Source organism: Calidris pugnax, unplaced genomic scaffold (genome assembly GCF_001431845.1).
Source record: "Calidris pugnax isolate Ruff unplaced genomic scaffold, ASM143184v1 scaffold20, whole genome shotgun sequence".
NCBI lineage: Eukaryota > Metazoa > Chordata > Aves > Charadriiformes > Scolopacidae > Calidris > Calidris pugnax.
This window is the reverse complement of record NW_015094510.1, coordinates 7,644,620-7,716,708: the sequence shown is the minus strand read 5'-3', so window position 1 is coordinate 7,716,708 and position 72,089 is coordinate 7,644,620.

Sequence of the window (72,089 nt, the reverse complement as noted above, 5' to 3'; positions counted from 1 at the left end):
ACATTGAGAATTGACATATAGAACGAAAGAATTGCAAATCTTTCTGCAGAACACTAGTTTAATGGTTTCTGCATTCAAACTGGACCATTTGAGAAACGAATCTGAGAGGTTGTGGAGTCTCCTTCTCTGGAGATACTCAAAAGCTACATGGTTGCATTCCTGTTCGACCTGTTCTAGGCGAACCTGCTTTGGCAGGGGGGTTGGACTAGATGATCTCCAAAGGTCCCTTCCAACCGCTGCCATTCTGTGATTTTGTGATTCTACACAGATGCATGGAATTTCCGCAAGTATACCTTTTGCTGTATATAACCCCTTTTCCCGGATTCAGACTCGTGGACACGCTCCCTGCATTACTGTACATAAATTGAAGTAGATTCATGATTTTCTGATAAGCTTCACAGATGGGGAACTAGGAGTGAGTTGTCTATATGGACTTTTGCTCTAAAGAACCACTTAGGTGAGTTGTTACAGAGACCAGCTACAGCCTATCTAGGTCCTTCCCCAGGCATGCTGAAGATTGCAGGATATTCTATAGTGAAAGCCAAGAAGGGACCTGAACTTTGACTACCTTCCTTGAGCATTATAGTCGTAAATCTTGAAAAAAAAAAAAACGCCAGCTGTCTCTGGTGCTGTCAATCACATAGCAAATGAAGCGAAAATATTTAAATACTTATCAGGGATTCTGCTGTGGAGGTCTTGGGCATATTTCAGTGCAAGTACAGATTATACTAATGTTTTTTCTAGTTGAATTGTGGTTAAAACTTAGCAGGTCTTTTCCATGGTCTGGGTAACAACAGGGGTATGTGATAATAACTTATATAGCCATGAAAGGGAGATTGCTACTATCACTAGTACTTGTTGTCCACAGCGGAAGACTATAGATATGTATTAGTAGGCTGTGCTTGCAGACTGTAGTTGTGCTGTTCTGCAGGGTGACTGACCTTAATCAAGTTATGAAAACTTGAGAGGAATTAACAAAAGTATTTAAGGCACAGAAGCTAAGTCTTTCTTGAAGATGTAACTTGGCCAGCAGTTTACTCTAGCACTCATTCATTGAAATGGAAGTATTTTACTAACTTTAATGCAAAAATAATTTGGCTGCTGTCAAGTAAGGAGAAAAATCTTCAGCCAACAGCAGAGCCTCAGAAAAAAAGGCAGTCTAAATACCTCTTCTCAAAACCTCTTGTTAGCACATCTCCTTAGCATGTGACACAAATAAAACACAGCAATAAGATCTCATTATTCACAGGGCTCCCCTTGTTTTACACAGAACAGGGCAGATGGTTTTAGTCAAAGCATTCAAGTTTTCATTTATTGTAGCTCAGCTGCAGCAGACTGGCTGATGTAGGATCTCTTAGGTTTAGAAAGAGGCAGGTAGGTAAAAAACCCAAAACATCATACTTCATAAGAGAACATGAGAAAAAATACTGTCTTGTTTTTTCCCTTTCTGTAGTGTCTTCAAAGAAGGTAATCAAAGGCATAGTGATTTTTAAAGACTAATAGTATGCTTTTTTCAAAAGTAGATGCAACTCTATAAAGGAAAGTTGAGCTAGCAGTACTGCAGATACAGATCTATCCAATGTTAACACAGGCACAATTTTTATTAGACACACAACTCCACATCTGGAGGTTTTGCATGACAGTACTTAAACATTTTCAAATAATACAGAGGTCTCTTTTAACACAAATATAAAATTAAATGGTCAGAATGGAGGTTCTGGATGCATGAATACTCCATGTCCCAAGTTCACTGGTGGTATAAACAATCTCAGTGTTGTTTTATTTACATGTAGTGTTTGTGTTCAGCCTCCTTAGACATGCATTGAAATCTATCAAATTGTATTTACTATCTTCAAGTTTTAATTCTCATCTTTATTTCCCAGGTGAAAAGGTGAAATTAATTACTGGGAATAGACTTAGCAAAAGGTCTATGCCCTTTTAAGCCCTCTAAAGCTTCAGGCAAAGTAACCAGGCAGACTGAACTTAAAACCAGCACATTTTAATGTACTTGTCAGCTCTGCACAAGTTGTCCAAGAGATGGAAAAAGAGATAGATACAGAGAGAAAGACAGAGAGAGGAACATCCCTGGGTATTTTCATTCTCTGATTAAATTATTTTTTTTAACTTCTTGGTAGATTGTTTAATAGAAAAATCTGTATTTTGTGTGCTGCATGATGCAAAAGCATTTTCCTTTAATTACATTTGATAGTTTATCCATCTTCCTATGTGTCTTCTTTAGGGAATAAAAAGATAACCAAATTCTTAAAGCAATCAAGGCAAACTGGCTAAACTGAATATTGTGTTGTGTTGTAATAGCCTCAACATTTCCAAATTGCTTCAATAAAATTCCCAAATTGCTGTAATTGAGAAGATTCAAGAAGCCTTGCAGGTCAAATAGCAACTTTATTTATGTGTAAAGATAGCAAAATAAAAGATAGCCAATAAAAATAAGATTTATAATACATAAATACAGTTGAAAGTAGCAAATACAGAACATGCACTGTCATTTTATACAGTCAGTGGAATGTAGCACATACATGAGCAAGCAATTCAACTAGTTTTGTTAATACTGAATATTTCATTATAAGCCACTGAAATTGTTGGGACTGATTCTTATAATAATAACAAAAACAACAAGGAGAAAAAATATTTAGCATTCAAAATTTTGAGGAATCATTACTTTTAAAAATACTCTGATTTGTGATAACACAGATTTATAGATTCACATATCACTGCACAACCTAGTGAATGTAAAATTTTACTGGATATAAGCTTTACATTTTCCAGTCCCTGAACTGATTTCTTTAGGTATAGTTCAAATATAATTTTGTAACATGTCATTTTATTACAAAAAAAAAAAAATAATATGGAAAGACCTCAAATCCTATACACGTAGAATCATATAACCATAGAATTGGCAAGGTCAGACAGGGACCTTTCAGATCATTGAGTCTAACATTCAACCCAACTGACAAATCCATCACTAAACCATGTCTCTAAGCACTATGTCTGCACGTCTTTTAAATACTTCCAGGGAAGATGATTCCACCACTTCCCTGGCCAGGCTGTTCCAATGCTTGATAACCCTTTCCGTGAATAATTTTTTCCTAATATCCAATCCAAACCTCCCCCAGTGCAACTCGAGGCCATTTGTTCATGTCCTATCACTTGTTACTGGGGAGAACAGACCGAGCCCCACTTCTTCCCAACCTCCTTTCAGGTAGTTGTATAGAGCCATGAGGTCTCCAGACTAAACAATCCGAGCTCCCTCAACCCCTCCTCATATGACCGGTTCTTCAGACCCCTCACCAGCTTTGTTGCCCTTTGGACTCACTCCAAAACCTCAGTGCCTTTCCTGGAGCCCAAAACTGGACACAATACTCGACGTGCAGCCTCACCAGTGCAGAGTACAGGGGGACAATCTCTTCCCTAGTCCTGCTGGCCCCACTGTTTCTGATACAGGCCAGGATGTTATTGGCCTTCTTAGCTGCCTGCACACACTGCTGGCTCATATTGAGCCACTTGTCAATTAGAATCCCCAGGTCTTTTTCTGCCACGCAGCTCTCTAGCCACACTTCCCTAAGCCTGTAGCGCTGCATGGAGTTGTTGTGATGCAAGTGCAGGAGCCAGCACTTAGTCTTGTTGAACCTCATACCATTTGCCTTGGCCCATTGATGCAAACTGTTCAGATCCCTCTGCAAAGCCCTGCTACCCTCAAGCAGATCAACACTCTCACCCAACTTCGTGTCATCTGCAAACTTTCCAAGGGTGCAGTCAATCCCCTCATCCAGATCATTGACAAAGATATTAAAGAGATCTGACCCCAATACCAAGTTCTGGGTAACAGCACTCATGACTCGCCACTAGCTGGATTTGGCCCACTCTCGTCATTGACGAAATTTTCTCTAAGGAAACTTAATTGAAAACAAAGTGATTAATTTTTTCAGCAATTATGACTGTTTTACCATAGCTACTAGTGACTATTACTAAACTTGCAGTGCAAGGAGGAGGAAATGTTTAACTTACATTGTACTCGCCCATGCGCACAGTTGTTCTGTCTCCATTTGCTGACCCTGTTCATACACTATACCCTTTATATTTGATAATGCCCTGCACATCCCCAGGTACTGCCTATAAAAAGCTATACATATGGAGAGGTACATATTTTTCTTTTCTGCAGTCTTATTTCATTTTACCTATTTATTTAATTCCTTATGAAACCTTCACTGTTCAGCATATAGTGCTTCAGCATGCTTGCTCCATTTTGTTTCACTGTTTGGAGTTGAAATATTCTCTTGTGTATATTTAAATGCCACTATGTTTTAATAAATGAAACAAGAATATAAAAACGTACAACACAATAGTGTAAGTAAATGCTATATAAGAAAATATAAATAAATTAACTAACCATTAATCTTCCTATTTTGACTCTTTTCTTGAAAACAAATTAATAGAAATAAAGTTAAATTGGTTAAATTATTTCATTAAAATATTATTTTTAGATATTGTTATGTATTTCAAATGCACCCATACCACAAACCTTGATGAGCTGGAACTTTACATTTTATATCAGTGGCTCATGCAAATTGGTATGCTTTTCTTCATGGTGAAATATATTTAGTAATGAAGAGAAAAAACAGCACAGCATGTCATAATGAATAGATGAGCTCAGCTGGAATTTGATAATTTTTTTTATTTACAAAGTCTTCCTGAAACTTGCAGTCACTCTTCAAAAAGTGCATTTGCTATTGCCACAGTGTCACTTAATTAGTTGCTAATCTTCTGAAATGGAATCTTATTTTTAAATTTCTCCTACTTCAATGGCTGACATGATTATATTTTGAATTTCCTAAAAAGCCTTTATATTTGTCAGGCTATATCTAAGCTTTGAATAAGTGTTAATAACTTTAATCCCTTTTATGTTTTCTGTATGTTGCAAATTCAAAAATACGTTGCTGTATTCCAAACAATACTGTAATGGCAACACACCAACATGTGTGTTAAAACTCTTCAAACTATCAGTCTTTTATAAGCAACATAAAAGTAAACATCCTACTTTAATGTCTGTAAACAATGATGAACAATGATGAATACTTCCTTTTGGAGGCCCAGAACACCATCCTAGCTATTAAACTGAATGCAGAACAACCATAGTCTGCAGGTTTTATTTATCTAGAAAGAGAATACTGTCACTATCTCATGTCAATAATTTTCATGTGGTACACCAGCATTAGTTCAATATTCCTAGTTCTGGGTTACAGTTAAATGACCTCAGATTGGATCCAGTTGCCAAATGTTGTTTTTAATTTTCAATTAGGATTCCTTGTAAGACTGATGAAGAATAGATAATTTTAGAAAGGCGTAGTTTTTGGAAATTCGTCAAAATTAAAATGGAAATGCATTAGCCATGAAACTCTGACGCTTTTGCTAAGAGTGTCATGTAACTAAAAAGCAGATATGAAATGTACTATTTTGGGAATAATTTTGTCTTAACTTAAATAAAAGTCTTTTTTTTTTTTTTTTTTTTTAATATTGTTTTTATACATTAACAATCCATTTTTTTTTTTTTTTTTTAAATATTGTTTTTATACATTAACAATCCTTTTTAGGGTACAATGAAAGAACACCTCGTAGCAGCCTACCAATATCTGAAGGGAGCCTACAGGAGAGCCGGAGTGGCACTCTTTGTCAGGAAGTGTAGTGACAGGACGAGGGGTAACGAGGGGAGATTTAGATTAGATATTAGGAAGAAATTCTTTAAAGTGAGGGTGGTGAAGCACTGGAACAGGTTGCCCAGGGAAGTTGTGGATGCCCCATCACAGGAAGTGTTCAAGGCCAGGCTGGATGGGGCTTTGAGCAACCTGCTCTAGTGGGAGGTGTCCCTGCCCATGGCAGGGGGGTTGGAACTTGATGATCTCTAAGGTACCTTCCAACTGTAACCATTCTATGATTTTATGAAAATAGAAAATATTAAATTTAAAAAGAAAAAGCTCCACTTCTGCTGTTTTAAAAGGTTTTCTTAGTATGGAATCTTTAAAAGGCCTGAGAAGGTTTTGCAGCTTACCAGTTATCTGAACTTGATATGGGCTCATCACTCTCTTAAAACTACTTGAGCAGAACTTGAGGCTGCATAGGCTTTTGTTCCTGTAAGTTTTATTTTAGCTCTTTTTCTTTGGAAAGTACTGTCCCTGGTAAGAACAGGAATTATAACAGAGGCCGATTTGAGATGGTTTTTATGCTCCTTTAACTAAGGTTAGCTTCATGAACCAAAATAATCTATGAAGATTGAAAAAAAAGTTGGGATAGGACATTTGGGAGATTGGTGGCTTTTTGCCCAGCCTAGTGGTTTATGACTTGTTCTTTTTCATTACATATTCTGAAGTTATGACTCAGTCACTGAGTTGGATTCACAGTAGAGAGGATAATAGAAATCAATACCATGGAAAAGAATAAACAATGAAAGCTCTCTATTAATGACAGCTTTCTTCTGCACAGATGAAAATCAAGCCCTTTAGTCAGACAAGAGCTTCTACTTCTTGCCCAATTTTAAACTTAGCACAGTAAAGAAAAAAAAAACCAAAGCCACAACCAAGAAAAATACAAGTAATCCTTTTAAAGTTAGAACGTCCTATAAATTCTGATAGTGAAGTTTTAACATTGAACTTTAAAGTCGACTGCTCTATATAAGCCTCTCATGATATTATGCTCTCAGTGACAAACATCAAACCTGATAATTCTTTTGCAAGTAGGGGAACTGACCTTAAGCTGTTCAGACAAACTATTGCGAAGTCAGTGTATTACTGTACACTTCTGTAAAAGACTGATCTCAGAGCAGCCATGAATGCCTGTCTACCTCACGTTTGTTTCACTCCTCACCAGAGAGCTTGCAAACTACTTGCAAGAGACATCTGGACGTGATGTTTGGGTATGGCTTTTAGCCACAGGAAAAAAAAAAAAAGATTAAGAAAAAAAAGATTACATTAATTTTGAGATTCAATGTTTCATTCAGTTATCTAAGCATAGGTGCCTAGTGCCATTTTGTTGCCCTTCATTGGGCTAGGAGATATAACAAAGGATGTACAGAACACCTGCATCTTTTGGGATCTGCAGCTAGCCTAGAACACCACTGCAGTAGATAAAATGACAATAGATTATTGTTTTAAGATTGCTGAAGTTAGCCAAGAGCATCAGAATTTGTTAGGGGAAAGTTGTTGTTTATGGTAGCTAAAAGTGAAAGCTCTCATTATAGTTAATGAAGTCAATACCCTCACTGGAGTGTAGACTGATTAGGCTGACATCTGTGATGGATGGGATTCTGTGGATATTTGAGATGCCATAGTATATCTTGCCCAATGTTCAGGTGCTGCTTCAGAAAACCATGGGAACCCTGTAGAACCTGTGTTGTATCTTCCAGCTGAAGTGAGTGTTTTAGATACCCAAGGAGATCTCAAATAGTACTAGATATCTATATTTAAGCATAAATACTACACCTGATGAGTATTACTTAGAAGCTGAAATGCTGTCCTGTGACTTTCTGGTAATACCAGATACCTTAGAGCTGGAATTTAAAATTGCAGCTGATGCCTGTGTTGAGGCATCTCAGTTCCACCCTTTGCTCACATGCAGACATTTAGATTTAGGTACTGTGATCACTAATGGAAACCCAGTCTAGTTTCAGAATGGTCTTTGAGACAATTTACCCGCGAATAGTATAGACATATGTTGTCAGAGTTTTGTTTGATGAGTGGAACTACAGGGCTTGCCCTTAGCTTTTCCTATAATTATTTCTATAAATCTCTTCATTTGTAAAACAAATACCTTCTTTCCCTAATATCAAAATAGGTGGCAATAATATTACTTTTGTATTTCTAACTCTTGTGTTGATCATTAACTCTCGTGTTACTTATTCTTTCCTTTGGTAGAGTATTAAGCTACTTGAAAAATGATAGAAATCTTGTGCAAATCACTTGAGTCGACATTTGGATGACATAGTCTGTGTAAGAGCTTATGATATGAGGTGATTTTCAGGATATCTCACTAATAATTCAAATCACCTGAACTGAATCACCATAAAAGGCCTTGCTTGTCCGTTTAACTCCTTTCAAGAAAATGTTTGGTATTAATGAGTGTCACTTCAGATGAAGCATCCAAATGTCCTCTGATAGTTTTATAGGCCTTACTCCACACAGACATATTCTTCACCAGAGCTACATCAGTAATTAGGACTTTGTAATTTGGACTACCTAGTATAGCTAGGTATGGTAGTATTATGTCTGCTGAAGCTCATGCATAGGCAGAAGACATCACCAAAAATACAAGTTTAGAGCAGCACCTGGGTTTAGGTTGTCAGCTCCTGTGATTCGTCACAAGTGTTGTAGTATGAGGTGGGATTCTGTCTAGATGCAGACATCTAACTTGAGGTAACTACAATATAGACAGTCACACGTCAGCTAGCTGTTTAATGGAATAGGGTTCCTAATGAAAATAAGAGAGGTGATTCAGTGTTTACACATAAAAATGAAATGCATATTGAAAGGCTCAAGGGTATCTCTCCCAGTCTCCAACTGACCATCCAGAAGGATGTGAGTATTCTCTGCCTTGTGCATAATCCAACAGAAGCCTCCACATAGCTTAGTGTCCTGGTTTGAGGTAAAACAGAACTAATTTTCTATTCAGTAATTTTACTTTTTTAGCTAGGCCTCTTCTGACTAACTAAACTCTGAAATTAACAGCATATTGCTCAGAAACTGTTCACTCTCACAGTGATAAGACCTGATTATACCAAGGAATGGTATGCAGAGAGGCCCTTGCTTATACTTATTGCTATAACAACCAAGGTCAGGTAAATTTGTTATTTGCCCCGTTGGAGGGTCAGAAGCGGAAAAGCGTAGAGGGGTCCCACCTGTAGGGAGGAACAGACAGGACAGGTGACCCAAAACTGACCAACAGGGTATTCTATCCCATCCACATCATGCTCAGTATAAAAGCTGAGGGATCAAAGGGCCAACTCTCTTCCTTCAATGGCTGACGTCCAAGGAGGACCCTGTCTGTTCGTCTGCCTTTGATCCCGATCCGAGCGTTCCTGACTCCAGATCTGGAATCTGCCTCCTGTCCATCACCGAGTCCGGCCTGGGACTTCCCCCTGCACCGGCTGGTGACGTGATCGTCATCCTGGGAGCTTGATATGGTTTTGTATATACTGTATACATTTTTATTTTATTTTATTTTATTTTATTTTATTTTATTTTATTTTTCTCTTTCCTTTTTTTTTTTCTTATTTCATTATTTATTTATATTTTTTATTAAAGTAGTTTAGTTTTTTTCTAAACTCATAGTTTTTGTTATCCCCCTCTCCCTCTCCTCTCTTTTCCTTAGGGGGGGAGGGGAGGGGCCATCTGTCGTTCTGGTTGGTCAATTCGGTCAAAACCACGACACTTAGAAATTCTCAAGTTGTAACACGTAAGTGGAAAGCCATTTGCTGGCTAAGCATTGCTCCCCGAAACTTTAGGATAAGCTGCTGAGAGATAAAAACTGTAAAATTCATTCTTACAGGCTTCAGCTTCAGGTTATGATGTGGCTCTAAGGCTATAGGAATTACCTCTGCCAATTTCCAGATAAACACAGGAACCTTCACGAAGTTTGTGGTTTATGAAAAGCCTTTTCTACTATACTGCTGCCAGGCAATAAAAAGCACAAACCAGACCTTCCTTCAACAGAATGTAATTTCCCCCCCCCCAAGTCTGTGCTGACAAGACATTTTAGTTCTTTCTTGGATCTAGAATGATTTTTCCTTTCAGGAGGCCAAAAGTTTTGGGTATTTTTGTTCCAGTACTTGTCATGCTGTGCTTGCCTAAATGTCCAGAGCCTCAATCTGAGCAAGTTCTCTGGAGAAGACCAAGGGGTGCTCCTGCTTCTCTTTTCTATAAAGAAACAAACTATTCTTCCCACATGGTATTCACTGATGAATCACAAAATAGGATTTGTCTTTATTTGATTCTTTCCTTTTGTGACTCTCTATACCACTGCTAAAATGACAGCATGTTAAAAGGAGGAAAGATTGTCTATATTTCCAGGGAACAATATAGAATATACCTTTTATCCCTATCCAACTTTCTTCAAAAGAAATTTTCTCAGACCACTATATAAAGTGTTCAGTTCTGTATTCAATGAATTCTCCCTCCCAACCCTTCGTACATCTCGCCCCCTCATGTGGCCTTCTAGCCCTCCTTGAAGATACACCTCACAGACACCGCCATCCTGTATAAACCAGTTCAAGAAGGAATAAGGACATGGAGCTCTAAAACTAACATTTCCTTTCATTTCAGCAGTTCTTAAAGCTCCCATGGTGACACTAAGTTTTAATTTTCCATCAGTTTCTGGTACACTGTCTCCAAATTTATTTAGATGATGTTTTTGTGCAAGCCTTAGTGAACACAATCAAACTTTTAATGTGAAGAGAGTTTGTGGGGCAAGCTCCAAGCAGCTTATGAGTTCTGAGGACTTTTTTCACCCTATTTACCAGAGTTCATCAGCACAGAGAAATTAACTGCCGGTTTTCTCCTGGGATGTGAATTTGTTGTCCTTTGCAGATGCTTATTTCCATCGCTTGTATTGAAGTCCATGAGGTTATATCAGTTTAAAGCCAATTCTGCTTTAGTTGCTGAAAGCAGGAATGAAAGGACACAAAAAATTAATTCACTTGCAGCCATGCATATCTGTACTTAATGAAGCTAGCAATCCCATTCTCCTGTATATTATACCTTGTAGTATCATATTTTACACCTATGTAAGTCACAAAAAATTTTTACTAACACAGAAATCTTGTGTTTAAAAACATAATTTAATTTAGAATTCTATGCCTCTTGCAATATCAATGTGGAGAAGGGAGAGTTAATAGGAAAGTTAGTTATTATGCCTTTGTTCTCTGAAGACAGTATGTCCCACAGTGTTTAAACCTGGCATGTTCTTAAAGAAGGGTTAGAAAGTGTACAATGTGTTCTTTGATACTTTTCCTCTCCCTATTTCCTATGGGAGTGCAGATATGATGCTGCAGTCACCTGATGATGAACTTACTTCCAGCTGGTTTTGCACATAAATGATATCAAATGATTTTGACCAAAACCTAATATGGCTAGTGCCAACACATTTAAGCCTTAGAAATGAGGGAGAATAATAAGATTTTACTCTTAATGCTTACTGGTGCAGACATACACAATACTTCACTCTTTTATTTAATTCTGGTTGTGAAGTGTTTAGTTATGACATCAAGCCATTTTGCCAAATCGGTAAGATCATCCAAATTACTCTTTTCTTTTTTCTTTTTTTTTTTGTTTTGTTTTGGTGTGTGTATACATATGTAAGTATTTATTTATTTTTCCCAGCTAAGAGACTGAGCTAATAGTTTAGATGGAAGAAGGAATATGAAACAAAATGATGATTTTTCTGGTTAGTGGAACCTGATGGAGGAAAAGAGTACAACCTCATAAAATTGATTGAATATAGTGAATTATTGATCAATGCAGTTCAATTACTGTAAAAAAAGTGAAGAATAAAAGTTAACAGACGATGATGGTTATTTATTATGACAAATTTAGGGGTGGGTATTACAAAGAAGAGGATTTTTTTTTTTTTTTCACAAATAGATTTCAGTGAAATGTGCTTCTTAAGCCATAGTGCTGGGGGGGTGGGGGGAAAAGACCATGTTAAAACATTCTCTGATTATGAGTTCCAATTTATTTCATTTTCTCCATGCTGATCTCAATTGAAGAGAGAGTTTGAGGAAGAGATGAATGATTCTAAGTAAGAAGGTATATACGTTTATTATCAGTTTGATACCATATCTTGTATTGAAGAACTTTGCATACTGCAATATTTCATCCTCTGCTTCTCAAGGTACATCAAAAAATAGATTAACATACATTGAAGACAGGTGAGAAAACCCAGATTCAGAGTCAGTCTATAGTTGGATTCAATGATAAAAGTGATAAATCTGTCTGGGACCTAGAAAGGGGGAGTTTTTTTGACTCTAAATGGACGTGTGAGGATGCAACATTTCTAGGGGATTTTGGAAAAGTGAAAAGCAGTGAAATCTGACCTTGAAGACATAAAAGGACATAATCTACATCTGTGAAAAGTGGGGTATAATACTACTAAGAAGAAATAATTGCATGAAGTGCAGAACAGTACAAAACCAGATATAAGATTAAGTCAATAAGCATAACAAGGCTGAGTAGTTTTTCATTTATACCTCTGAAAATTTTTGCTGTAAAATAATATTTGGCCTTTGTTTCTCCTTAAAAGACAGAAGATATTTGTGAGGCCAGAAACTGGACAAGTGTTTGTTTAATAATTGATTCCTGCAACATGAGAGGCATTCCAGGACTTTCATACACTAGTATAGACAACTCTACAGCATATTCTCCTGATATGCCGTTTTCTGTGCAATGCTTTTTACTTTATCACTTGCACATGGGAAATCTGTTCTTTATCATTGAAGAGTTTCCTTATAATTAGGCAGACTTTAAGGCTAACTTTTTTCATGAGGGTGATGGTGCTAGTGATATAATCACTCTTATTTCATGCCTGATTCTGTTCTTTGCCTCTCCATAGACTGCAATTGGTCTAATCCAAATGCACTACTTTTTATATAAAGACTTTTTTCCCTTTTGACTTTAATTAAACTCCACTATCACATACTAGCGAAATACTTAGCACTTTATTTTTCTGCTTTAAAAGTCAATCTTGCTGCCATGTGAGTTCTCCCAAACTCTCACAGCTCTTTGTCTTAAATTTTATTGCTTCCATAATTGCTCACAGGAAATACAATGTCTTTTGGTGTAAGTATATAAATTTGATCTTGGTGTGATGTTTTTGAAATGAAAAACAGTTCCCTGTATGAAAACCAGAACAGTAGCAACAAAAGCACTTAAATCTTTTGCACAGAGGGCTGTGAAAGAAAATCTTTTGTGTGCACAAGGAATATCAAGTACAATGTCAAAACACAAATTGGTGCACTGAATAAAAGCCATGCCTCAACTATAGGAAATCTTTAGGGACATAGAAGCCCTGTGTTTTCATTATGAAATGAGATGACCAGTGAAAAGGGATGTCTGTACAATCCTGGGAATAACAACAACAAGGCAAAACAGTTTTTAAAATAGAAAGATCACACAACAGTACATTCGCTCATGGACAAGTTGCAGAGCTGCTGGGCATTTGGGAGATCATTTCCAAGAGCTCCTCCAATCTTGGCAGGAAAACATATTTGTGAGTTCATAGAACAGAAAATAAATTTAACTCCAAACAGTGCCTAAGGACTGACTACACGACATAGAGCCTTCTGAGATGTAGCTATGTGATATCCAGTGACTTGTTCTTACAGGTGAGCCCCCTGCACAGCACAACACAAAGGTCCACTCCACTCATGGCAGATCCACAGTGGCTGGGCAAAGAGGCCGCGTGGAACATCTGTTCTCCCCTCTCTTCTCTCTCCTGTGGCAGAGCAGCTAAATAAACTTTTGCAGGCCTACTGCAAGTAACACAGCTCAGCCGAGAAACTCTCAGGGGAGAAAGAAAGAAAGTGAGACAATATTGCTTCTAGCCTATGCTTCAATAATTAATAACAAATAATAAGATTCTGGTTCCTTGTATCATTCTGATGATGAGACTTTCCAATATGAGTGGAAAAGCCAGAGAGGAAGAAAGCGGTTTAGCTTTTAGAGCACGTCTGATGAGTGTACCCTGGTTTGCACTGGGAAATTATTTTATCTATGTTGAACAGAGAGCTGGCCTCTCCTGCTACATGGACGCGTTGTGGGATGTGTTAGATAGCACTGGCATGCAGTGAACTGAATAACACACTACAAACAAAAAACCCATGAAAACATGTAATGAAATACTTGGTTTTGGAGTTTGAAATAAGCAGTTCCAAGAGTAAGAGGCACTTGCAGTGTATGTGGGTAAGAGCTGTAAGCAATGTATGTTTACAAAGTATATGGCTTGCACACCACATTTTCACCTAAGTCATTCCTACCTATACATGGTTTAAGTGCATGAGCCTTGCTTATAAAACTGTTGTTTAAATATGCTTATAGGAAGGCAAACATAAACAAGAAGCTTTTGTCTTTCACACAGAGAAGCACAGCACTCGACCAAAACTGTGCGTTTCTACATCCAGCAGCATCACACTGTGAAGACTTTGAAACCATCTCTCATCCCCTGTGCTGGCCTGGGGTACTGAAGTAGCACAGCAGGGGTAACCATTTGTTCCATGCTGATGAAGGAAAGGGATTATGTGTCTGTAAAACAGAAGGAAGGGCCTTAGGGATTTTAGGCCTGCAGTGGGAGAGATTTTCTAGAACTGATAATCTGACAGGACCGGTGAACCAGTGGCATGGATTGCTACTGGAAATGGTGTGCAAGTAGGGCTTTCTTTTGGCTGCTGTGGAGCTTTTGCTATTCACACTGTCCAGCAAGCAGTGGCTGGCTATAGGAGGAGTTCAAAGCATCAGCTAAAAGATAAGGCTGTAGCTTAGAGGCTCTAAGGAGCAGAAAGAGATAAGGTTAAATAAAGACCAGATGGGAGTAGAGAAATATTGGCATGAAGAATGAAAAAGGTTCATCAACAGGTCCTATTCTCTATAGCACTTTTCACACAAACACGTAGGATTTAAAAGTAATGTTTAATGACGGCAGATATCGCCAAACGACTAATGTTATGCCCTGTATGGTTTATTACTTCAAGTTATATTAGATTTTCTCCACTTTTTTTTTTTATGATGTGAATGTTCAGACATCAAATTTCCAGACATGACAAAATTCAGGAATAATTTATAATGATATTTCAATATTATACTAATCCAACAGTATATAATATTAATTCATAATAATAACATTTTATCAAATATGCTGAATTTATAGCTACATCTATGCATTTTATGCATTACATAAAGTAGTTAAAATGTGAGAAAGACTCTTCCAAAAACACATTACTGTGATACTGTGTCACAGCAATTAAACATGTACATGGTGAAGTAAATGTATCTTCAAAGTGTTTTGTAATGTATGAGAAGTGCAGTGGAAAGTGAGGGTCAGTTCTTTACTGGTAGAAGTAGGAACAGTTCTAGTGAAATGGAAGGTCTTCTACCTGAACTTGAGACCTGTGGTGTTGTGGTTTTTTTTCATGAGTCTTCTGTGTGCAAAGTGAGTAGTAATGCAGAATGACAGAATAATTACTGTTAAAAAATATTTTTTCAAGTGGAACGTGATTATGTAATAAATCATCTATACAGAGAATAAAGTACATTAAGGCACTTCAGTCAGTAGGAATCCAACTGAGAGTTTAAATATCCATAAAGTTTCCTTTTTTCTCTTTTTCTTTCTTCTTCTTCTTTTTTTTTTTTTTTTTTTCATTTTCCCCTCTTTCTGGGGAAAACCCCAGAGAATATTGAGAATATTCTTGAGAACCCCAAGATATATTTTTCTTCCCTTTTTAGCTCTAAAGGAGCTTATGTCTCAAATAATCTCATTGAAGAGATAAAAGCAGAAGCTCTGCAAAAGCCTCTGTTAGATAGAAGAAAAGTTGCGTGAATTGCTGAGAAACACTAGGTAGGGTCATTTCCTCTGATCATCAGCTATTCTAATTTCTGTTCCATAACCGTGACCTGGCTTCATGACTTGTGGGTTTTCCGTCAGCTTCACATCATCACCTGCAATTTACATAATGTAAAACTCCAGGAAAACACGGGGTAGGACAAGCTTAAATTAACCTTGTAAGGTCTGAGCTTCATTCTGGCTCATTAATTTTGAAGCACATGTAGTTCTAATACCGAATGGGTAGAGAATGCTTTCAGCTGTAACAATGAGCTGTAATAAAAATATGAAAGATTGTAACTTTAGTACTAAATCTGATAAGAATGAGATTTGATTTTTGTGTTTAGTTGCTGTTTCTCATATGAAAAACCTAAATACTGCAGTATAATCAGTTTCTGATATTGAGGCATTGTCACAAGCAGTGAAAAATCCTCTGAAGATATCTTTGAATCTTAACGCTAAGCTGAGGAGATATAACTTCATTTGCTGAAATCCTGTTCCTACTATCCAATTTTGATAGTGTGCTCGGAATTGTGGTTTTGTAAAACCACATTAACCACTTTCTTTTATCAGATAAGGATTCTTTTGTGTTCCTTGAGCTTACTGTGGTCTAGTAATTAGTGTAAATAGATTTCACTGCCTCTGAAAACATAACATATGTACATGATCCTTGGAAAATTATCCTGGAACAGTATCTTGGTAAATTAAAGTTATAATTATAATTCACTGTTGCTTCCACCTTTACTGAATTTAAATATTTTTAGGATTGCATCAGAGATGTTTTAAGTAACAATAAATTCCAGCATACTAATATAACATCAGTATATAACATTGGTAACATTAACATGGCAAAATATAATGTGTTTTTCTATATTTTTGTAGTTAAACTGTTTGAACAAACTTCAGGTCACACTGCCTATAACAATCATTTACATTCCAGGTTCAGCTGTGCTGAGTTATGTATATTTATTGATTTAAGTATATAAAATGTTAAATTAGTGCTCACTCATGTCCTACTGACAAAGCAGAGCATTTTAGCAGAAGTATAACTACTTAAAATAACCAATCCTATTCTCTCAATTTCATACTCCTATAACTACAAGTCAGAAAATTAATTCACAAACAAACAAACCCCCAAAAAGCGAGCAAGCAAAAACCCCATAAACATTAAATACATTCAAAAGCATATTTCAGGAAGCCATAAAAATCAAGCAACAGTTTTCTTATTCCCTGGACTCCCAGAAATGTAAACCCGGTACTCATGTGACAGCCTATTCAGTCCTAATTTCTCCTTCTGAGCTCTGTGTGTCATCCCATGGTCTTCTTTGCATCTGTTTCTTGGCTGAGAGCTTCTTAATGAAATGGTTGGAAGAGATTTTTGAAACAATATGTTTTCTCCGTTCTCTCTGATCCCTTTTGGTACAAATGGTCAAAAAAAATTCCAGCCAAAGGCAAATACTTGGCATGGAAAATTTCAGTAAAAAGAATAAAGGTCAGCAAAATTAAAAATAACTGAAAATAGATATGCTGGTTAACTTTAAGAATAATAAAAAGCACTGTCATCTCCACATATTGAGAGTTACAATAGTTCCCCCCCCCAGAAAGATTATCTCCCATTCAAAAGATACTTGAGATTCAGAAATGCCCTGTGAAGTAGAATATTCACTATTAATAGTAAAATGCAATATTTTAAACTAGGTCTGAAATATGAAACAAAAGAGCACAAACACATCTTGCCTTAATAAAATGCATATTTTAAAAATACTGAAAAGAACAGGACAAAATACCAAAAATGCTAATTAAGCAAACTTATTGACCTCATACTATAATGAACAAAATTTACTAGACTCAGCCTGAAAACACGGTTGTGGCTACAACTTTCTTAACTCTTAGGAAAGTGATGAAGTAAACAGAAGTATTTAAACACAAAGACAAAAAAAAACTTAATGTAGAAAAAAACATTTCTGTTGAACACTAAACCAGTGCCTGAGTCTATTCTGTTTTCACTGCGTAAGTTAGTATTTTCTTGGCTAAAGGCTGAGTTACTCTGCATGGGATTTATGTTCAGTGGAGAAAGAAGACTCTCCTAGAAAGTGGTACAACTCTTCAGATTAGTTATTAATTATTTCTGTCTATTGACAATAAAAGGTTTTGAGGGTGGCTAGCTCAGAAGAAGATACCTGCTGTAAAGACATTTATTTGGATAAATCCCCAAATGATTTTTTGACTTTCCAACTATGCTTGTCCCAGTGCTTTCCTGAATGGTACAAAGATCCAACAATGCCAACGTAAAGATCTGACCTGCTCCTGAGAACTGAACATCTTGGGATGTAAAATAGGTGTTTGGCTCTGCTATTGCATTCGCTAAAAGAGTTATTTTGTGCTCTTCAAAATACATTATATTGCTCAGGGAGTCACTCCCTGGATTTAAGTCCAATAAGTACATAAAGGCTCATGTCCACTTAATAGGACTGGCTCCTGGGAAGGTAAATAGGCTAAGTCTACACTGGATAATGTTTGCAGTACAAAGTATCTGCAGTAACACACCTGCGGCACAGCCCACAACCCACAGGGGTGTCTTGATAGACAAAAATGTAGGGTATCAGAAGGTCTGGGTCTGCGGTGTTGCATAGGAATATCAGGTAGCATTTGTGGGAGCAAATGAAATATATATATAATGAAATATATGAAATATAAAATTAAAAATATATATTGTCTTGCTTCATTCAGTAATAGCCAGATCTTTAAGCAACTAGGCTTTATTACAGTTGTTTCTAACAGTTTTATGTAGATTTCTACTGGAAGTTGTAAGAGTTTCCTTGTGTGACATGTCACTATACAGACTTCTTTGCAATCATTTGTGAGTTGCTTATACTTAATTAGGTAATTCAATAGATACTTCAGCCTGCCAGTTCTACTGTGTTCTTTACTTCTTTTGGTCTGATGACCTTTTTCTGCATATTAAATTTGTGTATTAGTCCAGTGGTTTTTGACTTATACTTGCTGCTTAAAAGTCTAGAGTGAGACATTACTACAGTGCTTGATCTTTGCCTCCAGTAGAATGACACATAAAAGCAATATTTAATTTAAAAGTATAATGCTACAGCAGAGATGCTTGAGTTTAAGTGTAAGGAAGTTACACTGCAGGCTCTTTGTCTTAGGACTTCCTTTCCTGTTAACTGCTGAAGGCTAGAGGCAATGAAAATTTCTCTAGTTTAAGGAGGGACTTAGACGAAACAGACTGGAGGCTCTCAAGAATGTTGAACACGGTGTATAGCACAGAATGACACAATTTAAGGAATCTTTTTGCAGCTTCCATTAATGTTTATTTTAGGAATAAGGTCTACGGTAAATTTATTGCAAACGTTCTGATTGGGAACACTTAGTGCAAGGTATTTAGAAATAAGAGAAACTTTATTTAGAAAAAAAGAAAAGAAAGAATATTTTATTTATTTAAAAAAATGAAGACAATTTATTTAGAATTAAAAAGTAATTTTTTAAAAACCCTACAGAAAGCGGTAATTGTGCCTTATTTTGCTACAGAGTAAAAGGAGTCTAGAATTTTAACTGACACGAGCAAACAGGCTTCTGTCCTCCCACAACACTTTTTACAGATATCAACTTTAACCTTCAAAAGATCTTCTGTATAAAGAGGTTCTACTTTGACCCCACTAGAGTTTCATTTGTAGGAATATTAGTATACTTAGTATGTAATTCTCAGAGATATTCAGTAGAGTGGTTTCAGGCACTTCACATTAAGATCTGTAAGGTCTTAGAGCTTAAAGAGAGAAAAAGGAAAAATGGTAGGACAGTGGAAAGAAAAAATTCCTATATTTCTGTCCAAGCTTTGGGTCACACAGTAACACAGAATTAAAACAAGTAGTAAACACTGAAGAACTAATCTATATTTCCCCTTTTCATTTCCACTGGGCATAGCGCTGCCAGAGGATGACTTTTCCTCTCCCGACATTAAAAAATTTACTCTTACTGTTGTTTATCAACTGTGTGGCTTCTCATTTATCCAGAGCTAGCCACATTCCCAATATCAGCATCATTTCAAAGTGTCAGGAAGAGAGTGACAGAAACACATCACATTTCTTCCAAACCTCACAAAAGGAAGAAAAATTACATCTTCTGTAAGATGCTGATGTCTGAAACTGTCCTCTTGATAGCAATAATGTGTGTGGTGCAGGAGTATACTTGCAGCAAACAACTTCTGCAGTTGATTAAATGCCTCAGCTTCACAAAGACCATTTATTGCTTTGTTTACTTCAGCAACGTAGACATTCTCCTTTAAATAGGACAAATGTCAATTTTGGAAATCATGATGCTCAATCCTTCAGTTATGAAATAGAAAACCTTGACAGGAGATGATTTTTTTTCCTTTTCTTTTTCCCCCCCCCTTTTTTTTTTTAATTTCAATACTTTACCTCAATATTTCAGATTAGCTTCATTTCAAAACTAAGAAGATATAACTGGACAGAGAAAGTTTAGAGGGATAGATAAAATGCATTTTCACCTATTCAGTTTTCCAATCCATTTGGATTTTTGCAGCCTTGGAGGCAGCCTATGCTTTTGTTGTGCAGAAAAGGATTTAAATATTATTGAAAAACCATTAGTAACAGTTAGAAAGTCTTTTCAGAGCTATAAAAAGTTGGATGGCTTTGTATGGAGTAAATTTTCAGTGCAATGTGTGTGGACTTGAATCCAAATTGGGTAATTTTAATAAAAAATTTTAATAATAACTTCTGTATAACTACTGTAGAATGTAGGCATATGTTGTGCAGACTGTTGTTACTAAAAAAAAAAAAAAAAAAGAAAAAGGGAAAAAAGAAGACATTTTAGTCATAAAACTGTGTATAATCTTAGAAAAATACACGGAATGCATGCCAGGTTTTGGTTTGTTGATTTGGTTGGTTTTCTTTTCCTATACCAAGTTCAAATATCCTTTTCTTAAGGTTATTCTTTTTATGAATGGTGTCAGCACTAAAATGGGGAATATAAATGACGTTTCCTGTCCTAGGATGGATGCTTAACAGTGTATATGACACGGCCATGTATTTTGTAGCTGTAGTCAAAGTTCTGGTCTGAATCTCAATTACAATGGCAGATGTTTTATAGCTACCTTAAAGTGCCTGCTTTCCAGAAGTGATCTGAATAAATGTTCATCTGGGTTAGGAATATACCAATGGAACAGTAGACTCCCTAATTTGAAAAAGCTCTACATCTGAAGGAAAAGTTTATGACTTTTCATTATCTCTGCAGTCTTCAAAGAATTCCATGCGACTAACATTACTTGGTGTAAAGTAGTCAATGGAATAGAAATATTTATTTTTTAGTGAAGACATATTTCAATACAGAAATATACTTAAGCAACTGGACACGGGTAAAGGTAAATCAAATAGTTTTAGTGACAGAAGGCACAAAACTCTCTCTGGAAGATAAAACTCAAATTCTAGTACTACTAAATATTTTTTCTTGCTTACCCTGTGCTATAAATGCCTCAAATTTAAAATTTGATACTGTAATATTTATTGACATCATAACACCAGGTTGTGAAAAGAACACAATCCTTGTTTTTAGCTTTTATAACTATGCATTGTGGTCTACTGGGACAGTCAAAATTTTGTTTTAATTTATATAGGAGAAAAGATTAGAGAAAAAAAAGAAATCCTGCCCCAAAATCTGTGGTTATCATCTTTATATACCAAACGTAAATGGTCCGATTAATTTCCAGCATATTTCAGGAAAGATGTTTGATTCATATATCTTTTATACATTTCAGGGTACCACAGTGGTGATGACTATTTGTGTGTAGCTGCTACTTGAAAAAAAATTAACACCAAACCCTACAGGAAATGCTTGGAACTAATCTTAGAGAAAAAAAATGTTAAAGGAAGAATCATATTTGTCCTTTCATTATGTATCCCCTGGATGGTAAATATCCATCTGCTACATCAAAATACTACATTAATCTCCTTACATGTATTAAAGTACTAAGCAATCTATCAACATCACTGCAAGTTAGATGGTGTTAAAAACAAATTATCTAGGCATATGATGTTGATTAGCTTAAAATCCCCCATCCTGGACATACTCAAACCCATGGTAGGTGTGTTAATTCAGTGAAGTCCACTGCAATTACTTATACAATCTAAAAAGGGAGATTTCATGTCATAGAAGTAAGCCAGATAAGTAAATATTTCACGTTAAAGAGGCAAATTTGAGAGAGTTTTAACATACATTAACATTGTAAGATACAGAGAAGTAGCTTATGCAACTTTTTATAGTTATAGTACTTGTATTTATTCACTATCATCCTTTAATATTGCAGCATGTGTCTTCAGAATGAAAGGAGAATCCACAAGACTCTCTTGCAGAGAGAGTTATCTGTTATCCTTTTTTGCGTTTCAAGAAGGTAACTCAGGTTAGAAGTGTGTGGTTATTCTCTGTGCATGAAAATTTTGACCAAACCATATGAAGAAAAGATAACACACAAATCTGTATTCCAAGAAGTTGACCTGGCTAATAAGAGAAGCAGTTGGACTGTAACAGAGGTCTGAATGTTCTGAGAGATGACTTTTAAGTGTCAGATAGTAGTATCTGGTGCTTTTTTTCACCAGTTCCTATATTCAGAACATCTCCTGTAAATCCAAGCCAGACAAAAGTAAAGAAATAGATTCACTGTGTGTTCTTACATCACTTAGAGTGATCTTGCATATTCATCTAGCCTGATAAATCTTATTTCTAGCAGCTATGTAAGGCTAGGTCAGCAAAGAATGGGCAAGTAATGAGACTTTCTGATAAAATATTAGACACCGAGGGTGTGAGTTCTGGGACGTAATGTGCAAACTTCAAAGAAACCACCATCAATGCAGTTAGCTTCTAGACAAATCATAGCAATTCCCTTAATAATTGAGTAGGTAAAGTGCCACAAATTTCACTTAAAATACAGAAAACATGGTTTCAAACTCTTTATTTTGTAGTATATAGAAAAGCCCTCAGTTGAATCCTAATGTGAATTTGTCATCCTTGCTGGAATAGTTTCACTTTGTGTAACTAATTAAATATTTATAGGAACAGAGAGTGCAAAAATAACTTTATGTATAGAGGCTGTGACATTTATGTGGAAGAAGAAAACCTCAGGATAAGTTCTTTAACTTAGAATGAAAAAGATTTGGATCAGGGCACCCACATGATAGGCAAGTACTCTGAACTTGAGTTATAGGATGTACTGCTTTGGGGCTGTCTCATTGTAGATTACTCTAAGATGATTTTTTCTCATTCCAGAAAAAAAGACCTTTAGGAATTTAACTTTTACATGAAGTGGGACAACTCTTTTTATTTAAATCTTATGCAATGTATTACATTTCCATTACATCTTTTCACCGTAGTTTTAAAAAAAAAAAAAAAAAGATATAGAGGGCTTTTGAATATTGACCTGTGTAGTTCACATCTCTATTAACATTTCTATTTGGTTATTACATAATGAGAAATTGTGAAAATAGAAAGAAAGTTCAAGAATAAAACTTTAGCTAATATACAGTATGCAGAACTGTGTAGAATTCTACTGCTGAAGAGTCTGAAGAAGAGTCTGAAAAAAACATTGACAGCCTATGTAATTACAGTGTTTGGAAGGATACTTCTTTCAGTTAGCAAATCTATTTGAATATAATGATACTGTTCAGTTCTCAGAACCAGAAGACTGAGGATGAGTCAGAATAGCAAGCTGTAGATTACATTAAATGTCCCAAAGGAAAAAATAAACGGAAATGGAATTTAGAAAGAGAAGACATAACACCAGAAACAACAGAGTCACTATATCACTACCAATAAGGAAAGAGACACTTCAAAAGGTTCTATATTGAGGTTCATTTGTTAACTGTCAACTCCCTCTCTGATGTGTAACATTCCACTGGAAATCTTGTGTGAACAGATTTTGTTTTGATATTTCAGAACTTCCAGTTCTTGTCTCAGTAGAGCCCAAAGCTGCAGAGATGCATGAAAAGAGAGAAAAAGCTGTTGAAAAACAGGCCATGTAAATAATTTTCAAACACAAAAAAAACCCCGAACTTTAATTCAGGTTTGACTGAAAATGAGGAGTGATTTCTATATTTTTTCTTCTTTTTTTAAGTGGCTGATTCTCTTTCCATTTTCAAGGAGGAAATGGAACTGAAGCTGAAAATCCCAGGTCTGTCTACCTTGCAGTGTAGAGTAGATATCCATGTGAACTAAAAGAGCATGGATATTAGCAGTAACATACCTGCAGCAACATACAGGCTTTATTGAGGTTCTTCACAGTACCACAGGTGGAATGATTCCAGTACCTGAGATAAATTATTGATACCTTCATGTGTCTCTGCATCACCTCTCATGCTTCAAAACAGTATTTCAGGGTTACAACTGGTTTGACAATATTATTTAATTTAGGATTAGATGTATGTGCCAGTAGTACCTTTTCTAAATCAGTTTGTCTACCCCAAATAAAAAGTCATTGTAAAATGGAATAAAGGTCCCATCACAGAAAAGGAAGATTTTTTTCATCATAGCAGCCAAGGGATTCTGTTCTCTGAGTGTCTGAGCTTAAAAGATTTACAAGGGAAAGACCTGTGGGTGCAAGATGCACATCAACACAAACACAATAGTCAGCTCTAATCCATTGGGCTGACTAACATGCTGCTATATTTTGCAGAATGATGTGAGTTTTACCACAAGCTTTCTAAACCAAAGTAGCACTGTATTACAAAGTGCCAGAATTTCCAGGGGAGAGTTTTTTTGAGAAAAGAAACAATAGTTAATTAATGCTACAAGTGATATTATTTGTAGCATTTGCAATGGTCCTAGCTGAGACTGAGGTACTGTTTCACAAAGAGGTTTTACAAATAGTGGAAAACAAGATCTGCTTGAAAGAATTTATATTCTTATTTCAGACAAAAGTTGGGAAGAGGTGCAAAGAGATGGACTGATTTTCTGATTGCCAGAGCCAAGCTTTTTGAAGACAGCGTTTTGGAGATCATTCACAGTACTCCAGCGCCTAGTGACGATACAGTACCTTCAGGAGAGAACTTAACCTTATTTGTGTATTTAGATGCATTCCACAGACTGTCATTCAGAACAGTTTTTTCTCAGTGGGATTATGAAAAAAACAGATCTCCAGAGACCCCAAAAAGTTTTTGCTGTCAAGGTAAGGCTGGAACCTGTTGCTCAAGTTATTTTTACTGTCGTAGGTTAAATGCATTTAACGTTGCAGAAGGAGCTTTCTGGAAATAATAGTTCAGTAAGAGTATGTAGAACATGACACAGTCTGATGCATTAAGCTACCTGGTTAAGGACTACTTAGTATAAAGGAAATAAAAAGGAACAAGGGAAGTGATAAATTAAAACCATGGATATACAGACTTGAGGAGAAGGTAAGAACAGAGCTGTGTTTATCGTTTCCCTACATATTTAGTCCTCTATGCATGCATGTGTATGCAGAATTCACTAGCATAGTTCAACCCAGATGAGAAGGTGAGTAGAAGACCTACATCTGCGAGGATTCCAGATACGACACAGTAGTGGGTATGGAGCCCAGGGTCTGGAATTGGATATTAGCCAGGCTGAAAAGCTCTGTAATATTCAAGGAATCTATGAGTGTGGTGGCGACGGTGAAGCGGATGAGTGATTGCATACACCTGTTTGCTAGTAAAGATCAAGACAGACAAGCCAGTGAGTAGGAGGAGACCCATTTAGAGGATAAAGGGGCCTGAGATCCCAGCTGGATGTTAGGTGGATATTTAAGGGTCCTGAGAATATGGGTGTACTTGAGAATCTGGAGAGTGAAAGCATGCATGTTTTCACTAGTGAACATCAATCACAATCAGAGAGGGGGAACACATCTTGGCCATTTGTACTTATATTTTATGAGAGTCCCAGTTTATGTGTTATATGTTGGTGTTGTTAAAGGCAGTACCCTGAACCTGAAATGGGAAAGTAGCAACTGCATCCATCAGCCTCTGATGGAGACCCCTGGATCATGATGTCTTACACTGTGCCCACTCTGGTCTGTAGAGAGTATTAATAAGACGTGAGTATTAGTGTACTACTAAAAAAGTTGTAAAATAAAACTAATAGTTACATTTTAATTAAAACTTTTGGTTTTAATGCAGAGAATTCAGTCACAAAATACCATTGTTTCTAAAAGATGCTAATTTTCTAGAAAGTTTTGTGACTTATTCCAATTTGTGAGAATTTTTTCTAAACTACAGGTTGCTTGCCCTCCTTGCAAAATTCTGCATTTTTAGGGAAACATTTTTTTTTCCTGGATAATTTAATACGTTCTTTAGACATATTCAACTATTATGTTAGAATTTAGATAAACAGCGAATTGATTTTAGGCTGGCAAATCATTTAATAACTTTGTTGACTTATTTTCTTCTTCTAAGATCTTATTTAGGCAATCTGAAAATCATTCCTTCAATCTATTTGGTTTTCCTCTTTAGGAGGATCCACTGGATATTTTTATTTTTATTTCTACTTTGGTAGTATCTTAAAGGTAATATCTTTATTAGGATCTTAAAGAATAAATTGGAATTTTCCTATCATTCTGATATAATCTGTAAGTTATTCTTCAATTTGCAAATAAATTAAAAGGAAAGTAAGCTAAACAACAACAAAAATCAGAAAAAATCTCAACCCATTTCTCAGAATAGAAAAGCATTCACAGAAATTTTAGGTTTTTCTTTATGAGTTGTCTATAGAATTACGTTTACATTTCTTGAGTGGATAACTTACCGAAACGGTATTCATTAGCACTTTATCAATTCTGTGAATATTTGCTTTTTCTTTTTTTTTTTTTTTTGGTATAAATTCCTCACTTCCTAATAAATAACTACTCTAGACTGGTTCCTAATTATTTAGAAAAGATGGATGCTGAATATATAACAAGTGCACACACATTCGTCTTTCCCTGGCAAAGTCATATGTCAAAATAGATGATGTCATTTATGCTTTGCTTTTCTAGAGTGAAGAACTGTACCGAAACGGTATTCATTAGCCCTTTATCAATTCTGTGAATATTTGTTTTTTTTTTTTTTTTTTTTTGGTGATAAATTCCACATCTCTATTTTTTTGACTAACAGAAACTAAAATGCAGTGAAAGACGGATACAAAAATCCACCTTCTCTTAACCAATCCAAGCATATCAGCTGTGGAATGAGAAAAAAAGGAGAAAGATATATTAAAGGGACATACCAGTTTAAAATATATCAGGCATAAAGGCTGCTAAAATCTGATGATAAACAGATACATATATACTGTTTTCATAAGCTAATAATTCACTTTATAAAGATAATTTTATGTAATCTGCAAACAAGAAAACTCACAAAAACATGAGATTCAAGTGAGAATTAAATATTTTATTTGATATGCTTTTTACCTAGATTTTGGAGAGCCATTTCACACACTGTTTTGAGAATTACTAGCATCTATAATCCCACTAAGTCTGTTTACAGCATAGCCTGCAGTGGAGTGAAGAGACACCTGAACCAGTACACGTGCCAGAAGCAGCGTAGCCCCAAAACTACTGAGTTCTGCACATTCTTATTCCTTCTACTAATGTAATCACGATACAGTCAAGTCTTCATTATCGATGCTAATTGGAGCTTGGCAGAGTTTTGAAAACAGAGGTGGTGTTATGGTTTCCACACTGAGCTAATGTGCTCAGGAACAGCCCCATGCACAGCCCATTTGGCTTCATGAAAGATGCTATGTTGTCCAAATGCATGGAGCCACTTTGGGTCTGAAGCTGTGCTCCTGGCGTACAGCATCTAAACCAACGAACACTCCAGCTATGCCAGAGAGCGTCGAGCGAAGAACAGCTGGGACAGCTTGTGATCACTGGCAAGGGCTCAGCACAGCAGGGAGGCATTTATAATGCTTCTGGAGAAAAGATGGGTGTCATTGCTCTCGTGGCTCTACACTTGGTGCAGCAATCTGTGCAGCATTTGAACTTGCCTGCCTAGGTCAACTCGGATCTTTTAGCAACTCTGGCATGATTTAGCTGCAGCATGGACAGCTACTTCCCAGATGATGCAAAAGTTACTAAATTTGAGTTGCCTCTGACTGCCTGTAGATGTTAATGATGTATGCATTTGAGCTAGTCAGCCCAACTCCCTGTGTGGTCAAAGGAGAAAAATAACAACTTTTGGGCTGTCATCTATTTCTTTATAATCCTAATCAGAATTGTCTTTTAGTATGCCTAATTCTCCACATTGAATAAAAGAAGGCTCAAGTGTTTGTCTCAAATGTGGGCATTTATGACTGATGTCTAGAACTAGCTGGCATGACTCTTGCCATTGGTACCGTTAACTTATTATTAAAGTTAATGGGAAGTTAACGGAAGTTAAAGTTAACTATTTTAAAATGTATTATCAAACATTACTTGTAGAAAGAACAAAAAGGTTCACTTCCCCTTCAGCGTTTACAAATTGACATAGGAGGGACATGTTTTGCGTGTTTGGAGTTCACAGAAGCTGGAAAGAATTGACGTTATTTGTCCATGTGAGACATCCATTTTTATCATTGATTTAGAAGTAAGCAGTAAAAACACTTTCTATGGCTCTGATATAAAAAGTAACAATGGCTTCAGGACAATGATTCTGTCTGTAATTAAGTTCATAACATCAACACAAAACCATTTATTTTGTGAGTTTCTTATGCTCTTGTGACACTGGTCTAAAATGTTGGATTATTCTGCTGTTCAGATGATTATGGATGTAGAGGGAAACACACAAACTGTCAGTTAATCGAGTGGTTTAAAAGTTATTACCTTCAGGCAAAAGACAGCTTTGGATGAATGAACGTCAGCTAAAGAGACCTTATGATAGGTTTGCAAGTAAACGCACATACTGTATTCATCATGAGAATTGCAAAGTATTCAGCCCTGAACTTGAAGAATGGGGCAAGAGGAACGATGCATACAGTGCTTCAGACATTTTTGAAACACCCTTGTTTTGTTGAAAATAAAAATTAACAAAAATTGTTTTTTGAGGGAGGGGCCAAAAGGGGGGAAGGGAAAAAGCTAATTCGTCTCTTATTTTGAAAGACAAAATTGCAGGCTCTTGAAATGTATTGTTTTGACATCTTCGAACTTCCAAATTAGTATCACCAAATTCTTGCCCACATCTAAGTCTACTACAGTTAGTATTATGCTTTACAGTTAGTTATCACGCTTTTTATTTTAGGTGGAAACAGTCTGAGGACAATGCTCATTTGAGCTCACATGATTTACCGCTGAAGGATTTGGGAGTTTTCAGACACCTACAAATATGTGAGCAACTGGCTATTGCTTGTTAGCACCAAAACAGTGGAAATTGTTTGGCAAAATAGTAAATGAATATTTAAAGAAGACAAATCTAAATTACACTTAATTACTACATTACTGGAACTATAGGCCAGTCAAGTCTCACCTCTGTGTCTGGCAAGATTATGGAGCAGATCCTCCTGGAATCTCTGCTAAGGCACGAGGAAATTAAGGAGGTGATTTGAGACAGCCAACATGGCTTTACCAAGGGCAAATCGTGCCTGACAAATTTGGTGGCCTTTCATGATACTGCCACATGCTTGGTTGACAAGGGCAGAGCAACAGATGTCATCTACCTGGACTTACGCAAAGCGTTCAACACTGTCCCGCATGACATCCTGGTCTCAAAATTAGAAAATAATGGATTCGATGGATGGACCACTTGGTGGATAAGTAGCTGGCTGGATGGCCGCACTCAAAGGGTTGTGGTCAATGGCTCAATGTGCAATTGGCAGCCAGTGACGAGTGGTGCTCCTCAGGGGTCCGTACTGGGACCAGTGCTGTTCAACATCTTTGTTGGAGACATGGACAGTGGGACAGTGGGATAGAGTGCACCCTCAGCAAGTTTGCCGATGACACCAAAATCAGTGGTGCTTTTGACACATTGGAGGGAAGGGATGCCATCCAGAGGGACCTGGACAGGCTTGAGAGGTAGGCTCGTGCAAATCACATGAAGTTCAACCAAGCCAAGTGCAGGGTCCTGCACCTGGGACATGGCAACCCCAGGCACAAATACAGGTTGGGCAGAGAATTGCTAGAGAGCAGCCCTGCAGAGAAGAACTTGGGGGTGTTGGTGGATGAAAAGCTCAACATGAGCCGTCAGTGTGCACTGGCAGCCCAGAAAGCCAACCACGTCCTGAGCTGCATCAAGAGAAGTGTGGTCAGCAGGTCTCGGGAGGTGATTCTGTCCCTCTACTCTGCACTCGTGAGACCCCACCTGGAGTATCGTGTCCAGCTTTGGAGTCCTCAACACAGGAAGGCCATGGATCTGTCTGAACGGGTCCAGCAGAGGGCCATGAAGCTGATCAGAGGGATGGAGCACCTCTCCTATGAGAACAGGCTGAGAGAGCTGGGGTTGTTCAGCCTGGAGAAGAGAAGGCTCTGTGGGGACCTTATAGGGGCCTTTCAATATCTGAAGGGAGCCTATAGTAGAGCTGGAGAGGGACTCTTTGTCAGGAACTGTAGTGATAGGACAAGGGGTAATTTAAGATTTAGATTAGATACTAGAAAGAAGTTCCTTGCAGTGAGAGTAGTGAGGCACTGGAACAGGTTGCCCAGGGAACTTGTGGAGGCCCTATCCCTGGAGGTGTTCAAGGCCAGGCTGGATAGGGCTTTGAGCAACCTGGTCTAGTGGGAGGTGTCCTTGCCCACAGCAGGGGGGTTGGAACTAGATGATCTTTAAGGTCCCTTCCAACTCAAACCATTCTATCATTCTATGATGATTCTATGTAATTTACACTACTAAATTACATGAAAAATAATGTTGATCATAGGAGTCATTATATTGTTTGGTTTTATATCTACTAATTTCTGAAACTTACTGAGCTGCTGTAATGCAATATCAATATATTTTTGAAATAAATGCCAGGTCAGAATTTGGAAACTGTCTGCGTAAAGGTAAGATACAATGAAAGGACCAGATGTTCTGATCACTATATTTTTTCAGGCAGCAGTACCTCACTGAAACAGTGTACTTCAACATCAGCTTTCTGTGGCTAATCAAAATGAAGTAGATTGTACAAAGTAACTGTGGTGGGGTGACCTTAGCCAGGAAATAAGGTGACCCAGTCCCTCTCTCACTCCTCTCTAGCAGGATAGGGGAGAATCAGAAGACCAAAACTGAGACAACTCATGGGTCAAGATAAAGACATTTCAAAAAGTGAAGCAAAGCTGCATGTATAAGCAAAGTGAAATAAGGAATTAATTAAATACCTCCCACCCACTGGCAGATGTTTAAGCACCCCCTGGAAAGCAGGGCCTCAGTACATGTACTGAAAGACATATGCCATTACTCTGAACATCCCTCCTTCCTCCTCCTTTCCCCTAGCTTTTATTGCTGATCATGCCATGCCGTGGTATATAATATCCCTTTGGTCAGCTGGGGTCTCTGTCATGTCTCTGTCTCTTCCCAGCTTCTTGTGCACCCCCAGCCTACTAATTGCAGGGACAGAGTGGGGAAAAGAAAATCTCAACACTGTGAGTACTGCTCAGCGATAGCCAAAATGCTGTCGTATTTTCAACGGTGGTTTACTCACAAAATCAAAACACAGCACCATACAAGCTGCTATGAAGAAAATTAACTCCATCTTTTCCAGACCCAGTACAGTAACTGGGGAAACTTTGGTCAAATAATGATAAGTGATTAAAAAATATTTTAGGGCTATACTTCAGCAGATTTTACACATCTAGCTCTATATAAATAATATAATTTATTTACATCAGTACAGTTGCATAAGTTGTGCATGCTTGGCATTTTTTTTGTCAGTTTAACAAGAGGAAAATCATAAAACTTTTACTTCTGAGCTTCTAACAGGTGATTGCAAACAAGAGGTTTAACAGCTGTGTATAAAAGGAGAACATGTCCATTAAAACTAATGTATACTGGCTGTCTATAATTCTGTGCATGGTTGCCTAGAAAATAGCCCTCAAGGGGCTTGAATGAAGTCTAAAGAAAGCTAACAAGCAGAATTACAGCTGAAAGACTAAGTTAACATTCTGTCCTTAGTTCACCCTATTGACACTGCAGAACAGTCTTTTGGATGTATAACAGCAGTCAGGAGGAAGGAGTTCTGTTCTAGAGGCAGGTTAAAAGCAAAGTTGACACAGACTCACGCCTCTCTGTTTTGGGACTCTTTAAAAAAAATCACACTCCTATAATACTTTCCATTCGAGAACAAAAGGGCTTTTTAACTGTTTAAATGTTAAGCCTCTAGTACTTATTATTGCCTTAGAAATGGACTGAAAATCAAAAAAACTTTCAGTCATTAAAATTAGGTATGTAACTGTTAGTCAGATTCATTCCCTACACATCATGCTCAATTTAAATTGACTTGGAGGACTTAATACCTCTCAAACCTTCATTTATTGCTTTTTTATTGCCTCTATTCTGATGTGTGTGCTGAGATGTGCATATCCAAGTATGATATGTCATGGTCTTCACCTGGTTTCTTGGTATTTAACCTAGTGTTAATCAGTTGCTACCACTTATTGAGCCTAGTGACAGCTGAAGGAAGAAAATCAGTTTTCCTGACTTCAGTTCTGTGCTTACAGAATGGAGCTCAGGAGTTTGAGTCACTTGGACTCACTTTCTTTCTTCAAGATCATATTTTTTACCTACATTGTTTGATATTGTGACCAATATTAGGTCGTTCAGTGCCTTATGAATATTTAAACTTCAGTTATCAAAAATTTATCTCTCTCAATTGCAAATTATTTTCTTGTAGGGTATGTATTCTTGGCATGTGCTCCACTGACTATGAAGTACATTTAGGCCCAGAGTTTATGGCTAACTTTAGGTCATCTATTGCAATCTGAATGATCTTAAAGAATTATCTTCTAAAGGTAGTTTCTTTAGCTAAGTCTTACCAGTTAGTTCAGGTAGGTACATTTGAGCTTTAAAGTTCCAGGACACAAACTTCAAAAGGGCAAACCACACAAGACCAACAGGAGGCCTGGGTTCTGCCTCCAATCCCTAACTTAGTAGGAATTAACAAAATATTCATACCAAAAAACATTTTCTCTCATTTCCTCTCTGTTCCTAAGGTTTTAGATTCTGGCATGTTCATGACTGAACTACTTCCAGCTGTTAAACTAAACTACTGTGTGAAATAATTGCTATGCTTAATAGCCCACCCACCCCACCATCTCCAAATCAATATTTTATTTCCCCAGTGTTACTAAAAAAGGGAAAAAAAAATCTTCAAAGTAACTACTGCCCAATATTAATTATGTCATAGAAGAAGCATATTTTATCAACTTGCTTTATTCTCTGTTGGGTGAGAGAAGCCTTATGGTTTAGAAGCAGAACCAGCTTAACAATTTTCTTAAGAGAGTCCTTAGACAAAAAGTTGTTTGTGAAAATAACCTCTCAAGTAAAACATTTGGGAACCTGGCATTTAACTTAGTGTTGTACTGTGATCTACAGAGGCATGTGATACCTAGTTGTCTCCATGGAGCTTCTCCATGGAGATCAAGGAAGAATACCCACCCAAAGGCATGCAGATCCCTACCAAAGCTGGTACATTTGCTGTGTTCAGCCGTGGGTCTGTCTGCTTCCCTCAGTCTCAGTTCGCAGCAACAACGACAGCTTATGCAATTCTTGAGCATGTTTCAGGCTTCCCTCATGAAGGCTGCCTACAGTCTAGACATGTATTATTAATGATGAAACCCATTTTCTCTGGTGTTTTCTGAAGTAGCTACACTAGCACTTTGCCTCTTAACTACTGGGCGTTATTTCAGAGTTGGCATATTGAAGTGTTGTCATTAAAAGACAGCGTGGGCTGGATCTAGTTCTTATTCAAAAGGGCAACTCTGATCTGATCCTTGAATTTTCAAATGAGATCGGCTTTCTTAGATGTGGGGAAAATTTCCCTATTTGGTCCTGATGCTAAAATTCAGCCTTGAGCAAGTTTCTGTAGGAAAAGACTTGTCTATGAAAAAATGAGAATCAGTGATAGGCTGATAATTATAGCAATGTTAGAATGTACTGTTGTGACATGCCTTTGTAGTGAAGTTAGTGAAGTATCCCCTACAGTAAATTGCATTTTTCATAAATACCAAACATTTGGGGATAATTACTGCAAAGCACTTGGATGCCTGAAGGCTCTTTTCTTTGTGAATGGAACCAACAGTGAGAAACAGACATGGAACAACCGCGCATTGCTTATGAGTCTCTGTCTTTCCCAAATGCATTAATTCTAACTTGTTCTTAAAAATCACTTTAAAAGGCTTTTTTACCCTTTATGAATTCAAAACATCATTAAACAATCACTGCTTTTCTTGTTGTTCAAACAACATACTTCTCTCAGCTCTACATTTAGTAATAAAGCTTTAAAATTTCTGAGCTGAGGCACTTTCTAAATGAGCCATCTATCTCAACTGAGAAGATTTTGTAATATGGGCTTTATCTTCTTTTTGTTTTTTCTGTAGACAGATAAGTCAAGTAAAAACTCTCAAGCACCAGAGTATTGACTTTGCATAATACTGTTAATATAGCTGAAGATGCCTGTTTTCATGATTTACCTGTAAAAAGTATAATTGAACAATCTTTGTAGGAACTGACAGCTTATATACAAACTTCCTGCATGCAACCATGCCTTCTTTCAGATGAGTATAATTTTAAGCCTGTGTTTTTGTACTTTCCCTCTTTCTAAAGTCTTTTTTGAGGTTTTTGTTTGTCTCTTCAATTCATCATGTATTATCTCTAGCTAATGATGCTGTCATATATTTCATTTTCTTTCTCATGATTTCATACATGTTTATTCTGACTTGGCATTCACTGAAAATGTCCCTGTGAAAGATCAGTCTTTCAACAGGGACCACAGACCAGCAATTTTTATTTTACCTGTCTGTTGCCTGTGTTAACTGGTGGGGACTGGTGCTGTCTTGGACATAACCACATGTAGGATTGATGGATTATTCGTACAAATATAGTTTATTTTCCTATTAATTATCCATTACTGGACATACTATCTCCCACTATCTTATATTTGACGATTCCAAAGAAGATGTCCAATTCCCCCTATGGAAAGAATGGAGGCTAATTTATCCTGGATAAGTACCAATTTCAGCATTTCTTTAGTTTCATTTTTGTAGTTACCTTACTTTTGTTCCCTGGTTTTATTGATTGTGTTGTTTTAGAATAATTCCCCATAATTCAGGCTTCGAGAAACACAAGTGCATGAGTTAATAATTTATGTTTCATGATTGATGTGGGATTCGGGTTCAAGTTCACATACCTACATACCCAGGTACACACATACCCATACACAACATAAGCACCTATGCTCTCTCTCCATTCAGTGGAGCTCAGTTAATTTCCCTTGATACATGCCTCCAGTTAATTTGAGAGGTCCTGTTATAGTTCACCTGGTTTCTAACCACTTCTTCAGAAGTCTACAAGTTGTATAGGTCTATGCAGCTGTCTCTCGTACTCAAAGGTGCCTCAAACATTACTATGCCCAGATGAAAAAAGCACCAATAATTCAATGCATTAAGTGAAGTCTAAAGAGAGAGTCAGTTAACTAGCCACTAGGAGCTTGATTCATTGCCTAAATATATGTATCTAATACAGTTGCAAGATTCTGTAGGACATCTGTTATATCTACTTGAGTCTGGCAGGACTTAAAGGAGATAGGCGCATTTCTGGGTTAGCAGTTACAGAATATCTAAAATGCCAATACACAGAAAATTTCATATATAGATGATAGAATTATTTTTTTTTTAATGTTGTCATTTAAGATACTGATGCCCAAAAAATTCCAAAGGTGTAGATTAGGCAACATTCAAATAATAAAACAAATGATTTATTGAATTTGGCTATTTTGTATTGAAAGACTGAAAATTATTGTGAAGGTTGAATATTTAAGAAAATCAAGTAAAGAGAGAAAACAATACCACATAAATTATTTGAATAACAGAAAGTGACATGATATCTTATAATTGACATGCAATGTGAAATCCAGAACCATGTCTTGGGTGTCTAGGCTCCACAGAAACACAGAATCACAGAATGACATGGGGTTGGAAGGAACCTTTGGAGATCATCTAGTCCAACCCCCCTGCCAAGACAGGTCAACACAAGGAATTAAGTAATACAGAAAGATACAAAATTGAATACAACATGAAAGAAGTCATAAGACATTGCCCAATACAGAAAGTTTGGATACAGATTGGCCTCAAAAACTTCATACTGGAAATACATTCAAGCTGAGAGATTTATGTCTGAAGGGATCAAACCTGAACCATTAGCATTTTCATCCTTTCTTTCAGACATCTGAAAAAGTCTCACATTCTCAAAATATGGATGAAAGATGAACTTTATTTTAGTAAAGTTGTCTGGTGATTTCAACACACTCTTCTTTCTACTTCACACACAGATGTGGATTCAATTTACTTCCTTGCTTGAAAGAACTCAAATAAATTACTTCAATTCTAGTTGCATGTTTTGGAGAAAGCAGTAAAGGAATGGGATAGGGAAAAGGGAATTGTAGTCTATTTTTTCCATGCATTGGACAGAAAGAAATGTCAAGAATAATTTTACCTGAAGGGCAATCTTGAAGCTCATTACCTACTTATTTCACTTTGACCAGATAGCCATTTAAAGGAAAAGAACAGTTAAAAGAAAAATTAGCTTCCTGAACACTTGAAGTTTTTCATTCCTAAGGCATTACATCTTAATACATTTAATGTTATTATTATTATTATCATTGCATAATATACTGAAATATGTTATGTATGGTATGCTGTCAAAGAACTGAAGCAAAAAACACAAACCAAAAATACTAATATACTTACCACAGATAGAGACTAGAGCATGAGACACCTGTTGTAATTGGCCAGCAATATTGGTACCGGTCTGACTACATTATTATTATTTCCCATTGATAGGATGTTGTTAGTTCACTGATTTATTTAATTTTTTGTTTTCCAAAGTACCACCAAAGTGCACTTTACAGACAAGATATAACTAGAAAAAAAAGATAGTGCCAGAGAAGGTAATATCTATGAAGAACATGGTCAATGGAAACTATTTTTACAAGTGACTGCCCCGGTTGTTATATAGAATAAGAAAATTCAAGACAAAATTATGATACTTACCTAAAATCAATTGAGTATAGTTTTCAAGTTTAAGTGCTGAGTTTGCAATGAAGCAACAAGAAAGTAATCAATACGGAGATACTATTCTAAGGGAAGATTACAGAAAGCAACAATTCTTGTTCCAAAATTCCAAGATTCCATCAAAGCTACTGTCAGTAGCTGCCAGATGCATAATAAACTCTCTCCCTTCATAATAAATATTATTCTACACCTTATTGACTATTCAAACTGTGTGCAATCAGATTGAGGTCTCATATTTGTCATTTTATGGTATGATGTCAAATTCACCTGAAATCAATGCAATACTCCCACTGACTTAAAATTGGATCAAGACTTGTCACCTTAGTGATGCGTCTCAGATTATCTTATATTTGTGATGAAAAAGAAGTCTGTTACCTGTGTATGTGACCTTGGTGTCAATATGGAAAGGAAAACTGTGCGGTGGCACAGCTTCTGCTGACCACACAACACAGGCTGTGCATCATACAGTAAAACTGAGGTTAAAGATGAGGAAGGGGAGCGTATCAACAGGAGTTTTTACTGTCTGTGATTTAAGAGGAAAAGATGAATAAGGACATATTTTCATTTGCTATAAACTGTTGTGTATCATTTATGTCTGAATGGTGTAATTGATCCACAACAGCTTAGAGTAGCTGAGGATTTATCTGGTAACACCTAATTGTGATCTTTATTTACACCAGTAACTGCATGATTGTGAAGATAGGCCTGATTTACAAGCACATAAGTGAGAACAGAATCAGTCATAATCTTTACAACTACACTATCAAAGCAGAGAAGTAAAACAAAAGTTGTTTTTCCTACAAGCTATTTTTATGGTTCCCAACTGTGTAAATGCTGAGCGTCTCATATATATTAATAAATATATCCTCACAAAGTTCATTTGAGAAAAGGGAATATTTTTAGGTTCTTTGAACAATTGTTGCTGTGGAAAAGAATCAGATGTATTAAATGCCTAGCATGGGTAACTTGATTCCCAGTTTTACTAAATATTCATAGTCCAGAGAAACAAGAAATCCAGTAATGGTTTCTCAATATCAGATCAGTGCTTTGTGAGGCAGTACCACACAGAAAGTTATCTGCAGATTTTTAGAGCAGTCATTCTTACTCTTTTTCGAGTTACCTTCAGGATAACGATCTTCTTATCATCCTCATGCCCTATCTCTCTGCCACTTTAGCAAGGGCTCTATCATCATTCACTTCCCATTTAGCAGGGTGCAGTCCTTTGGCAGGAAATCAGTGGAATAAATGGAACCACGTTAGTGCATCCACAGAGACAGTTTAACTAATCCTATTTTTTTCCAATTCCCTGGACAGAAAATATGCTGTGGAGTGCATTGGCCTATAACTTGAGCTGCACTACTTGTTTCTGTGCTCTGACATAACACAACAGATGCCACTAGTTATACTCAGGACGGTGAAGCAATGAAGGGAGCTGACGTACCGTGCAAGTGGCACAGGCTGGAATAGTCAGTTTTGGGAGAAATGCTGCCTTATGTTGTAGGTGTGTTGAGAATCCACAGGTAGAAGGAGGGCAAAGGATGGACCGTCAAAACTGCAAGGAAATGGAGAAGGGCAGTCTTATGGCAGATTCCAATACACAATGGGCATACTTTCTGTGGATTCAGCTTACTATTTTCTTATCTATTGTGTTCAGACAGGACGGAGACACTCCTGACTGTGCCTACTGATGGGTCCTTGTCTTCTATGTTTGAAGGTGTTCTAGCTCCCTATATTTTTTCAAGGTTAATAAAGACCAAAATGGTTAGTTCTCTATATGAAAAGTGAAACCTGACTGAGGTGAAAGTGTATGAAAATCTCAGGTGCCTGAACTGGGGAACAAGTAGTTAACTTTGATACCTTAATTTAGATAGTTGGAGGGCCTTCTATGAAGGCTTTCACCAATTTATGGTGAATACTTAAGTAATTGCAGACTGGCCAAAAGCATATTGTCATGGTTTCAATTGGGATAGAGTTATCTTTCTTACTAGCAGCTGGTATAGTGCTGTATTTTGGATTTGGGATGAAAGCAATGCTGATAGCACACTGATGTTTTTGGTTGTTGCTAACCAGTCAAGGCCTTTTCTGCCTCTCACCACCCCACCAGTGAGTAGGTTGGAAGCGCACAAGAAGTTGGGAGGAGACACAACCAAGACAGCTGGCTCAGCATATAAAGTTGGTGGAAGAAGAAGGAAGGGAGCATGTTTGGAGTGATGACATTTGTCTTCCCAAGTAACCATTACGTGTGGCGGAGCCCTGCTTTCCTGTAGATGGCTGAACACCTGCCTGTTGATGTGAATCACAGAATCTTCATGGTTAGAAGGTACCTTTGAGATCATTGAATCCAACCATTAAAGTGAAGTAGTGAATGAATTCCTTATCTTGCTTTGCTTGCGTGTGTGGCTTTTGCCTTATTTATTAAACTGTCTTTATTGTCAACCCATGAATTTTCTCACTTTTAATCTTCAAATTCTCCTCCCCATCCCATCTGGGGGAGTGAGCGAGTGAGAGAGTGGCTGCATGGTCCTAGCTGCCAGCTGGGGTTAAACCATGACCCATAGCTACGCAGCATATGGTCATTTCTTCCACATTAGGTTCTTGCCCTGGAGCAGACATTTTTAATTTGGGTCAGTCACTCACACATAGGCATCTCATACCATTGATATGCCTTTATAGTCCAAGATAGCATCACCACAAAGCTGGCAGATATCATAGACAGCTAAGACAAATGTGTGCTCTTCTGCATTATCAGCTGAAATACAGCAGAACCATCCCAGTGCGTCTCAAGGTACCTTATTCTCCTGTCTGGAGAACTGGACTGAATTCCTTATTTCTCCATTTACTTACACATAGAGAAAAATTACACTCAGCTTAGTGTTTGGTCAGATTGTAGGCCACTCATTAAGATGTCTACACTCCATTACAAAGAAACAGCACTTTTAGGGAAGACAGGAGTCAATTTGGTCATACTTGCCCTCCATAACTCCAGTCTTTTCTATACAATCTTATTTCTTTATCATATCTACCACTACCATCTTCTATGACATTACCTTGAAGATATATGGGGAAATGATAAAGATGCACTGTGCCCACTCCCAGAGCCTCCAGTAAATTTCCCAAGATCTTGAACACAAGCTGGCGGTATTTACAGTCAGGCCATGTGCTAGGTTGATTAAGCAGACAGAAAGAGCACAACAAATATCCCTTCTAATGCTTTATAGAGACTGGTCTACAGCTGGTAAAGTATACTCTCTGTGTGTTAATGATGACTCTGTATATCTGTATCTGTATCTGTATAAATGTGCATTCTAGCTTCTAGAATGAGTAGATGAATCCTGTGACGGGAAGGCACATAGGTTGTTCCCACTGTACACATGATGCATACATGGGAGACACAAGGCTGAGTTCCTGTGTCCGGACACCTGGCTACAACTACCTAGGAGCTGTAAGTTTCATGTGTTTTGTGTCAGGAAGAAATCCAAGACGCTTACAAAGGAATTACAAAAGACTAAAGAAAGGTCATAAATGAGAACTCAGATGTTTAGACTTTGACTTTTAGTCTGATAAATCAAACTCAGTGTTACACTTCAGTACATTTTCAGGGTACATTTTTGGCTTTAAAAGGTCTTTAAAAAGCTGAAATATTCTTTCACCGAAATCTAGAAAATCTAACAATTTTGGATAATACATACTAATCTTTTTTAAATGAAGTAAGATGGAAGAAGAGATGGAACTGTTTAGTGAAGATTTATGGATGAAAAAGAGATATTATCTCTGAAGGATTTCAGGCTTGTCACTTATTTTGAGAAAGCAAAAGTTTCTTCAACATTTCTTTAATTAACTTGGATGTCTTTTTTAATGAAAAAGCAACCAAATCCAGCTGCACCCAATTATAAATGTTTAAGTATTTTGTATATGAATGTTTACCACTGAGTATCTATTAAAAAGGAATGGAAGTGGGAGTTAAATTGTAAGTTATTAAAATTATAATTTAAAATTAATAGCATTTTTATATCAAAATATGTAGATCTAGGATTTATGAAAACAAATCAAACCAAAAGAACATCCTTATATCTCTCCTCTTCTGAACTAATCTTATGGCATGAACTTTTGTTTTGTTTGTTTTCCAAGACAAAAGATGACACACAGTTGTCATTTGACTCAGGAGTTCCAGACTGAAACACAGAGACTAAAAAGGAGATGCCCCTGTGTCCTCATTTTTAAGAATAACTTGATTTTTTTTTTAAATCAAACTTAACCCAGCCAACTAGTAGTGTCTGGGTTTCTGAACATTTCTCTAATTGCTTTCCTACTAAAATAGCTGTCAGTCAGACATGACCAGAAGAGGTTTGTCCAAGGCATTGCAGACCATTATATTTTGTTATCCACAAGTAGACACTTGCATGGAGAATTGATTAAAGTGAGATTGTAATTACCGGCTTTCTGACTCTCCTTTTATATGTTTTATCATTGTGTTTCTACCTTCAAAAAGAACTGCCTAAATGAGCCATTTTTAGTCACATAGTCAGTAGTTTAAAAGTTTTAAAGGACAGCATGGTAATGAAATACCTGACATTAACTTCTACAAATGTTCATGAACTACTGAACTGAATTTCTGAACTACTTCTATAAAAATCGACCAAAGATTTATGAACTGGTTTTTTTATATATTCTACTGAAAAATCAAATATGACAATGGTTGTGATGAGGGTTTGTCTATAAACTGCTTTGAAAAAAACAGTCTGTGCTCTTTTAGCATAATTCACTAATTAATTTGTGCTTACTTTTGCATAAAAGTAATATTATTTTTCTTTGTCTATAAATTGAACAATAAAAGCTTTTTATCAAAATTTTTCTCTTTTCTCTATTGCTAATGTTACATGAGTTTCAAATTGGTATATACATTGATTTCTTTAGCAAAACTTATTAACATTTGTAACTTGTTAACAAAGCATTTAGCCAAAAGAAAAGCAACATTTGCTGTTTGTACATATAAAAAGGACATAAACATAAACATAAATGCAAATATTTATAAATATGAATTTGTGATGGGCAAAATTTTAAAAGATTCAAGAGCTTTATTTAATTTCACATACATACAAAGGACTTTGCTGAGCTATCTGAGCTGTCTAAATCCCTAAGGTCCGCAAAAATTGAGTCTGGAAAACTTGAGTGAGAGAACAGACTTTTCTCTTAGTGCCAGCTGTTTTTGGAAGTAGTGAAAACAGCTTTTCTTATCTTATTTTAGCACTAGTTTTCCTGGACAGATTAAAAAGTGTAGAGGAAAGCAAAAAGAATAATAATAACAAACCAAATGTTATGGAGCTTGTAAAAAGATTTAGGTTGAGTCTAAGACTTTTTATATCTTTCAGTCCTTGGTATATCCAGCTACAGCCAAGTATATCCCTTCTAGTTATATGTATAATTATTTAAAACATATGGAAATATCCAGTAACTCTTGTTAATCTCATGTCAGTAAAAATTTTGCCATAGGCTTCAATGCAGACAGTTTGAATCATGTAATTTCATACACATCATTTCAGGTTTGTGACATTTCAAGAAAGATCTAATGGTCAGGGGGTTGGAGCACCTCTGCTACGAGGACAGGCTGAGGGAGCTGAGGTTGTTCAGCCTGGAGAAGAGGAGGCTCCGGGGAAACCTTCCAGTACCTGAAGGGGGCCTATAGGACAGATGGGGAGAGTCAGTTTACAAAGGCCTGTAGTGATAGATAGGACGAGGGGAAATGGCTTTAAGCTGGAGGGGAACAGATTTAGATTGGAGATGATTAGGAGAAAGTTCTTTACTATGAGGGTGGAACTGGAACAGGTTGCCCAGGAAGGTGATTGAGGCCCCATCCCTGGAGATATCCAAGGTGAGGCTCGATGAGGCCCTGGGCAACCTGGTCTAGTTGGGGGTGTTCCTGCTGACTGTGATGAGGTCGGACTAGATGACCTTTGGAGGTCCCTTCCGGCCTGGAAAATTCTATGATTCTATGATTCTATAATTCTGTGAATCAATCAAGATTCCAATGCACAGATATTATTGCATATAAAAGGTATAGTCCATTAATATTTTTTTCTCTGCTAAAGCACGTGAGAAAGGTTACTGCCCCTTTTCAGCTGCTCCACTGTTTCCTGTGTAAATAAGCAAAATCACTGAATATTGAATTTATTTCATTTGATGTTAGATACCTCACACTTGATAGCTGTTTAGTCAATGGTAAGATACAGGTACCTCCAAAGCTAATTCCCTTCTTCTTTGAATAATTAAAATAGTGAGGACAAAGTCACCATTCAGAGTTGGAAACATTTCCCCGTTGATAATTGACAAAGTTAAACTTTGGTTGAAATTAATCCAAATTTTAATTTCTCCATGTCTCAATGCCCTTTCCTTTATGGTCCTGACAGTGACCTTTTTTTCAGAGGTTCCTGCTGGAAATTTTAAATCTCTTCAGGATTCCGGTTTTACCATGGCAGTTACTATCTAATAATCACCATTACTACTGGTAATTCTTTCTAGCCTTTGTATTATACAGTTTTCCTAAATATTTTAAAAATATAAATGTTTGATACATTAACCCAGAAAAGTTTAAGCTGTTGCATACCACAGTACTAGGAGAGTGAATAAACCCTGAGGATAACATCTTAGAGATCTGCTACTGTATTTCTCTGTGTGCTGAATTCAGCAAAATTATGTATCTTATTAATGTCATCTTCTTAGAGATCCTTTGGGTTCATACAACATCCACATCCTTTTTGGTACATTTGACAAGCAGCCAGATAACACTTTATTTACTCAAATGGAAATATTTCAGATTTCTTGCCATTCTTTAATTTCTTCTTTTTCTTCTGAATATGTTCCAATTTTGATTTCATACAAAACTGCTTTAAACAATTTTAACAGTCCATGTCAGTACAAGTAAATTAAATTTTTCTTAAGTCACTTTCTCTCCTCCCTCTGTCCTATTTGTGATAGTCAGTAGCTGTAACTGAGACCACAAAGATATCTTTTCTCTGAAAAAAAACCCCATCCAAAATCCCTCCTGTATAACTAGTTTTTCCCAAAAATAGTAGGTAAGAGACCATTTTGTTATGTACTCCTTTGAGAGAAAACATGCGGAATGCTTGTTGAAGGAATTCATAGCACAAGGCTGCAAACAAGAAGCTTTTTGGTTCATGTCAAGATCTAATTTGTATCGAGTGGACTGAAACATTTAAATTTTTATAAGGCACTAATCTGCTGCATCAAATTAAAGTTTTTTAATACAATAGAACTCCTGTTTTCTTTTTCATTTTTTGGGGTTTTTGGGGGTTTTGTTTTTGTTTTTGGTTTTGTTTTTGTTTTTGTTGTTGCTTTTTTTTTTTTACTACAGTCTCTTGACTTTATTTTGTCATAAAATATTTTGTTTAAATATTGCCAAACATATGAACTTGCCTCTATCTACATTTTATACTGCAGAAAAGTTTGCTTTATTCAAAGAAATTTTTGTGAAGGCTTACGAGCAAAAAGTTGAGATTCTAGTCACAATGATGAAAATTATGAATAAGGAGAAACTACACACCTGGTTAAAAAAAGCCTACACTTTTAACTCTCATTTAGTGAATTTAAAAACTCCCTTGATCAGTTGAAAATCATCAATTACCAAAGATCTCTGAATTTTCAAAGATATTTTAAAGGAATGTTATGTTTTCTATACAAAATGTATTATCCTTATCTCGAGCCTTAGAGATTAGTCTTACAACCAGACAGAAGGAAGAAAGATTGAATGAAACATTTACTTAACATTTTATTCAGAATTTCCTGGATACTTTTTTCCAGGGATATCCTAGAGTACGATTATAATTGTTTATGTACGTAAAATCCATTTCTACAGGTTTTATAAAATGTAATAAGCATAGAGCTGATCAGATGTATTTTAACCTTTTTTTGCTATGTAATAAGGGGATTCATAATGTTTTAATGCTTGGCTGGTGAAGAGTAATGATGCTTTTGATTTGCTCAGATAGTTCAGAGGCCTTCTGCCTTAAGAGTCTATCATATTTGGAGTAGTATCAAACAAGTATCAAACTTATCATTGTGATGTATTGGCATTTTCAGGCTGATGTCAGGGCTCTGAGTGCATTAGTAAGCTTTAGTGGGTCTGACCAGCCTCACCTGAAGCCACACCTATGAAATCAAAGGCTCCATTTCAGTTCCTTGTGGGGCTATCAGCCCCTTCCTGAGCTATGTTGGAAGAGTGTTGATCTGCTCAGCCACAACCATTCACCTGCTCAGCCACAGAACCCCATTATCAGAACCCCAATCCGTGGACTGATTTATCTTGCTCTGGTGCCATCATGAGGGACCTGTCCTGGACCAGAGCCTAACTCTGACCTATTGACTGACTTCCAGGCTTGACCTTGACCCTGCCTTATCTCTATGTCCTTATGACCATAGTCTTGGCTGGAACCTGGTTGCTACCTCCAGATCCACCTTTCTCCCTCACTGTGTGTCTTAGGGTGGGCCCTGGCTGATGAGGACCTCGGGCACCGCCCTCAGCTCCTGATGCTCTTAAGGAGCAGCTGCCCCTTGCTGTTCCCTAACAATTGATTTTGCATGAAATATATATTACTGCTACTCCAAGATGTATCTGAGTGTATGTAATTTATATTGAACCAATGTAGCAAGGACACAGGTATACCTTCAGATAATAAAGCAAATTACTTTCTGGAAGTAGCATGTCTAAATTAAAAGTTTCTGCTAATCTTTGTCTGAAAATAATACCCCTGCATCTTTGGTCTAAACATACCTGAAATGCAATACTGTGTTGAATTTGAAGACATGGACAGTGGGATAGAGTGCACCCTCAGCAAGTTTGCCGATGACACCAAAATCAGTGGTGCGGTCAACACGCTGGAGGGAAGAGATGCCATCCAGAGGGACCTGGACAGGTTGGAGAGGTAGGCTTGTGCAAATCACATGAAGTTCAACCAAGCCAAGTGCAGGGTCCTGCACCTGGGACATGGCAACCCCAGGCACAAATACAGGTTGGGCAGAGAATTGCTAGAGAGCAGCCCTGAGGAGAAGGACTTGGGGGTGTTGGTGGATGAGAAGCTTAACACGAGCCGGCAGTGTGCACTGGCAGCCCAGAAAGCCAACTGCATCCCGGGCTGTATCAAGAGAAGTGTGGCCAGCAGGTCACAGGAGGTGATTCTGCCCCTCTACTCTGCACTCGTGAGACCCCCACCTGGAGTATTGTGTCCAGCTTTGGAGTCCTCAACACAGGAAGGACATGGATCTGTCTGAACGGGTCCAGCAGAGGGCCACAAAGCTGATCAGAGGGATGGAGCACCTCTCCTATGAGAACAGGCTGAGAGAGCTGGGGTTGTTCAGCCTGGAGAAGAGAAGGCTCTATGGGGACCTTATAGGGGCCTTTCAATATCTGAAGGGAGCCTATAGTAGAGCTGGAGAGGGACTCTTTGTCAGGAACCGTAGTGACAGGACAAGGGGTAAAGGTTTTAAATTGGAAGAGGGGAGATTTAGATTAGATACTAGAAAGAAATTCTTTGCTGTGAGGGTGGTGAGGCACTGGAACAGGTTGCCCAGGGAAGTTGTGGATGCCCCATCCTTGGAAGTGTTTAAGGCCAGGTTGGATGGGGCTTTGAGCAACCTTCTCTACTGGCAGGTATCCCTGCCCATGGCAGGGGGGTTGGAACTTGGTGATCTCTAAGGTCCCTTCCAACTCTAACCATTCTATGATTCTATGATGCTATGAATTTACAACCTGTAGAAATCCCCAGACAACACTGAGAAGTTGTAGATGTGAGCTAATTTTAACTTAGTTTCACACATTAATTAGATAAATACCTGTTGGTATTGAGGAAAATATTATAAAACATTTTAAATATGTTGTTCACTTTTTGAACTTAAAAAAAAAATACATTGACTGGTTGCTTCCCTCATGAAGTACTCAGATTTGTAAATTAATGCATTTTGTAGTTGATGTTGGAAAATGTTTTCCCTTCTTCTTGTTCTTTGTCTTAATACTTTTGACATATATCTTTTTATATATGCAGACCAAAAGAGGTCTATATTTTATAGAATCTAAATAATTTTTCAAATTCATGCCAACCTATGCAGATAGTATGGTACAATTGTGTTAGAAATCGGTGAATTAATATTGGTTTCTTTCTACTAATGCTACTGAACCTGTTCTGAGCCATTGTTGGGCCATGAGATGTCAGAAAAGGAATCAATATTTTACCACCTCCCAAAGACAGTTAGCATCTAAGACACACAGCAGACATAAAAATGTCTATCATTACAGGTAAACCCTGTAAATTCAAAGTATAGTATTTGTTTAAATGCTAATGCATATTTCTGTAATCATCCTTCACAACTCTTTATTTCCATTCTCAAGCAGTAGCAATGTATAGGAAAGTCTGAGCACTTTTTCTTGTGTAAAAAAAAAAAAAAAGGTTGCTTTTCAACTGAAATCAGTCCTCTTCTTTCCCAGTATTCCAGTCCTTCTTTCTGGAAAATAAGAGCTCAGCTCACTGAGGTTAATATTTTCTTATCCTCATTCACGTCATGTCATTTCTAAAGCAACAAGCAGTATTTATTTCTGGCTGATGATTCTAAACTAAATGTGCAGGAATAGAGTAGTTCTTGGAAAAAAGTCACACATATGAAGAAAATAATAAAATCACAGTTGTAGCTTAGACAGGCATATTTAGAATGTATCTGAAGCAGGATGTTAGAAAAAATTACTATGACTCTGCCAACCTGCTAAGAAAAGGTGTTCTGTGAATAAATGGGGTAAAAGTGGTATCTAGGGTCACTGGCAGCATGTGAAGAATAACAGACAAGTGGAGAGGGGAAGAATTACTTCAGTCCTTCATAGTAAAATTGGAACTCCATTAAAGTCCAGGTCAGTGATAGTTTGACATTGAGAAATTGCGAATGCAGTAAAAATGAAAAAAAAACTTTTTAAAAAAAGACATTTATTAGATCAGAATAGAAGGAATACACTGCTTATAGGCAGTAGGCCTGTAGAATAGCTGGATGCCTGTCTAGCATGATTAGTTACACTAACTAAGCCATCAAAGAAAACATGCTACTCACTCAAGTTAACATAAAGAAAGAGCAATCAGTGAGTCCAGGTACTTTCCTTGATAAGAAAGGAGAAACTTTTTTCAACAAATGAATATAAATTCAACATTGTTCAAGCTCCATTTTGACTGAAAGAGGTATATGGTAAGAATTGCCAGTATATTGGTGAAAAAACCCAAACTATGTGACCAAAATGCTCGTGCTAGCAGCCTGAATCTGAATGAGCTGCTAGCAGTTCATTATCCCTGTGCAGCTATTTGTGTTTTAAAACCCAATTAAAAAGAAATAACCAACACAAAGAGTTTAGGGATTTTTAAAACATCAAATAATTAGCTTTATTCAGCCATTCAGATGATTTCTTCTTCAAGTGCTAATCAAAATAAGACATATTGAATGCTGATAAGATTCAGTCATCAGTGTATCAATAAAAACTTTTTTTTACCCTAAAAAATATTGATTTTTCAACATTAAACATTTCCTCAGTAATGTTAAAAGCTTATGGCTTAGCAAACAAACAAGTACACAAACAAACAAAAAAAAACCCAACAAAATAGGTCCTTCACCCTTATATGTTGCTATATTAAAGTAATTAAACATATGGTAGGATGGAGGTAACTTCTCAGACTTCAGCTCTTCTAATTGTACAGCAGTAAGATGAGAAAGAAATAACTTGGAACATGGGAAATACTGATTATATATTAAGGAAAAAAATATGAATATGCTTAAATACAGGAACAAGCTGCTCAGATAGGTTGTAGGATGTCTGTTCTTAAAGGTGTTCAAGACTCAACAACCATAGGCCTGAGAATCTTGACCTAATTATATGTGTTTTGAGCAGGGGGTGTGCTAAGCAGCCTCCAAAGGTTTTTTTTTAACCTAAATTATTCTATCATTTTATGATTCTGAGAGATGTTTATGATTCTGAGATGTAATTGCTGGTCAAAACTAGGGACACTTACCAATTACAATAGAGCTATCAGTCCTGTGTTTATGACTACTGTCTGGAATATCTGGGAAAAGTGTCTTCTCTACCCATTTTTTTTTAACTTATTTTAAAAGGCTTGATCTACAATTCTTTACATCTTAATGTTGTCTAGTACTGGAAGCTAGTTTTCAAAAGATATAATTTTTTATATAATGAAGAATAGGAACTTTTTTTCATAAGTGGCATGAAATAACCATTTCCTACTTCAATCTGTTTCTTTACATTTTAGGAACTGTTAGTAAGTTTTGAAAACAGAGCATTTCCCAGGGACTGGTGTGTTCCCAAGGACTGAGGAATAGGGAAACTGTTTTTGCAAAACTACTTGCAATAAATCTGTTTCATATAGTATTTTTAAATAATCAGGTTCTACATTTGCTCCCCCTTCTTATTTGTTTGGCTCACATTTATTATCCTACTATTTGTTCCATATGTTTTAACTTTTTAAAATTTATGCTTTGTTGTTCTTTCTTAAAGTACATTTTTTCACCCTGGCTCCAACCCTCTTTTTCTAATACCCTTCCTCCTTTTCAGATGCGCGATCTGAAATTCTATCTTTCTCAACCCTTTAATCTTTTAGCCAGCTTTCAATTTTACTGGGTCTTTTACCGTCCTAGTAAATGTAATGAATCTGTGAAACTCTGGGTATTTCTGGACAACACAGGCTTTCTCTCCATGGTCAGATGTTTTTCAGAATATGTTCACTGAGAGAAACTTCTCTTTTATATCTAACACAAATATTATCAGCTCTCTGAAGCAAAATAATGCAGCTAGTTTTCTTGATTTTCAAGTACCCAGAATAAATTTTTTACATTAAATTTTATTTTATGTAGGCATCCTAAATGGATGCAAAAAAGACATCAGAGTTATTAGCTACCCCTGAGTTCACTTTAAAAACCAGAGAAGTTTAAAAAGGAAAAATAATATATTCAGCTGTACAATAGAATACAAAATTCACTTATTAATTATAGCATTGGAAATAAGGTTAAAAAGAAATCAGAAAATACAGTCTTAATGCATTAAAATCAGAAGATTTCACTAAGATGTAAAACTAATCTCTTTCCCACTTGTTATTTTAGAATGCCCTGAGATAGCTCATCTTCTGAAGCTACTCAGCTGTATCTGGTCCTGACTACTGTTTTCCAAAGAGAACACTTTTTTTCTGTGACTCCTATTCTAGTTATATTGAAATCTTAGCTGTATTATCAGAATGCAATAATCTTCAGCATATCTCTTAGGACCTTTAGTTTTAATTAATTTAAGATAAACTTTTAGTTTTGATTTTTCATTATCTTTTCTGAGAAGAGAAGTGAAGGACTGCTGAAACATCTGAAACTGAAAAACATATGTACCAACATATTATTATAATTACTTCTTCTGCTAGGTTTACCTTCCTGATTATGAAATCAGTTGTACTGTATGTATTGTGATTTCTCTGGATGCTATTACCACAGACAGAAAGATTTGTCAAGAAAAGTCTTCACTTCAAAGATGCTCATAACCTGTTTGTTTTGTTTTTTGTTTTTTTTTAATATAAGGAAGTATTATGCATCTAGCAAGTTTTATTTTCACAAGCTGGATTACTATGTTGTATTTCCACATATGTAGTCTATTAGTAACACAGGTGACCAGATTTTCTTCTGAAGTGACTACCCAATCATCCTAAGGTCACAACTCACAACCAATTTGGTGGTTCAATCTGTGTGCAATTTACAGATTCCACTGATTCTCACATTTTCTTCAATTCTACTAAAAGAATAGTTTTAAAGATAACAGCTCCACGGGCAAATGACACAAACAAAGACCTGAAGGCTCTATCAGCTATGAGTTAGGGGGCAGAAAATCAATGTCAGTTAGTATAGAAGTTACTGGGGGAGATTCATTTTTCCTTGCATAATAATTAAAAAATTGTCTTTAATATCTTGGTCCATCTTTACTCAATGAAAAGAAAATTTCTAGTGGACAATACATTTTATCCTAAAATACATGCCCAAGGAAGGTCAGATTAATTTCTATTTTGATATGCTTGTTCCTCTTTCAACAATTAAAATAAAATTTATATGTCTAATTTCTCAGATATCTAAACTTAAGTGATTTCCACTTACCCATGAGAAGGTATATTTGCTCTTTATCATACAAAGTAAAAGAAACAGAAATAAACCAATATGTTTGTCTGTAGATGGAGAAAAAAGACATCTCTAGAGAAGGATGAGGACAAATAATCTCTTGGATTAGCTCCTTCCTCTTGCACTGAAGATCTCCACAGGTAAGGCTACAGATGCTGCACTGCTATTCAAATCACCAGAAGATTCTAACTGAAAATCTAACTGAAATTCTAACTGAAACCAAAGGAAATTGTTATGGCACAGTTTTCTTTTGCAGCCCAAGACCCTCCTCAGCCACTGCAAGTAAATATGCAGTATTTTGAGATCAGTTTCAGCTATAGATATTACCTGTGGCATATACCACCATAACCTGTAGTATACGGGTTGCCATAGAGAGTCTTGTCTAATGAACTGAAATATATTTCAGAAACATATTTGTGAAAAACAAAGAAAGAAATACCCCTCACATACACACTCTTGAACAAAGACTGAAAATAGGAATTGTTTGACCTTACAAAGCAAAATTGGACAAGCTGTCACACAATTTGGTCCATAGTCTATTCGAGATTTAAAGATTCATGAAGGGAAATACATTGCCTACTGTTACACAGAGAGGTAAACATTAGATATTCTGCCAAATTTATCCCAACAAATGTGTTTTTCAATCCAGAATGCCTTCTCCAAGTTGCCACTCAATCTGTTTACCCAAGCATCCCACCACAGTTGGCATAGTATTCTCTCTCCTCTTGGCCAAGTAAGGAATTTTTCATTCCAATCTCTCTTTAAAGCATACTTTTATCAGCTGGCATTCCACCATTCATCTACTGTTCCATATTTACATGCCTAGCCATCAGCTGGCATGTGAACAAAATATTAACTACAAAACAAACACATCTAAAAAATTTAATTTTTTAAGTTGATATTTTTTGAAGTAGCAAAAAATACTCCAAGGATTCCAAGATAAACTTCAAACAAACATCTGAAATACTTTTCTCCCTTCAGATAATCTGCAAGACTCCTTTTTCCTTTCTGTTGCCATGGGTAAACTGAGGCACTTTCATGAAAAGGTACCCTCAGGCCTTTAGCTGAAGTATTTAAGAACCTAGTCAGCCTAAGAGCCTTCTAAAAATGAATTGGGAAATAAAGAGAAATCTCTAATCTCTCTTTCTGTTTCCACCCAGGAAGCTGTATGAGCTTTTTTTATAGTTAAATAAAATTAATTTCAATGAGTTTTAAATAGATTTTTAGTTCCTGGGATAAAATCCTGGCCCATTTGAAATCACTTAAAAACACCAACTAATTCCACTGCAGCACAATTTTAAGTCCTTGAGTTTCTTACAGAGAAAATATTTTTTAAGATCCATATTTACCAGTGATGTTTTAAAAATAATGTTTGTCCAGCTCCGTCCAGAAAAATCAACAACCAACCACACAGAAAAAAAAGAAACCCCCCAAAAAACAAACCAAACCCAACCTTAAACTCCCAAGATTATTAATACTTCAAGACTCTGAATACTCTGTCATGTTGTTTTCCTTGCTTGAGCAAATTTTGGAGATTACTTAGAAGTAATTAATGAACTATTATAGTTTACCCTTAACAAACAAACAAACAAAAAATCCATAACTTTGACTCCATCTCGACATTTTCAGTGCTTGAACATGAAGCACAAAGATGAAACAAACTGGAAAAGATCTTATAAATAGCATTTTTCAAGTTTCTGCACTTTATTGTTTTTCAGTGCTATCAGTGTAGATACCACATCTCCACCTTAGAAGATTAAGGTAGCTTGCAATTCAAACTCTACAGTAGAGCAATCAAAACCTGACTCTTTCAGACCTTTTAATATACAAGTATTACAAAATGTCTTTAGAATTGGCTACATCACAGGTTCCTGACTGGGATTTCTGTACTGTAACCCTCGAGTAAACCTGAAATTGTACCACCAAAATTACAAAATTGGGAAAAATCATCAACTGGGACTGCAAAACTCTGGGTCAGCTGCACTCATGAATTTTATTAAAGCTAGCTAGAAACTACCAAGTCCACATATATTTTAAATTTTGGACGTCCCAACCTGTACAGCTGTGTGATTTGGAATGCACAAGCCTTCATTTCATGATGGTCTCCATTTGTAACAGTGTGACTGGTCTTTTTCTAGTGCTCTGATGTCCTTCGGGTTTCTCTGGTGGTCACAGTTGACAGGTCACAATTTCCTGCTCTCAGGAGTGTTGCTGGCAGTGACCATTCAAATCAGCTAATATCACCAGGACACTGGGGGCCGTATCACACAGCTGGGAGGCCATCCATACAGTGCTACTAGCTTACTTTGTGGTTTCAGGCAAGTTCTTTAATTTTTCCATTTGTAAAATCAGAATAACAGGTGTTCATCTCCTTTGCTGGTTGCCAGAAAAAAAATAATAAATATAATCTCTTCTAGGTGAAGAATTCATGGTAAGGTAATCACAGAATCACAGAATGGTAGGGATTGGAAGGGACCTCTGGAGAACACCTAGTCCAACTCCCCTGCCAGAGCTTTATAGAAAGACAAGATAAAGAATGGGGAAAAAATTATATATAAACTATGAAAGATAAGACTTGGAAATGGAGAAGAATGGTAAAGTTACAATAATCAGTTCCATTAATATGAGTATGTGGTTGGGCATTAGGAATGAAACTCACGAGCCACAGGATGCAGTGGTCAGCATTTCATTGCTTAAATTTTAGTCCCTGGTTTTGGGAAGGAAGTCAATAAACTTTAGGTCATAACTCAATGCTATCTTCTTCTGTTCATAACTCTGCCCAAATCAGTGAAGAGGACAAAGTAAACCAATAGATGTGTTTGAAAATCCACATAATTTCTGAAGCTAATTGGTTCCTGAATAGCCCTGAATAAGGTAATAATTTGAGACTTAAATCTATGATCCCTTTCAGTTTAAGTAGCAAAATAATCTGCAGTGATGAGGATGAAAAGTTGTAGAAAATGGATGCAGTGGAGGTGTTAATGATGTCTTCCTGCTTGGAAAAACCTAAAAATTGGAGAAGCAGTCAGGATGAGGACTACCTCAGTTCAATGTCCTTCATGATTCTCAACTGACAAAAAATTACCTTCTGAAATTCTCTGAAATTTTGTCAAAATCTTTAAAAACTACTAGAGATTTGTATCCTACCTTTACTGTAATGTAGACAAGAATACAAGTCTCATGTCCAGAGACACAATATTGATTGGTGAGTGCAGCAAAGAAGGACTATTTTGTAATCCAGTGATTTCAGTCTTCACTTGTGAATACTGAGTCATGGTTCTTCCTTCAGTGCTTTTTTTTTTTTCCCTATAGCATTTCAATGTTTCAAAAACATATTTCTGCTGTACAGACAGAATTCTCTCTTCAATCAGAGGAATACTTCACTGTGGATTGAAGCAGCCTATGTGCCCTGTTTTGCTTTCACTTCTTGTGACTCTTCTGTTCTTGGCTGAACAATGGAGTGATTATAAGGATGGTGCAGAAGATATTTCCTTCCTTCTCTCTGCTTTAACCTCTGATGGGACACTTTGTTGTGAACCAGAAGAACAGAAACCCTTGTGTTCAAGTCAGGAATCATAAACACTATATCTCTATTTACTGGGTAAAGTGAGTTAGCACCAGTAACACATAAAATTCGGTCTTTCCTTGGATATAGACTCAAGTTCATTTGGAGAAGGGACTACAGAGAGGAAGGATATTGCACATCTGGGTTTCATCCCACTGTGATTTCAGGATGTGTTTGTCTTCTGTTAACACACTGTGTTAACTATGGTCATTTCAGGGTTATTATGTAAACTACTTAGATGTATTTTTCCTGAATTGGATTCAAGGTAATTTATGATGTAGTTCTGCTTTACGAAAGTTGGTGTTAAAGTTATTACATTTCTTTTATCACTTTTTGATATTATGAAGATCCAGCATATTTTAATTCAATATAAATTTGCTTTCCAAACAGGCAGAAATAGTTATTTTACTTCCAGAGGCTGGTATGTACAAAGAATTGCTAAGTATGTTCATATTCTGCAAGTAGAATGAAGTAATAAATGTTTCATGGAGGAAAAAAGGTCAGCTTGACCAAAACACTTTTTGTTTTGTTATATTTTAATGGATGCAAATGTAGAGAATGCTTTTAAGGAAAGTGTTCTGTAATGCTGTTTATAGCTTGATTCTTCTCTACCAGTTTTGTGTCTGGATAGTATAATGGAGTCACAGTGTTGCTTTCTGGTAATAGAAATGGAGAATTAGGCCATGAAAATGTATTTATTCTTTATTGTAAATATTTTAAAGGCTTGACTACATGTTTAAGAGCTTTCCTGTGTTGATACATTTGATAATTGCAGCCCTTTCTAAAGGATAAAGCAAGAAAGATGGCTTAAACATAGACACATCCTATTCGTATTTGTGGCAAAATATAAATATTTAAAGTGTGTACAGTGTTCCTGTGAATGCATCTGTATCCATCTGAAAAATATATATGTCTCTATATGTCTGTGTCAACCACAAAAGAGTGTATGGATTGCTTTAAAACAGAAATAAGAGATCACAAAGACTTTTTTTTTTTTTTTTTTTAGTAGAAGCAGCTAGTTGTCTTCTGCAGGTCTTTGAATAATCTTGTCTTGGAACCGTTCTCACTAGGCAGAGGGGCTGAAACTGCCCAACTCTGTCACTTTCTGTCCTCTAGCCCTGTTATAGACCAGCACCCATTAAAAAAAGGACCTGCAGATTCCCTCATACTGATTCCTAGAGTATGTATGACGTGTCATAAGTTTTATGACAAAAAAACACTATCACTCTGAGCTGTTATGCTGTCTTCGCATACTTCAGTCACTCTGACTTGAGAAAGAAGGAGGAAAATAGCATGTCTTCAAATAAGGATGATGTTTTAGAGCCTCAAGGGTACCACATGATGTCAGAAGAGAACAGGAAAAGTATATCATATGGTAAAATAGTCAGGTTGTTTTAGAAGGCAGTGTCCCTAGGAAGGGTGAGTGAAAGCTACAGTACTCCTGGCTGGAGACATCTCTGGCTCAGGTACCTTTAGCAATTTCTTCTTCAAATCAAATAAATTCCTATTCACAGCTGTTTTCAGTCTTGAGAATAAAGGCTACATTTTAAAAATATAAAGCTGTTAAAAGTGTCGTGACTAACATGAGTTAAGAGCACAATTTTATCAGTGGCTTGTTGGTGGTGTTAATTTTCTCCACAAAGAAGAGGCAAAGACTATGTTTTGCACAGCCTTTGCTGCTGTGAAACTACTTTTTTATGGAAGTCCCTCAAACACAAATTAGGTCGTGATAAAAATCTCAGGTAGCTGGTGTGTCAGACACATGGGTGTATATATATGTTTTAGCGGTAAAGAATATGAAATGAGTTTTGCAATCAAATCTGTTTTTCTCTTATCCTACTTTTGTTTTTACTTATTCTCTTTCACTGAGTTTAAAATATTTTTCTGAATGCTTTAAACTCTGTATTCTCTCTTTTGGGCACATTAGAAGTATAGGAGTTTTGCTGTAGTGCTTGTATCATGATTCAGAGGTACCTGCCGGATGATTTGCCTTGCAGAGCAATGAGATTTCAAGTTAGAGTTTGTTATAAATTAAATCAAGCCAATTGTGTGATGTAAATACAGTGAAACATGACAATAACTTGATATATTTCATTTCGTATATTCCAGTTCCTAAGTCTCCTACAAACACATGAATTGTGATTTTTCTTAGATGACATTAACTTATTTTATGGGAATTATATTTAACGTATTTGTTTATAATCCGGTAAATTTAGAGTTTTTTTCTAATCCAACATGTCAAGCCTGATTTCTATATGTTGGTGGGTATTTTAATTTAATAAATTTGATAACTGAACTTCAGACAACTCTCAGATCTAGTAAATGTATTATTTCACTTTGTACACTGTTGTAGCTAAAATTTGAAGAATAAATTCTACACTAATTGATATAAACTGCATCCCTGATGTCACTGTATTGTTATATGCCAAAGTCTGTGCTATATAGGTATAATTTCTATTATGGACAAGACAAGGTATCTGACAATTTGAAAATTCATTCCTACTTTTGGAAAGTTGTATTAAATCCTAGCTTTCTCTTAAAATACAGTGTTTTAAACCTAATAGTTCTCATGAAAGGTGTGAGGTTGTTTAAAAGTGTGGTCAATGCAGATGTTTTACTCTGTCAAATTAATGCCATTGAAAATCAGGTATTTGTGTCACTTTCAGATCAATAACACCACTTCTCTAAATTTTCAGCACAGGCAGAACAAATAGAATATTAATTATATCCTTGCCTTGTCTCAAAAAAAAAAAAAAATTGCTTTTTTACTCATATAATAGCACTGCTAGTAGGGACTCTGAAGCTGATGTTGACAAAAGTTTATCCAAAGTAATGCCTGTTCCACTAAGCACTGATATTTACCATGATTTGAGTAAAGTTTTTGGTAGTCAGTTCTCATTTTACCTTGTTCAAGGTCAGCAGCAGGAAATTAGATATCTTCTCATTACAGAAGCTTCAAGTAGTATGATAAAGTCTCATATCAGTTTGATTATTATAAAATTACAATAAATTTTTTTGTCAATTTGGTCAAAAATACATAATCCTTTGAATCATGATGCTTAAGATCTTACCAAGATAGCCACACTTGAAGGAAAAAGACTTACAGAATAATTAGGCTATCTTTATAACTATCATAAAAATATTGCTATAAAATAATAGAATGTAAAAATATTTTCATTAATTATTTTTCAGATTTTCTGGATTCCCTTGCTGCAGCTGATAATGAAATATTGCTACTGCTTTAAACTGAGCTAGGACCACTCCTGTCACAGTACTATATCAATGGAATTGATAAAAAAGGGGTACAGAACTTTGAACTAAAATCTTGACTAAGAAACATGTTCACTTTCTGGTTTAGTCCTTATGTCACATTACCTGTGATGCCATCAAAGTCTATAGTATTGTATTCTGCTCCTAGGAAACACTGAAGTACATTATAATGCAAAGCCACGGGTAGTTTTTAGCTGCTGTAGTAAGGGTTTAAGTGAAGTTTTATGGTTAATGTTTTCAAAATGGGGATGAAAAGTCAGACATTTAAATCTGTGCTGCAAAGCAAAAGCAGGTATTTTGTAGTGGTTTTATTAAATTGGGACTTGTTCTCTCAAAGCCCTGTAGACACAAAAAGCCCATTCACACTTGGACACGCAATTGAGGTGCTTGATTTTATGTTTTTCTCCTGAATCCTTGAACCATGTACTTCTTACTGTACAGGAGACCAACTTCAATGGAAGCAGTGGAAAGTTCACCATAGTTAGATTAGTTGGTAGCCTCACAGTAGATGTAGCTGGTGAGACAGAAAATGTTGAAGTGTGGAATCTTGAGCTGGTTCCTCACTTCATTAATGAATACTTAATTTTCACACAATTGTTTTGAGTGCCATTATCTCCAGTAGTTAGCAAAGGGCGTGTATGACTACATCTCTTGCATCAGATCCACTGGAGAATGTAGTTATCACTTTTTTTAGTTTCTGGAAGAAGATGCTTTGATTGGACTGGTTCTAGGCAAGCATAGAAGACCCACGGGTATCATGAAAATTCCCACACCGAACTAGGAAGCTTCTGCTACTCCCATGCTGAACTGATGTCTTACATTTTAGTTTGGGATTTTGTTAAAGCTCAAATAACTCCTAGTTTATGGAACTTTGTGTCTTCTGTTCACTATCAGTATGATTTAATATGAAATCTTTTCTGATTCTGCCAGCTCTGAATTCTAAAATTATGTTACACTACAAATAGATTTTATTTAAAGAAACATATGAGCTAAAATCCATCTTATATCCCCAGGAATGCACAGAATCATAAAATGGTTTGAGTTGGAAGGGGCCTTAAAGATCATCTAGTTCCAACCCCCCTGCCGTGGGCAGGGACACCTCCCACTAGACCAGGTTGCTCAAAGCCCCATCCACCCTGGTCTTCAACCCTCCCAGGGATGGGGCATCCACAACTTCTCTGAGCAACCTGTTCCAGTGTCTCACCACCTTCACAGTAAAGAATTTCTTTCTAGTATCTAATCTAAATCCCCCCTCTATTATTTTAAAGCCATTACCCTTCATCCTATCACTACATTCCCTGATAAAGAATCCCTCCCCATAAGTAAAATTTTGGCTTTTTACTTTGCAGGATTATTTTACTACTTCCCATGTGACATTGCCATGGATAATGTAGTTACTGAAACATGACCACATACAAATCTAAACAGGAGTCCATGCAAAAAGTGATCTGATGGGAAAAAAAAAAAGCTCATGATTAACAAACTAAGTTCAAGATTTTTAACTGAGTTGAAGCAAGTCTGTTATAATCAAAATGCCTGTTATTATATGCCTGAGGTGAAACTGTCTTAAACTTGTGATTATATGTTAAGGGTTAATTTCTCACTCCCAAACCTTTATGCTTTACTCTGAGTGAAGACTTGCAAGAGGCTGAAAGAAATTCCCCAGGGGCAGCATCCCTTCTAGAAAACTACTGGTGAGCTAGTACTTGCTAAATCCCCTGTCTCCAAACCTTGACACAGAGGTGAAGATGCAGCATGTAGTTTGTCAGAGAAATTGATTCGTACGATGGACCATTTGGCAGCTTAAAGAAACAGCTTTATGTTTAACAGAAATCCCCCATCCCTCTCTGTCCCCACTGTCAAAAATACATGAGAGCAGCCAGTTTTAAAGAGAAACTTAACCCTTCACTCGCCTTGCAACAACTTTTGTGCTGCACTGCTCTGTCTCCACAGGATCTCTGTGGGGGAGAAGGTTGGGTGAGTTGTTATTCTTCCCTAAGTATGATGGAGGAAAACATGCCAGCATGGAGGGATGCCCCCTCTCTGAACCAGCCTGTGTCTGGAGCCTTGCGTGTTGAATTGGGAGTACATTTCACAACACGATTGTTGCTCATCTTTCTTCAAATGCTTGATCTGTGACACGAGGAATCAAAGTTTAAACTTTCTTAAGGTGAGATAGCCTATAAATAGTGATGGAGAAAGGGATAGTGAGTAGCGGTAGTCGTCACATACAGTGTTCCCAGGGCCAGGAACTCACTCTTGGATGAAGGCAAGAGTCTTCTGACCAAGCATGTAGAAGTTCTCCATGCAAAGCCAATGTCAAGGACTAATTTTTTTGCAATACATATTTGAAAAGGCATTGTTCCTGAACTGAAAAGCTCATTAGCTATCATTGTATTACACAGGCAATTTATTTTTGTTGCCAAAATCTTGGAAAGAATAATTTTCCTTGAGGGAAGAAAGAAAAAAAGATCAATATTTTAAAGCCAAGTCACACTAATTTATTTGTCACATTTTATTAATGTTTTCTTTTCCTCATACAGGCTAATCTGAGCTTGACTGTGAAATGCAGCTTTAGGTTGGCAGGCTTGAAGTCTGGTTGAACTACTGAATAACAAATCCAGCCCTTTATACCATAAATAATGCCAGAACGCTGATTTAGTGTTTCTGCAGTAGACTGGCATTAGGAAATATCTAAGAAAGATATATTATTGGATCCATTCTTTCTTGACAAAGCTAGCACTGGACTCAGAGGTCACTGAAATTATCTTATCACTTTCATAATGTTGTAACATGAAAAAAAGAGTCATTGGTGTTATTAGTTCTCAAGCTGATACAAGGCGTAGTATTCAGGATACAGAGATGAATTTCTAAGGTTTTGAGATGATTCTTGATTTTTAAAAGCCCTGCTCCCTTTGTATTTCAGAAATAAAGTGTGAACAAGCTTGTTTGAGCACAGCTGTACATGAACATTTATATCTCAAGTTGGATCTGAGTAGTAGTAGTAGTATGTAGTAGTAGTGTACTACTATGCTCAAACCTGAAGAGAGGTCCAAATATTTTCTCAGAAAACTTTTATATATGATCACAGGGAAAGAACTTATCATGCTGTTTAAGGAAACTACACACAAAGCAGCAAACATTTTTTCCCCCTGGGAATACAAAATAATCTCTATTCCATTCAAGAAAGTGTAGCAGATGGTAATCTTAACTTAAACAAAACTAATAAAGGAATAGACTCACGTAGATAATCGTAAGATAACATTTGGATGGCAAGAACAGTCTAGTATTTCTCTCTTTATGATGTGATAGAAAATATTTGAAATTTTATTTACATATATAAGTAATAGTTTATTTTGTAACTTTTTTCAAAAAACAGATGTGTACATTTTTAGTTACCCTGCAAAACCTTTCTTTTTGTGTTACTGGTAGAAGAAATAGAATTTGCATCCTATTTAATTTTCAAGAGGATTTAATTGATTTACCTAACCCATACTACATAGACCTACTGGGCTAAAATCAGCCCAGGAGTTCAGGTAGCCAAGGAGCAATGTAAAACCTTCTAAGCATGAAGAAAATAAGCTTTCAAGTAGACTGAAGGCTACATAAAGGAGGAATGTCTTGTATATGGGGAAATCCATGTTCATCACCTGATTGTCATGATACCGTTCAAAATCTGTTTGCAGTGGGAATAATGCTAAGGATTAGCATTTCATTATGACTCTTCATGGAGTACAAAGAAATGTCAGAGTAAGGAAATTTAATGTGGAGTTTATCTAGCCAAGCATTAATTCTGTCATTGTAGAATTCAATCAATGATGGGTATGCACATCTGTGGCACAGATCCCAACAACAGCATATAGCAAGAGAGCTGAAGACTCTGCCAGTGAAGAGCAAGGAAATGTCTTCAGTTATGATTATGTCTGTGCTGTGATGTCAGTTTGGATTTGAATCCAACTTGAGTTCAAAACTTAGTTGTTCATGCATTGACTTGTACTGTGGTTTGATGCTGAACAAACCATCTGGTACCCAGGTGGGGATAGTCAGATCTGAGGCAAGGGGAGGAGCTGAATTTTGTTTGAGTTTCATTCTTCTAAACAGAATGGATGTGAATCCAGGTCTTATTTTTAGATCCTGAGATTATTTTCCCAGACTCATAGATTTACTGAGCTTAACAAGCTTTAGATAAGACCCTGTATGCAGGCCTCAAGCTCATTTAATAGGATACATGACACTGTAACCCTTCCTTTGCTGAGTTACTTTTGTCTATAAATTTGTCCTGTAATCTTTCTGGGTACCAAGATTAAGCTAACTGGCCTACAGTTACCTGGATCCTCCTCTTTGCTGTTTTTTATTATTTTTTTTTTGAGATGTGTGTCTTTTTTGCCTTTTTTCAGACATTAGGAACATTTCTGAATAACTATGGACTTTTGAATATAGAAAACAGTCTTGTAATGATATTGTTAAGTACACTCAAATGCTTCCTGTGTCATCACAGACATGTGTATGTCCAACTTGTTTTGGTTACTTCTAATGCAGTCTCCCTCTACTGTTGTGAATGGTTTCACACCCACAGATGTCTGTCAGGCTCAGGGGTCTGCTAAGCCTGAGAGCAGACCTTGTCAGTAAAACTGAGACAGAAGTGGCTTTAAGTCTTTTCTGCATCATTTGTCACAATATCCTTTGCCCTTTGGAAAGTGAGATTAAATTTTTCTCTGTCTTCCTTTTGCTGCCTGTGTACTTAGAGAAATCCTGCTTTTTCCCTTTCACACTCTTTTCTAGTTTCAGCTCCTGACTTTCATTTCAAACCTGTATGCTTGTATGTCTCTATATTTCCCCCAGGTAAGTGCTCCCCTCTTCCACCTTCTGTGGACTTCTTTTTTGCATTTGAGCTCAGTCATGTGTTTCCAGTTCATCTATGCTGGCCAACTGCACACTGGAAAGGACTGTTATCCTTAAAGCTCTCCTGGGCTATATAGGGCAGTGTTCCACATGTCCCCTCTAATCAGATTCCTGAAGAATCTGAAAACTGATTTCTTTCAGTCTGGATTTGTAGTTCTGATATTTGTCTTACTTTGTTGTGCTTTTTTTTAAAGAAGTCTTCATGAGGCTTAAGAAGGCTTGCTGATCAGGTGGTCTGTAACAGATGCCCACCATGACATAACGCATGTTGGTTTGTCCTTAACTAGCTTGCTTTTGCTCCAAGGTAAAGTTCCACACATGTTAACTGCTCCATTGCACAAAGTTCAAACCCTCCTGCTTGCCTTCCTGTTCCATCCTTGCTAAAGAGCCTATATCCATCTGTTACAGCACTCCGTTTATGAGTCATACGCCATTACGTATCTGTGACCCTAATGAAACCACAGTTCTGGAACTATTCATAGACAGTTTCTAATTTCTCCAGTTTGTACAGACACTTCAGATGAGTCCCTAGTCATGCAACTTCCATAAGGGCCTCCATCATCATGTATTCCTCCAGGGGGCTCTTCGTTTCCCCTCAGGCCTCTACTTCTTTTCAAGTATTGTCAGTATTCCTCACCAGCCTTCTTTAAAGCCCTCCTCACTGAATTAGAAACCACTTTGCAAAGACATTGTTCCCTGCTTTGTCAGATGGCGTCTGTCTCTCCTCAGGCAGTCCTCATTCTTTAAAGAGAGTCCTGTGGTCAGAAACAACAAAGCTAAATGCCAAGGATATTTTAGATTAGAGGTCATTTGTTTACTCTAGCTACTTTGTTTTCCTGGTACTTTTAATGAAGTCCGGGTGCTCGCAGGGTAAGTTCTAATACTTAGGAAGCAAGTAAAACTACTGACTAGTTGCAAAGATGTTTCAGAAATCAGTGAAAAAGTTGTAACTCATTTCATTATTTCACTTAGAAATGCTGAATTGTTGAATTTTTCTAATACTTCCCAGCTACTACTGCAAAAAAAAACCAACAAAAAACCCCAAAAAACCCAACCCCCCTAAAAAAACCCCTACAAAACTAGGGAAATAAAGTTATGCTGAAGCAACAGCTCCTTCTGCCTTGGCAGAGTATTAACCTCCATCACAAATGTGAATCTTCATATGTTTTGATTCAATAACTCATCACAAACAGAGCATACCGCATTTCTGAAGTCTGTGTGTTTGAAATCTCAACTGATTTTTTTTTTTCCAAGGTAAGTGCTTTACCATTTTTCTGACTTTGAAAGAGGTAAACAATGGAAACACTGCCTGATAGTCTATTTTAGGATTACATCATTTAATAAATGCATTGCAGTCCATGTCTATACTATATTTAGGAAGCATGACGGGCATATCTGAAATACTGTGACTAGCTAGGGTAGCGATACAGTGGAGATGGGGTAACATCAACTTCTGAGCAGGCCATAAAGCTGTGCCTTGGACTGTAGGTATTCATTAGGTATGAAAGCTATGCTGACATCCATTCTACTGCATCTTCATTGTTCTGCACTGCTTTTCAAACTTGCTCTAGTCAAGCTAATTCACGTTAACAAATGAACTATTTTTGTTTCTCCCAAATGGGTAGCCCTACTTTCATATTACAAGAAGAAAAAGAAAGACTTTGCACATTTATGAAATTGGAGGTTAGGGTTCTGACTTCAGCATAGGCTCACAGTCTCTGTCTTACAGAAGAGAACAGCTTGGTTTCCGTGCAAGACAAACTCTCTGCATAAGAAAACTCAACTGCAACTATGAAACAGCAAACCCCGTCTCTTGCTAGGGAGACTGTTGTTTCCTAAGGAGTTTAAAATTCAGTGAATGTTAAGGAAATGTTTCTCCTGACTGAAATTTTGTGGTTCTGTAAAAGTCAGCAACTCCCGAGCCATGCTGCTACCTCGTGTCCTCTCTGTAGTGCCCACTGACAGCACAACAGGCAAGGAATGCAAGTTAAAACAGAGGGAATTCTATCTGAACATCAGGAAACATGTTTTTACTGTGAGGGTGGTTAAACACTAGAATAAGTTTCCCAGAGATGTTGCAAAGTTCCTGTCTGTTGATATTCAAAGCCCAACTGCACATTACCTTGAGTTACCCGCTGTAGCCAACTCTGCTTTGAGCAGGTAGGTTCAACTAGACAATGTCCAGAGGTCCCTCCCAACTTCATTAGCAAAAACCAATAACTTATATTTGTACAAGATGGTGAATCATCTGTGTTCTTGCAAGCATTCCAGCCATTTGACCTAAGAAATGTTGTTATGAGAATTTTACAAAGCATAGCTAAATGAAATCTAGTGACACATGTCACTCAGAGCATTGATTGTGAAGAAGATCTGTCCTGTCTTTCCCTAAATACATTGATTAAACCATGAGTCAGAATTTAAATACATTTATCAACTAGTTGCAGTTATTTCCTGTATTTATTAGCCCAAAATTAAGGTCAAAATTAGAAATGATTACTGAGGAGAATCTAACTTGGAGTGAGTCGTCAATGATGTTACTGCCATTCTTGGTATTTTAGAGGTGAGCATCACTGTCAGTGTGCAAAATATTTGTGTTCTTAAGATATGGTCAGTTTTTAAAGTAAGCATTTCTTTTGCGGCATGTCCATCATGAAAATCCTATGGGCAACAGTATTATGCTTATATTTTTCTTGACCCATATTTTCTTAAATTCCTACCTTATCTATGACTTCTATTACTCTTTTCCAGCATTTCTGAGCAAAGCATTCCTATGTAGGAGGAAAGAATAATCTTCCCTTGAAGTCTTCTCCCACTTCCTTTTCTACATCAGCCATGTTTGTATTTTAAACACACATTTCATGAAAGGTAAATTTTGAAATAATTGATCCTATTTTATATTCCTGCTCTTTTCAGGTTTTTTTGTATTGATTATAATAAAAATATTGTTCTCCTGCCTGAAGTCAGTTCTTCTGGAGTCTTTGCATTACAGAAGACTAGCAACTTTGTCGTGTCCATTTATACTTACCTTCAGCCATCTTAGAACATTAGCTTTATCTTCTTTTTCTTCTTTGTCAACATTATCATTATATTTCAAATCAATGTATAGTCATGAATTAATTCTATCATTCTTCACCTCTTCCTTCCCTTTTTTGATGCAAGTAGTATAGAAATAAAAATGATACCACTATAAAAATATAAATTTAATAGACAAGACAAACAGTAAATCAGAGAAAAGGATATATATATTAGTAGTTCATTAGAGTCATGGTAGCACCATCATTTTCCCTCTCAATCCTTACTCTGTGTGTGTGGAGATGGCTGCTCAGTTTCTGTTGCCTATAAAAATTGAAAAAGCCAATATGAATTGTTCTGTGGGGAGAATTACTATGTGATGGTGGTGGTTTTGAAAAGGGAATAAAGGAGAACAAGTACAGAGATAAGCATTGTAACATCTGTAAAGTGGATGAAAAGAAGATTATGAAAATGGCAAGGGAAGAGAGCTGAAGATCAGTAACAAAAGTAGAGGGGGGAAATGGTCAGAATTGTACTTCAGAATGTAGTCTGACACTATTAATTTCTGATATTTCTGGCTGAAGTCACTTCTTGTTTTTGTTTCTGTAAGCCTGCTATTTTTTGGCATTGATCCAGTACAAATAAAGCCAATGACGAGTCTGTTGAATCCTCAGTCTGGTTTCTTTTTCTGTTCACTTTGGGTGTTTTTCATCTTCTTTTCTATCATTGTTGAAATGTGTTTCCTTCTAGTTTGCCAATGTAGTTACTTTATCATTGTATATTTTCTTCTGGCTTAGTGGGAAAGTAGATCTTGGCAAGTTAACATGGGAGTTTTTTAAAAACACTCGGAGTCATTAGGTCATCTCACCAAAATCCACTGGCTGCATTACAATGTTGAATAACTGTGTAGCCTTACATAAACAGGAGAAAATGCTTATAAAATTGTTAAAAATTAATTTACGTAATGAATTATAAGATCCTTAGATTGCCTTTCCAATAGTAGTTAAAACCAAAGAATACCCACAGAAATGTCACTCAGCTGCCTTTACAATTAAACTTGTCAGTATGACAAGAGTTACAGATGCTAGTGATGTGATAATGGAACAGGGTGTCTTATGAAGCTGATCCCTTTAAGTTTACAATCCTCTGAAGAACTACTATTTGTTAGATATATATTTTGAAGACTTTGTTTTACATTGTTATGTTACTGTTTTCTGAAACAAGTCACAAAGTCCACCAGGTCAGCTCAAGTTCGTAATACGTATCTTTTAAAAACAAACAAACAAACAAACTCCAACAAAATAGCTAAACGTTCTTCAAGAAATAAGCAACCAACTTTAAATATTTATTTCAGTCAACATTCTGTTTGACAAAATTACAAGTTGTTTATACACCTTATTAATTACTGCACTAAAGAAATTGTTGTAGAAAGAGACCAAAGCCATCAGTACAAGATGTTTTGTCATTATACAGCTCCCAAAGAACCAAACTAATTGAAATCAAACACATGACATTATGAAATCATATTTATTCATAGGGAGAAGACAACAAAGGTGCATCCGACAATTAAATTGCACGAACTAAAGAACTTCCCTTTAAGGACCATACATTCTCTGGGAAAATCAAGGCCCAAAGCAGAGCACATGCCTGCAAAAAGGGCATCTTATCTGCACAACACTTGTTTAAACGTCAATGGACAAAACCTGTTCATTGCAGGGGGGTTGGACTAAATGACCTTTAAAAGTCCCTCCCAACCCAAGCTATTCTATAGTTCTAGTTCTATAATTCTATGATTCTATGATTCTAGTCTTCAAAGTGCACCCTCCTTCCCTCTCATATAGGGAACATAGTAGTTTAGTGCTTTTTCCCTTTTTGCCTGATACTGCAGCTTAAGTTGGTTACCTATCAGTACCCTTATTTAAAAGAAGAATTAATTGCTTGCAATTCCCATAGTATACCTTATAGTAATTATTGGCAAAAATGCCTCTTAAATGATGACTCTTCTTTTTTTGTGCTGCAGGATTTATGTTAAGCCATCTCTTCAGGTGAAATAATAAAGCAAATAAAATGATGTGAGTCCTAGAATAATTTAAATTGGAAACAGTCTCTGGAGTTATTCTGGTTCCCATCTAAAAACAGGATTAACTTAAAATTAACACTAAGTTTCTCAGAACACTGTCCAGTCAAATTTTAAATATCTACAGAGATTCTTAGCCTCCAAGGGAAACCTGTTTCAATGTTTTACCACCCTTACTGTGAAAACTTCTGCTTCATATCCAGTCGAGATTTCTTTGGCTGCAATTCATGCTTGTTTGCCTCTTGTCCCTTTGCTGTACACCTCTGGACAGTGTCTGTCTCCTCTCAATAACTGCACATTAGGTAGCTGAAGTCAGTCACAGTTGATTTATGTGTTATCTAAGAATCTGATTCAGTATTCTTGCTGAAGATGTGAGATTTTTAAAAATATGTACTACTAACAATTGAGCGTGGGCATACTTGGTCATTCCTGAGGTAACAAGACTAGAAAACTTTATTTACAGCTCTCACAGACTAAAAGAAGAGACATAAATGGATTTTCGGTTTAGTTCAGAACTGTTGCATATTCTGCCTTTTCTGTCTTTTCTCTAATTCTTATCTTCTTTCTCTGACTAGCTTTTTGAGACTGGAGGAATATGAGCAATTAATTACTAAAGTGAAATTTGAGTCAGAAACACAAACAGCTATACTAGCAGAAACAAAGTGAAATTATTTAAGAATTTACTAAATTGCAGGAAAATATAGTAAAACCAGAACTGATGCCTCTGAATTGCAGTGTTTAGGCTTGTATGAAATACAGTTTTCATCATTTTTCACATTATCTACCTACTGACCTGTGGATGACATGTCTATTTATTTCCATTGGAAATTGGCATGGACACTGGAAGTGAACAAGGCAGTGATTGTACTCTGAGAACAAAGTCAGAAATGCCTCTAATTGCAAAAAATGTCATTTTAGCTTAGGTGAATGCATTTTCCTGTAATTCTAGATTAGTAAATGGTGCAACCTTAATAAAGGTTGTGAGCCACATCAACAAATTAGAATTCAGTGCAAAACCACTGGTAAATTGTCAATGTAGTACTGCACTGTGCAGTGTTACTGAATAAAGCACTATGGTTGTTTGGCAAACGGGGCATTTTTCAGCTCGTATTTATTGTTTATGAACAGTGTTTTCTGACAGTCTTGGAAAAGCCTCCAAGATTTTTATAATGTCCCGGTTGTATATTCCTTCCTGTAATGGATTAACTGGCAAGGATATAAGCACCAGCAAAGGCATGTTGCTAAATGAATATCAGTAGACATGGTTCTCTGCATATTATCACTGTACTTGTGAATATAATTCATCCTTATAGTAAAACATTATTTCACAGCAAGAAATAGTGGGTCTGGAACACCACATACTAATCAGATTGTGGTGATTGCTCATATCAGCCCGAGCCTGCTTGTTTCACAGCAGAGACAACAAATCTTATATCATCTCTTTGATAATTTTTGTTTATGATTGCGATTGTATGTACTAGGGACTAACAGCATTAATATAAATACAAGCAATAAGTTTAAACAAATCTATGCAATGGTGAGTTTAATTTCATAGCTGAATAAAAAAAATGTTTACCTATTAATAGCACTGTGAGCTAACAACAATATAATTGCTCTTGGCTTTTTTCCCCACTTGTTTTCCAAAGAACCACCAAGTAGCAGAACATTTAAGTAATGTTACACACACAGCAACTTGTTACACACAATTTATTTTCTCCAAAGATTTATGGACTTACCTCGTAATCATCACAACTTCAAGATCCTCCGCTATGCAGAGTTATCTAATATTGAGGACAATAGCTTAATTAGTGATATTTCAGTATTAGGAGTCCTTAATTTTACATTAGCCATAATTTAAGCACACTCATGTTATCTGGTGGTGGGCTAACCCTGGTTGGCTGCCTGACACTCATATGCCACTCTTTCACTGCCCCTCCTCAGCATGAGAGGGGAGAAAATCAAACGAAAAAATTAGTGAAACAAGATAAAGACAGTGACATCACTCATCAGTTACTGACACAGGCAAAACAGATTTTTCTTGGGGAAGATTATTTCAATTTATTGTCAATAAAAAAAAAACAGAGAAAGATAGAAACAAAGACAAAAGTCAAACCACCTCTGGCCTCATTTCTTCCCAAGCTTAGCTTAATTTTTTCATTCCTGACTCCTCTGCCTTGTCTCCTCCCTCCGGCAATGCACAGAGGTGAGCAATGGAGGTTAAGGTCAGTTCATAATGCCTCATCTCTGCGACTCCTTCCTCCACATGCTCTTCCCCTGCTCCAGTGTGGGGTCCTCCTACCATGGCTGCAGATCTTAATTTTAACTACTGTAGCATGTGTCCTTTCCAGGGAGTGCAATTGTTCAGGAACAGACTTCTCCAACCTGGGTCCCCTACAGCCCACAGGCTCTGCCAGAAAACTTCCTTCAGCATGGGCTCCTCTCTATGGGTTGCAGCTTCCTTCAGGGCATTCCACTTGCTCCACCATGCACTCTTCCATGAGCTCCTCCATGAGCTCCTCCACAAGCTCCTCCATGAGCTGTAAAACATGTATCTGTTTCACTGCAGTCCTCCACATGCTGCAGGGGGACAATCTGCATCACCATGGTCTTGTCTCCATGGGCTACAGGTGTATCTCTGCTCTGATGCCTGGAGCACCTCCTTCCCCTGCTTCTCTGACTTGAGCGCACCCTCAGTAAGTTCACAGAAGACACCAAATTAGGTGGGAGTGTTGATCTGCTTGAGGGTTGGAAGGCTCTACAGAAGGATCTGGACAGACTGGATCAATGGGCCAGGGCCAATGGGATGAGGTTTAATAAGACCAAGTGCTGGGTCCTGCATTTCGGTCACAACAACCCCAGGCAATGCTACAGGCTCGGGGAAGAGTGGCTGGAAAGCTGCCAAGCAGAAAAGGACCTGAGGGTGTTGGTGGACAGCCGGCTTAACATGAGCCAGCAGTGTGCCCAGGTGGCCAAGAAGGCCAACGGCATCCTGGCCCTGTATCAGGAATAGTGTGGCCAGCAAGAGTAGGGAAGTCATCGTGCCTCTGTACTCTGCTCTGGTGAGGCCTCACCTCGAGTACTGTGTTCAGTTCTGGGCCCCTCACTACAGGAAGGACATTGAAGTGCTGGAGTGTGTCCAGAGGAGAGCCACCAAGCTAGTGAGGGGTCTAGAGAACAAGTCATATGAGGAGACGCTGAGGGAACTGGGCATGTTTAGTGTGGAGACGAGGAGGCTGAAGGGAGACCTCATTGCCCTCTACAACTACCTGAAAGGAGGTTGTATAGAGGTGGGGGTTGGCCTCTTCTCCCAAGGGAATAATGACAGGACCAGAGGAAATGGTCTGAAGTTGCAGCAGCGGAGGTTTAGATTAGATATTAGGAAGAATTACTTTACTGAGAGGGTTATCAGGCACTGGAATGGCCTGGCCAGGGAGGTGGTGGAGTCACCATCCCTGGAGGTATTTAAGAAACGTGTAGACAGGGTTCTTCAGGGCATATTCTAGTGCCCGAGATTATTGGTTTGTGGGTGGGTGTGATGTGGTGGGGTGTTTTGGTTTTTTTGGGTTTTTGGGGTTCTTTTGTTTGTTTGTTTGTTTTTTTAAGGTTGGACTCAATGATCTCAGAGGTCCCTTCTAACCGTGGTAATTCTGTGACCACGATGTTTGCAGAGTTCTTTCTCTCACATTTTCTCTGATTCCTTTCACTCTCAGCTGCTACACAATGTTTTTAACGCTTTCTTAAACAGCCACCAACATTGCTGATTGACTCAGCTTTGGTCAGTAGTGGGTCCATCTTGGAGCCAGCTGGAAATGTCTCTGTCCAATGCAGGGGCATCCCCTGGCTTCTGCTCACAGAAACTGTAGCCTTCGCACCATCAAAATCTTGCCACGTGAATCCAATACATATCCTTAAGAGTTTTATTGAAGGATTGAAATATTAATAGGTTGCAACAATGTAGAATGGCTGAAGCCATCGGTTACAATGATGTGCAATGTGCCTACATGAATCCAAATATGTGGAGTAATAGTCACCATGAGAACATGCATAAAACGTGGGGAAGATGATTTATTTTTTTCTCTAGTGAAATACACTGATGATAAAATGGAGGAAAGCCATTGATGCTATGGAGTTCAGAGATCCTTGAGCTAATATTCACTGAGCTGAAAAGTCCATGTAGAAAAATGGAGGGCCATGTGGCTGCACCAGCTGGTGTCCACAGATGTCTTATCCACATTTACATGGCATCACGTTGAAACAACCAGGACTTGCCAGCTCTCCTGGCTGAGCCAGTCTGG